This window comes from Miscanthus floridulus, chromosome 19, assembly GCF_019320115.1.
Source record: "Miscanthus floridulus cultivar M001 chromosome 19, ASM1932011v1, whole genome shotgun sequence".
NCBI lineage: Eukaryota > Viridiplantae > Streptophyta > Magnoliopsida > Poales > Poaceae > Miscanthus > Miscanthus floridulus.
In genome coordinates, this window is record NC_089598.1 from 48,332,380 (window position 1) to 48,404,468 (window position 72,089).

Genomic DNA, 72,089 nt, shown 5'->3' on the forward strand with positions numbered 1-72,089 from the left:
CAGCAGTGGGTGAATAGACAAGGATGTCATCAATGAATACTACCACGAACTTATCTAGTTCATCCATGAAAACCTTATTCATCATGTTCATGAAGTAGGCGGGAGCATTCGTGAGTCCAAAGGACACCACAGTGAACTCAAACTGCCCATACCTAGTCACGAAAGCTGTCTTTGGGATGTCACTCTCTCGAATCTTCATCTGATGATAGCCAGATCTAAGATCAATCTTGGAGAAATACTTGGCACCTCTGAGCTAGTCAAGCAGATCATCAATTCTTGGTAGAGGGTACTTGTTCTTGATGGTGACTGCATTCAAGTTCCGGTAATCCATGCACATTCTCATCGAGCCATCCTTCTTCTTAACAAACAGAATAGGGGATCCCCAAGGTGAAGCACTAGGTCTGATATACCCCTTCGAGATGAGCTCCTCAAGCTATTTCTTGAGCTCGGCTAGTTCATCAACTGACATGCGATAGGGTCTCTTGGCAATGGGTCCTGTTCCCGGCAAAAGATCAATGATGAACTCTACATCACAGTCTGGTGGCATACCCGGTAATTCTTCAGGGAATACATCGGGATAGTCTCTGACCACAGGCACATCCTGAACTGTCTTCTCCTCTTTTTGTGATTCTAAACTGGCTTTAAGGGCACATAGGATAGAAGTGGACTTTCCAGACTGAGGTTCACACCTAATAACTTGGCCTGATAGGTGGGTCACTTGGACGTATCTAGGTGAACATGATATGATACCCCGGTGAATGGTTAGGCAATCCATACCTAAGATGACATCTAGGCTCATGGAAGGTAACAGGGTTAGGTCGGCTTCAAAGATAAGACCCTCAATGGTAAGACTCACTCCCTTATAGATGTGGGTGCACTTTAGGTCTCCTAAAGGTGAGCTGGTGATGATAGGCTTTCCATGTGGGGTTATAGGCAGGTCATGCTCTCGTGCAAACTTGGATGATATGTAAGAACAAGTTGCTCCAGAGTCAAATAGAACTGATGCAGTTTTGCCATTAACTAAAACATACCGTACACAACGTCAGGGGCAGCCTATGCTTCCTTGGTGTCTAGATGGTTGAGACGTCCACGAGTAGCAGATCCCTTGAATTGAGACTTCTGGGCAGCTGAGTTCTGAGGGCACTCAGTGGCTTTGTGACCCGGTTGGCCACAAGCGAAGCAGGTGAAAGGCGCACCGCCTATAGGGGTTGGTGCGGGTGCCTTCCAGTTTCTAGTGCTTGGTGCAGAGCGGTTCTGTGCTGGGCATTCATTCACTGAGTGGGGACGATTGAAATGGTCCGGAGTGTTGTGGTCCTGAGCATAATGGTCCTATGTGTAACGATCCTGAGCAGGGCGGGAGTATTTGGTGGTGTAGCCTCCACCACCCTTACTCGATCCAGGGTTGTCATCCCTGTTGTGGCGAGAGCGTTCCCTGGATGGTGCATCTCTGCGGAACCTCTTGTGATCACGACCACGGAAGGACTCCTTAGGCTTATGCTTCCTCTCCCTATACTCCTCTCCAGCTTCAGCATGGTCCTTCTCGATCTGGATGCAGCGATCCACCAGAGCACGCAGCGTGCTACTCTCAATATCGCCAAACTTCAGCTTGATGTGTGGGTTAAGTCCCTTGCGGTAGTAGTACAGCTTCTCCTTCTTAGAGTTCACAACATAGGAAGGTGCATAGCGTAGAAGGTTGGTGAAGCGAGTGGTGTACTCAGTCACCCTGTCCTTTCCATCTTGATGTTGCGGAACTCCTCGGCTTTGGCCTCCATGATACCCATGGGAATGTGATACTCAGTGAATGCTTCGGTGAACTCATCCCACGAGATGTTGGCAGGGTCCTCATGGGAATCACTGAAACTGTCCCACCAGGCATGTGCTGCACCTGTGAGCTGGTGTGTGGCAGCTCCAACACACTCATCGTCGGTGAAGGTGGTGAGGTCGAGCTTCTTTTCCACCTCCTTGAGCCAGTCATCGGCTACAAGCGGGTCAGGGTCGGTGCCATCATAGGTAGGTGGCCTTAGCTTCAGAAATCCCTCCAGCTTCCTTTGGAAGTCATTTTGCTGACCTCCCTGGTGATGGTTTGCTCCGTCTACAAGAGCTGCAAGAAGCTGGGTCTGTTGCGCCATCACGTCTGCCAGGTTCGGTGGTGGTGGTGGTGGAATGTTCTCCTCAGGCGGCGGGGTATTCTCCAGGTTGAAGGGTATCCCTCCACATCCATGGCCACGGCCATGACCACGGTTGTTGCCACCACGCCCCCCGTTTGTTTCGACTGGTTTGGGGGTGGGCGCACGTCCATGGTTCATTAGGCGAGCAGATCGGCGGTTCGGCATCTGCAACACGGATCATAGGAATTTTAGTGATTGTGCCATAAGTGCTTATAATTCAGTATGATTACATGATTTTGACAATTTAAAGAAAAACATTTATACTATCCAACACTCATTACAAAGAAGCAATAAGATCCATAAGATGCAATAAGATTCAAAACATTCATTACATGGGTTTTATTACATAGCATCATCTCCAGTAGCTACACTTGAAGACTCGCGAGAATCGTACTACGCATAGTGTCTCATATTACATCTCATAAGGGGTACATCATGGGGTACAACTTATGGAAGCCACTAACATGACCCATGACCACGCAGGGTCATCTACTCTAACTCGTACACTGCAGCTGGGATACGACTGTTCTTGATCTTGATCTCCTCATCAGACTTGTGAAGTCGGGACACGTACTTCAAGGCCTCGGCAAGCTCCTCAGTAGGCTTGGCTCTAGGTAGGGTAGGGCAGGCGTCTAGGTTGAGGCGAGTCGAGGCTAACTCAAACTCGTCTATCCTAGGCTTCGTCTTGCTGCGAATCTTCTTGGGTAGCTGATCCCACATACCCTTCATCTCCCTGAGGTGCTTCTTGTCAGACTTCTACCAAGCCTGCCAAGTCCTCTCACACTTGTCCTATAGGTACTCATTCTGCCGGAGTGCCTCGATCAGGTGACCCTAGTTGCGAACAGCCTTCTTCTTGAACTCCTCTAGCTCCTGAGTCCTGGTCTTGTTCTTAGATTGGATTTTTAGTATATCAATCCCCTTGGACCTCTCTCTATCTCCTCTACGGTTGAACTTGGCCTTCTTGTCGTCCAACTCTCTCTGCAACTCCAAGACCTTGCTATCGAGGTAGTAGTTCCTATTGCCTAGGTCAGCGGCTTTGTCCTATAAGTCAACAACCTCGGCTTTGTGGACTTCTTCACGATGGTTGAGCTCGTCCTGTAGCTTGGCAACTATCTCAAGCAGACTAGCTCACTCCTATGCTCCCTACGAGTCTCGCTCCTGGTACTCCCACAGAAGGGCCTGGTCCTGATGTCTGCTCTGCTTAAGCTGGGTCATGTACCTATCCTGCTCTAGTAGGTGGATAGCCGAGACATGAAGGAATCTGTCCTCCTCAGCAAAGATAACTCTGCCGGCTGCGAAACTTTGCTCACTAGGGGTAAGGCTGAGGTCGAGGGCCTAGGGAAGTAGATGGAACTCTATCGTCTTCAGGTACTCGTAGTGGTCCCTCATCACTGTGCAAAGTGCCTTGTGTGAGATAGCTCGCAGTCCCTCCTCAACTGTGTCCTCTATAGTCAACTCGGTGAAAGCTGGGACAGAAGGTAAGGTAGTGCTAGCTGGGAACTTGACTGAGGTGACAACTGGTCCTTCGATTCCTCCTTCCTGAGCTAACTTCCTGGTGCAGGTGACCTTGACAAGCTCGTCAGGGACTCCTAACATGATGAGAACTCAGAAGAGGGTCTGTGCAAAACCCCCGAGATCACGTAGGTAAAAGGTAAGCTTGGCGTGATCCAGAGGTAGCGGTCCTAGAGGTGGCCATTCGACGTTCGTTGCCATCTGCATGTTTTAAGGAAACAGTTGTTAGCATGTCAATAAATAGATAAGCCTTGCATATAAGTAAATGCAGGGTCGGTATATAACCGAAAGAAGGGCTGTTCACGTCCTATTCTATCGTCCATTTCTGAGGGTTTCGTCCTAGGGTCAAGTATGGCTCTGATACCAACTGAAACGACCTGATTTCCGCGAAGGGAAATCCACAGAGTCGAAGTGTAATATGACTGTTGTAGATCATATTACACAAATTCCAATCGAATACCACATCCATACAACGATAATATTAGAGTACATAAAGTGCGGAATTACATAAATTATTACATCGCCGCATTTGCAGAATCAAAAGTAGCATTCATCCAGAACAGCTTGGAGATAAGATCACCAAAACTCGAGCGTAGGAACGAACCCCTCAACCATCAAACTCCTCAGAGCTATACTCCTTAGCAGAACCTGTGTGCCAAAGTTTATCAGTATGATTTGTACTGGCCACTCCCACCCTATGAGCATTGCTTTGTGGAAATTGGATGCAAGTTGGATATAATCAAAAGGAACCTATAAGGCTGGGATTTCCTATGTTTTAGTATATCAAGTATATAATAATAGTTGGTTAAGTTTTAACACCATTCCCACACCCATTCCACCCCATTTCTGTCTAGGGCCAGGTTTTGATCCTAGGATCGATATACCACCATCTCCACATCATCACCATACCATCGCTCAGTCGATAGGCCAACTCCCTCTCGGCACTACCTCATGGCCCGACACTCTCTCACGGGGGAAGAAGAGAAGGACTCATCTCGCTATCTAGTTTAAGCGAAACCCAGGAAAGGTCCATAGCCGACAAGTCGGCATATGTATCGATCGATCAACCATACACTCTACAGAGGTTTTACATAACCACAAGATCTGCCTTCTTCGCTGACCATCGTCAACTAGGCTGATTCCGGCCGCTTGCTAGCCTAGGATAATGCCACTCTACCATTCAGCCCTGGTACACCCCAAGTCTAGTCTGGGGTGGCTAAAACTGTGAGTCATGAGCCAGGTCCACAAGGTCTCCATAAAGTCTTGGAAGGGTGTGGGGGAAATCCTCCGCGCCCCGTACCTCCTTGCACTGTCCGCTATCAACCTAGCAATAGTGGCAATATCCTACCAAATAGTCTGGCCATCCCGCACCATATAGGGTGAGTGGTACGTAAGGCTTCCTGGTGAGTCTGAGTACTAGTAAGTCCTTAGAGATGACCAAGCCAGAATGTCTTCATTAGGGTTTTACCGTGCCACCACAGTACCTCCACCCCGGGCTCCTCCCATCATAGGTTCACACCTAGGGCCACCTCATATCACCATTTACCCACCACAGGTATCCATTCCAGGGGTGCCCAGGTAGCACCTCACATCAAGACTTGCCCCAGGCTCGTTGTATACTCCAACTTGGTCGACACAACCCTTACCCTCCACACACCCAAGTTACAGACGCAGCACTCTCCCCATAGTCCAGATAACTCTAGTTTCCACCACGCATCCATATGGTATATATAAGCGTAGTAGAAATAATAAGCAGTGAAATATAGCAGCAAACGTGTGACTTAGCCTATCATCAGGGTGAGCAGGTGTAAGGTTGCGTCAAGGTAAAGGCCATCAAGAAAGCATACTACCATGCAAGTCCTATCATAGTGTGATTATAACAATAAAGTAAAGCAATTGTAGCTCTATATTAGCCATGCGTAATAGGTGCTATGAGATTGGGTGGGATGTGGCACCTTTAGTGAAGTCGTCTCCATACTCCTCACTATACTCTCGGTCCTCGTCCATCTGGTTCTCCTCCGAGTCTGCAAACGATCGCATTATAGTCGCGTTGCGACGTCTATAGAATAGCACAAAAAGCAATGAAAATTCAAAAGAGCCAAATGCACTCAATCATGGGTTCATTGCGTAGAGCTCAATTTTAGATGAATTTTGGTCCTAGTCTTGTATTTTTCTGAGTTCGTATGAATTAGTTACGAGTTTTTAAAGTTTCAATCATTTCTGAAAATGTGAAAAGGCTGAATTAATATCGTGCTGACACGTGTTACGCTCCTGTTGGTCCACGTGGCATGCTGACATCAGTATGACGTCAGCATCTTGGTTCCAAGCTGACAGGTGGGGTCCCACTGATGTCAGCTTGACGTCAGCATGACGTCATCAACGTCATCAGTTTCGACAGGTGGGACCGAGGGCTCTTGGGTCACTGACATGTGGGTCTGATCAAAGTCAACATCAAGTCAACGGGTGAGTCAATGGTCAACAGATCACAGTCACTGACATGTGGGTCACTGACAGCAGCTGACATTATCATGATGTCAGCATGACATCATCTCGGCTGTTTCATCCTCTGACAAGTGGGTCCCGCATGGCGGTGTCACTGACATGTGGCCCTGGTCAACGGTCAACGTTGACCGGTCAATGGTCAATACAGGCCGGGCCTCGACTGGGCTGGTTGGGCCTAGATTTGGGCTAGGCTTGGCCCACCATGTGGCACACGTTGGTGCAGCCATGTCACGACCTTGGGCCTCTACTGGGCTCTGGTCCACCGATCCGGTGCATGGTGGACTACGCGGTGTTGGTTCATGGACCGCAGACACGGTCTACGTAGTCCGGGTCCACCAATCCTTCTCCTCCGTTTGGTTCACCAGGACCGGGTGCACGCGTGCGTGAACTAGGCGGGGAGAATTCCCCATCATCCCCGATGCTCCCGCCGGCGGTGAGCTCACCGGCACGCCCCTCTAGTGGCATTGGTGTGCAATTAAGGTGGGCAAAAGCTCAGCCTCGCCATGGCAGGTGCCCCAGTGAAGTTAACGTGGTGGCCGGGCGGCTCTAGTTGGCTGGCCATGGTGGCGGCGGTCCTCGTACACCGGCGAGCGGCGGAGTGGTGGCTGTGGCGGCGGTACCGGAGATTGGTGGTGTGCACGAGCTCCCCGACGCTGCTACGGCCACGGTGAGCAGGTCGAAGGGGCTCCGGGAGCTCTCAACGCCTCCGGCCATGGTGACGGTGGGCTTGGTCATGGCGGTGCTCCGGTGACAGTGCCGCGTGGTTGAAAGCAGGGCTGCGGCAATCTTCTTGCTCACTAAGCATGCGCGCGGCATGTCCCGCGGAATGACAGAGCTTGGCGTGATGTTAACGGCGGCGTGTCCACGGTGGGGTGGCCAAGGCGGCCTCACCATGGCCATGCTCTAGGCCATGGTGAGCGCGCCCGAGCGTGTCTACATGCATGCCCTGTGTGCTTGTGTAGTTGGCCATGGCTTGACCTCAAATTGGCTTAGCATAGCACCGCAAGGCTAAAGAAGACGATCATGGAGGTCTTTTGGTGGCAGTTTGGCTAGGCCGAAGCTTGGCTTGAGCTCCGGCATGGTTTATTCATGGCGGCTAGGGGCTTGGAGTTGGTCTTAGTCATAGGAGGCTTACCGCGGTGTTCTTGATGGTGTGGTGCGGCGATGTAGCGAGATGGTGTGGCCGTGTAGCTCCGAAAGCAGTGTCGTGCGGCGTCGCTCGCTCCGGCTCCGACGAGCTCCTCCCCGCAGCAGCTTTCTTCTCCTTGCTTCTCTCTCTCTTGGCTTGATGCTGTGTGGTGTTGTGCCACTAGTGGCGGCGGTGAACGGGCTGAGGGTTAGGGCTCACGGATGTTGGCTTTTATAGCCGAGCTCCAAGGGCTCCAATGGCGGATGGCAATCGGGCGGTGGTGATGCGGGCGGCGCATCCGATGGCCCGCGTGCGGTAGCGTAAGCGCGGCGCAAGGGGGGGATAGGGTCATGCTTCTTGCGTGACCCCCTGGCCCACGCCTGCCATGCTGGTCGGCCCTCAGTCGCGTGGGGAGAATGCGTGGGTGAGGGGAAAAAGACGCTACTGTGCTGACAAGCGGGGTCGGGTCGTCAGGCGCTTGGTGCGATGTGGCGGCGTGCGGCGCGTGATGGCTGACGAGCGGGCCTGGCTTGTCAGTGGCTATGCGCGTGCGGGCGGCGATGCTAGGCCGGCTTCGTGGGCTATGCACATGAAAGGGGTAGGCGAGGCTCGGCTGGGCTAGCTGGGCCGGTCGAGGTAGGCTGGCCTGAGCTGCTGCCTCCCTCTTTTCTTTTCCATTCTTCTTTTTCTTTTGTTTTTCTTTTCTTTATTTGCTTCAAATTGATTTGGAGTTTGAACCATATAGCTTCACACACTTATACATGGTATATGTAACTTGTCCAAGGGTTAGAATGGTGGCCTAGACTCATCCCATATATTTGGGATTTATTGGCTATTTTTGCTATACCGAAATTAGTTTTAGTTTTCTATTTTATGTATTTTATCCTTTGAGTTGAGTATTAATTGTTTGAAAGTTTATTAATTATTAAAGGAGTTAGTCAAGTATCACATAAAGCAATGAAAATCCAAATCACATGTTACAATAATAATTATGCATGCAAGGTTTTACGTGTTGGGGATTCAAACACTCATATATGACATGTGTCATGATATGGTTATGAAAATGACTGCTTAGGTTATACTTTCATGCAATACTTAGGGTTGGCTCCTACACATGGCACTCAACATTGCATGGGGTTTAAACAAGAATTTTTTAGTTGGCATTTTTGGTGTGTGGATTTTTGGGTTGTTACACCCCCACAGCTAGTCCTCGAGCCTGACAGTAGGTGACGTAGTCACGTGGTGCTAGGGTCAGAAAGTAGAAGACCAGCCCAGCAGGCAGCCAGTCCTCGGGCATAGCCTTAAGATGAGAATAAGCACATTCATTGCAAGGTGAAGTGTGCCCACTTTGTCCCCGAGCCTGCTGGAAGATGAAGAATGAATCTTGTAGCAGGGTCAAAGAAAAAGAAAGCTTGCTAACGTCATCTGACATGCGCGTATCAAGACCCCAGACGTGGCGCCCAAGATCAACACCCTAATCCGAATAGCATGGAGTAGCTTGATAGCACACCGATGAGACATAGCAAGATCCGAGCACCGAGGAATCCCCGGCGTAGTTGGCGATGACCGAGCACTAAGGAATCCCCGACGTAGGCGGTGATGTCCGAGCACCAAGGAATCCCCGACAAATCTGGCGAGGTGCGAGCACCGAGGAGCAAGGAGTCCCTGGCGTCGCTGGCGATGTCCGAGCACCGAGGAGCGAGGAGTCCCCGGCGTAGGCGGCGATGTCCGAGCATCGAGGAGCGAGGAGTCCCTGGTGTCGCTGGCGATGACCGAGCACCGAGGAGAGAGGAGTCCTCGGCGTCGCTGGCGATGTCCAAGCACCGAGGAGCGAGGAGTCCCTGACATTGCCGATGATGACCGAGCACCGAGGAGTCCCTGGCGTAGGTGGCGATGTCTGAGCACTGAGGAGTGAGGAGTCCCCAACGTCGCTAGCGATGACCGAGCACCATGGAGCGAGGAGTCCCAGTGTCGCTGGTGATGACCGAGCACCAAGGAGCGAGGAGTCCCCGATGTAGGCGGCGATGTCCGAGCACCGAGGAGCGAGGAGTCCCCGGCGTCGTTGGCGATGTCCGAGCACCGAGGAGCGAGGAGTCCCCGGCGTCGCTGGTGATGACCGAGCACTGAGGAGTCCCCGACGTAGCTGGCGAGGTCCGAGCACCGACATAGCTGACGATGCCCATGCGGTGAAGTGTGCCCACTTAGTCCTCGAGCACAAAGTATCCATGCGCCGAGGAGTAACCGGCGTAGCTGGTGATGAAGCATGAGCGATGAACAGTCTGGTCAACTAGTCGGCAGCGAAGTAAGCATTGAGTAGAAGTGATCGGCGAACAGCCCGATCAACTGGTCGGCGACGTAGTCCATGAACCAAGCGGTCCGACCAGTTGATCGGTGGAGAAGTCTGAGCACCAGGTGGTCCGATCACCTGGACGATGATCCTGTAATACAAACATGTAGAACGGGTAGTACATGATGTAAAAATAAATGAACTTTGGAGAAAAATCAGCAATGATGATGAAATGGCGTATGCAGTTCAGTGATCAGTTGGTGTGAAAATATATTTATATTTAATATAAACCGCCTGAATAGTTAGTGTGTAGCTGAGTCTCCAGCCCTAGCTAGCCCATAGTCCATAACGTCGAGCGCGGAGCCCATGCACGTGTAGGAGAAACAGGCATCACCAAGGAGCCGCTGCCAACCACCCATAACGCAGAGGGCAGACGCTCGTGCACGTGTAGGGAGGAGCCAGAGACAGGGCCATCTTTGGAGGCGTCCGAGCATCAACATGACTGTTCGAGGGTTTGGAAAATTGTTTGGAGAGCAAACATGGAGAAAATGGCTCGGAGAAATATCACGGCGATATACGGAGATTAGAGAATATTTAGAAGAATATTAAAACGTGACTTAGCTTTAGACGGAGCGTCTGGTTGATGATGTATGGCGTTATCTGGTCGGCGTTGACAGCGAGCACCTGGCGGGCGGTGAGTTGTTGGTGAAAGTGACCTTGGAGGTGGTTCCGAGATTGGATCTGCTGTCGCGGGTGCTGACATTGCCAGCGATGAATCATCATCGTGGACTGACATGGATCTCCACGAGATTGACGATGAGAATGCGTTGTTGATTTGAGGTCCATCTGGCTCACCATGGATCAAGCGCACACCCCTACTTGGCACGCCAACTATCGACAGAATATGCTCGGCAGTCCACCAAGGGGTATCCCACGATGGTAGATTTGTCGGTGGGGGTGCATGTAATCAAGAATCGGATGGTGACACAAGGCGCAGAGACAGCGATTTAGATAGGTTCGGGCCGTCTGATCGACGTAATACCCTACATCTTATGTCTTTGGTGTATTGTATTGCTCTGGACCTATGTCTTTGGTGTATTGTATTGCTCTGGACGACCAAGTAGCTTGATCTAGATGTATGTATCTTATCCGCTAGGGGACCCCTACCTCTCCTTATATAGTCTGGAGGGTAATTTGGTCACTAAGCCAAAGTTTGAGTGTATACCATCATTTGAATGTAGCATGTTTGACCAAGTTTGAACTATGTGCTAGAGACCTTACATGGAGGTGGTCACTAAAGCAAAGTTGTAGTATTTGGCATGAGGAACAACTTTTATTTTTGGGTCATAGACTGGTTTAGCCCCTAACATGCTTGAATTAGGCTCACAAGAATCATCAAATCCTGGTTTTCAGCACTTATCAAATTTTTCTAAGTCTTAAACCCTGACAGTGCTGACGAGCTTACTTTGGGGATGAAATAACTCGGTCTCGGTTGAGAGTTGGAACATGATCCTTTAAGAACAATTGAAGTTGGTATCTAGAGCTACAAGTTTGGTTTAGATCATTAGCACTAATTCCTCATGGTTTAGGAAATCGAGCGCTGTCAATTCTAGCTGTCTGGCTTGCATCGCGGTTACTAAACGAACTGAATCAACGCCTTCGGTGGCCGACCGTCGCCAGAGCATGCACGCCGCATGGATGCGAGGATGGCTGCGCATCGCCGGTGTCCTGCCCAGCGTGGCCGTGTCAGGCCAGAGCGTAGTATAACGCGTCCCGCACCCGCTGCTCCATCCCCACGCTCTCCATTTCATTGCACTGCTTCCTCTTTCGCCACTCCCACAGCGCAGCCTCGCCGCCGAGCTGCGCCATTGCCTTGCGTGCGCTCCACCGCACCACCACTGTCTCCATCTTGCCTGTAGCTATGCCAAGTTCACCTCTACCGCCTCGACATAGTGGCTGGGTCAATTGAGCCTCGGTAAGGGCGTATTGCTTTTTTCCCCTCTTGCTGGAACCTCGGCCGCCATAGCCGCCTCCACGGCAAGCTCGCCACTGCTCGGCTCGCGCATGCTTTTCTTACAGTGTGTAGTGTTCGAGCTTGGTTAGGATGAGTACTAGCTTGTGCTATGACGTTACCTCCGTTAGTGGTCCCACCGACGCGGAACACGATGACCCGCACCGCCGCGTTCTGACCTCCGCGCCACCGCACCGTGGCCATGCTTCGTCGGAGCTTCTCAAGCCGCGTAGGTCGTCTAGATAGGTTTGCATGGTCACCGTGGTGCTGTTGCGCACCTCGCCTGGCTTCGTCGTGGCCGGTGATGACCGACGCACCGCTGAGCAGCGCCGCCATGCCGCCATGGCCGACGACGAGCATGCTCCGCCCACCCTTTACCGCCACCACCTTGGTCATTCGGTGCGCGCTGCTCCGTAGATCACATAGGTTCACTTGTCTCCACCGGCAAGCTCACCGGCGATGAGCCGTGGCTGGACCACGTCGAAGCAGCGCCGCTGCCCTGTTTCGGTTTCACTGACATGTGGGGTCACTGACCACCAGGTCCCGCCTGTCAGCGACAGAAATGAAGTAGGCTAGTTCATTTGTTCCTATTTTTGTATGCAACTTTGAAAAATTATAAGTTGAGCTATAGAGATCCAAAATCTATGAACCAAATTTTGTAGTGTTCCTTAGGAAGTGTAGCATTTATGAAAAATATGATATTAGCATTTGTAGTAGAGTTTTTGGAGGGATTAAAATGATACTTGAAATGTGTTTTTAAGTGTACGTAAACTTGTTTAATTTATATCTAGAGTTCCTATGCTCCAAAAATTATGAAATTTATGTGGTGAACTGTTCTTGACAAGTATGAGCTCTGGTAAAAATTTGAGGGTCAGTGCATGAATGGATTTGTAGTTATAGATTTTGCTTTTATAATTAGGTGATCCTTGTATGAATTTTTATAAATTTTTTATGAATCTAATATTCATGAAATTTGTTGGAGGATGTCCTAGTACCATATGGATGCTAAGAAAAATATGAAATCTATTGCTTGACACTGTTCACTAGGGTTTTCTATTTATGCTATTTTAAGCCTTTATGCCTTGTCATTTTTGCATAGGATGTTTTACTTAGTAAAATGGCAAGAAACTTTTACAGTAGTCTATTGGTAGTTCTAGGAAGCCACTGTAAATTTTTAAGAATTTATGATGCACTTTGGTATATGTTTATTATTTACCCTAATTATTTAATTAAATTAAGAAAGGCAATTACATAATTAGATTGTGTTTAAGCATAATGTTTGCTAGGGTTCTTATGATGCATAGTAACTGTTGATGTCAATGGTAAGGCTTAGAAGCCATTGATTGTATACAAATGACTAATTTTCGCTTTATCATTCAAATACAAGACTGCATGTATAGTTTTGATCGCGTCGATGATTTCATATAGATAATGGTATCTACTGTAAAACTTGTTAATAATAAAGTTGTATATAACTTGCTAATCTTCCTTGTGTTAAATTTTCACAGTCATAGGACTTAGGGTTTTCGAGTTCTTGCTATTACAAGTTTGCTGTCCGAAAGGTTTACTTTCTAGATAGCTTTGATTGAATGATTTGTTTGCCCAATTTAACTCCTGAATCACAGTGAGAGTATTAAAATAGAGTTGTAGATAATTTTATAAGCTTTCCAGAAAGTCCAAGATCACCACATTTGAATAAGTAGAACTTCAGTTATGAGTAAAACAAGTAGCTGCTGTTTTGTGATATAGTAAATGCATTGTTGAAGTAGGTGGTTAAATAAGCGAGAAGAGATATGCACATACTCAGTAAATGTGATGCACTTGTCATTTCTTTAACACCATGTTGTTAAGAATGCTTGCAAGAATCCATTCATCATGTATCATCATACTATACTTGCCAACATGAATGCATTTGCATTATCTCATGTCACACTCATGCATCTGGGATCTACGGAGGAGATAACGTTGCTGGAGTTCAACGAAGAAGAAGAAGGGGACCAGCAGGAGATTCCTCAAGCCGCGGCTCCCGAAGGCGAGGAGCAGACCCTAGAAGAGCTTCCGGAGTGCCCTGATCACCGCCCCACTTCCTTCCTGAAAGGCAAGCCCTAGAGCATTCTAAGTCTCCTAGTATTTTACAAAATATTACTGGAGTCCTTTATGATTGATGCATTAGGTTATAAGAGTTGATTGGAACCACTTGATGCATATAAATTCCTTGTCTAGAAATACTACCTTTAACCCTATATAGGTCCAAGATCGAATATATGCTTAGCCATGCTTAGACCGTTAGAAGTCGGGTGATTTCCTATCACCTGCGAGATATAGGTGGACACCGAAGCACGGTTGGCTATATTTGCTATCATGGAAAGGAATCATGGGGTAAAAGTAAATCAAGGCCGGGCGGAGTCTATGCGTAGGTTGACTCATGTGATTCCGTCTGTGCCGATTAAGGACCGTACCGTTGTTGGCGCTTCTAACAAGATTGAACGCATGCCTATCACTTAGCCGGCCGGATAACTCATTCTGACCGCGAAGCCGAGTAGCTCAACTTAGGCCGGGCCTCGCTCTGTAAAAGTGCACACTCTGGATGGTAGTAAGGATGTGCGGGGAGCTAGACTGAGCCCAAGGGCAGGCTGGGCCTGAACGTCCTAGCATTTGGTTGTCCCTGATTGTGCGGCGCTGGGCAAACCCGCGAAATGTGTACTTGAGTTGTACCAAAGGTGACCTAAGGTGACCGTTGATCTGGTCTGCCTGGGTTTGTGTTAGGAATAAATTCCCAGCTGGTTGAAAAACGATTCGAATCGCCGTCTCTCCTGGATAGTGAGAAACTTGGGTAGTCCCAACATTGTAGTAATTGCATTATGGAACATGATGGTTCACATGAACATGGATTTACAATACCGGCTATGGTTACTAGTGTATGCTCTTAAAATGATATACCACATGTTTGGCATATGATAGTTGTTAATTTAGAGATGGATAGTCATAATTAACTTGGTAACAGAATTATAATTGTATAACTGAGTTAATCGCTTTTTATGCAAAATGTTGTCAAGCTACATCCACTTATACAGCCTTGCATGATCCTTGGAGTCATTTTATTTCTAGTTTATGACGGGTAAGTCTAGCTGAGTACCTTCTTGTACCCAGGGTTTATTTTCCCATTGTTGCAGATGGCACTGTGTATCATGGTTATTGCAAGAGTTGCTTCTATCCCGCTGTGGATGAGGAGTAAGCCTTGGGCAGGCTTCTTTATTAACCCCTCTACATGCTTTTGTGGACTATGATAGTATGTTGGCAAATGCTACTTTCAAACTTCATTTGCTTCCACTTTTGTTTATCAAACTTGGTTTGTAATAACTTTGTTTCATACTCTGATGATGGAAATGTATATGTGAACTTTATGTAATATGTGACATGTATGTTGAATCCTGTACAATCTTGGTTGTTGTAAATCGTTTATCGAGGCCCGTCGTGGTACTCGACAGACTACCGGGTTTATATGGGTTCAAGTATGATAGTGCGACCACTTGCGGGCTGCCATTGTACTTGTACTCTTATAAATTGGTCAGTTCTGCGTTAATTGTCACATGTGTATTTAAAACAATAGTTTTTGTTTTCCAAAACCCTTTCTAGCAACTAATAGCTATATAAATAAGTATTTGAAATCTAAAGTGTGCTAGTGATCACTTTCCTTATGCCCAAGTTAAGGACTATTAGGTGGCTATTTAAGTACTAACTTGGGGATTTTAATTTCGTCGTCCATACGGCATGCTATTGTATGGATGCCATTCACTTGAATGGTAATGTATGGATCAAATGCCTCTACGCCAAGGTAAGTTGATGAGTAGCATGACCGCAAGATGTGAGCGTGCGGTCGGGGAGAGTTAGCTTTGGTACGACTATGTATGCATGCTTGCATGTGTATGTGGTGTGTATTTAATTGTGGGTATAAACTATTATCGGGTAGCTTTGATACAGAAGTATATGTATGAGTATGCATATATGGAAGTATTTAGATTTACATTCTGCATAGTTAATTATGGGATGGGCTGAAATGAAACTTTTATGCAGGTACACTAACAACGAAATGTGTAGCTCAACTAGTTACGCTATATATGAGAGAACGTATGTATGCCACCGCATATGTCGTTAGAAATAATTCTTCCTATGTTTGTGAGGACGTACGGAACGAGCATGCATCATGATAATTACCATTCACATAATTACATTGTTCCCCCCCCCTTATAAATTTCTTACTCGGTTATGTAACTCTTATCCATTATGGCCTTATCTCACACAAAGTTGTACATGTTGATGGTACAGATGGCAGCACCAGCTGGATGTGAGAATTTCCTTTATGGTTTTTGGAACGCCTACCCTACTGTGGAGAGTTTTGCACTTTGCGGGGTACCATGAACCGCCCCTTTATCATTGGAATGAAGAGTACTTGGAGGGACAGCCATGGTACGAGGTGTGGCTAACTATACCAGCCCGCACACAAACGCCCTTCTAGCAGGAGTGGAAGGTGGAATTAGAAGGAAAAACTCCTTGGGAGGCTGCCCAAGTTGTGGCCTTTGAGGTTTTGAGTCAAATCTGCCAGCAGCATGGGGATGCACTTATCGGCAGTGCAGCGGGTATGTTTCCTTGGATGGACCCATCCACAACAATATGGGAACAACGTAACCAAAATGCACTGATCAGAGATCGGGATGAGCGGGCAAATAGCACTAGTCCCGCTATGAGTGCAATGTTTGTGGTGATGAAGATGTTTTGTACATGCCAGGACACCAGGGATTTCTGGCAGGAATCATACACCACTTGCATGGACAAGCTCATGAGAGCTGAAGCCGCATAGCATAAACTCAAGAAGTGTGTGCGCAAGCAAAAGAATGCCGCAAGTAAAGCTCGATGGGAATCTGACCAAGCCTATGTAGCTTTGGGCACTCTCCATGCCCAACTGGAGCAAGTGGATCAACAGAGAGCAACAACCCAAGAAGCAAGAGCTAATGATCAAGCATTGCTTGTAGGACTATGGGACCAGTTGGAGGTCACCTGTGCTAAGGTGTCCACAACTAGACGCCAACGAGATGCAGCAGAAAACTATGCCACTGCAGTAAGGATAGAAAGAGATTGGCACCGCGACATGAGTAACACGCAGGACCATGCTGAAAGGGGCTTACGTCAGCAGCTTGCACAGGCTCAACTTCAAGTGATGAACCTTTAGCATGAAGTGCACTATTTGAACAACCAGCTGAACCAAATCCTTGATGGGGAAGAAGATGGTCCAAATATGGAGGAAGAGGAAGAAGTGGAGCCTGAGGAAGGAGAGGATCTCATCTCTGACCTCGATAGTGATCATGATGAGGATTAGATCGCCTAGTGCTTAGTAGAAATGCTTAATGTATCATCGTTGGTTATGTAATGGATCTATAGTTTGAATTTGGTGTTGGTGATTGGACTATCATGTAATATTGTTATTTGCATGACTATCACACGTTTGGTTAAACGCAAATGCAAATTCCAGTTGATTTATTAGAGATCATGATTCAAATATTCATGTGCTATGAGTCCGATAAGTGATCAAATTAGTGATGTCATATTGCGAGAATGAATTATTATGCCTCTGTTTTTATTGTATGAATTTGAGATTATCTCCAGTAAATTCAGTTTGGCATGATTACAAATTCATCTGCAATCTTTTGACATCAACCAATAATCGCTTATTGTGGCAACTTTGCAGATGACTCGCACCCGTGTAGGAGCTAGTAGCAGCCATGATGGCAACGACGGTGACTTACCACCACCGCCACCGCCATCTGCTCAGGAGTTCTTTGCCCAATTCTTGGGAAGCCAAAGGACAATGGAGGAAGCTCTACGCCTCATCGCGTAGAACACCGCTCGTGGCCACCCACAACAACAAGGGCCCGAGCCAAATCAGCAAAGTACCTTCAAGGAATTTCTGGATACAAAGCCTCCTATCTTCAAGGTGGCAGAGGAACCACTATAGGTGGACGAGTGGCTCAACACCATTGAGCAGAAGTTTCGTCTGCTAAGAGTCACCGAGCACCTGAAGGCTGAGTATGCGTCCCATTAGTTGTAGGGACCAACAGGGATCTGGTGGACACATTTCTTGTCCTCTCTACCTGCTAATGCGTGAGTAACATGGGAGCAGTTCAAGTTGGCTTTTTGAGGACATCACATTCCCCCAGGCCTAATGCGCATGAAAACGGCCGAATTTATGAGGCTCACCCAAGGGACAAAGACCCTCACAAAATATATGCACGCATTCAATAACCTGTCCAGGTATGCTCTAGGTTTTGTGGATACCGAGGAGAAGAAGATAGAGAGCTTCAAATGGGGTCTAGGCACAAAACTGATGAAGACCATGGCAAATTCCAAGTGCACCACCTATAACGAGTTTATTAGTGATGCTCTAACCTAGGAAAATCATAACAACATGCATGCGACAGCTAAGGGTCGCAAAAGGGCATTTGAGGCAGGTGCCTTCGGATCTTCACAGTCTAGAGCTCCTATCACCGCTAGGCCATAGTTCCACCCACCTGCACCCAAGTTTAGGCCTCCACCCCCAAAAGCTCAGAACGGCAGGCCTTAGAAAGCATTCCGTAAGGCATTCACTATTGCCTTACCCAAAGGAAATGGCGGTCAGGGAAGCTCCACAGGACCTAGGAGTAATCAACCCTGTTTCAACTACAATCAAGTGGGTCATTGGGCCAAGGAATGCCCCCACCCCAAGAAGAATGGCAACCAGAATTAGAACAATCAGAGGCAGGCAAACTCAAGGGCACGTCCTGGATACATGCATTATACCGCTGTTGAGGAAGTGCCTGCTGGAGAAGTGGTCATGGCTGGTATGTTTCTTGTCAACAAGCATCCCACTATTGTTTTATTTGATTCGAGAGCTTCTCGTTCATTTATGAGTCAAGCATTTGCATCTAGACATGATTAGAAAATAATTGAAGTAAGTAAGGGTGGTTATAATATAAGTTCAGTAGGGGCTACTATTTCTACAAATAAGATAGTAAAAAATGTGCTCATCTCTATCCAAGAGAGGGAGTATACCACAGATTTGATAGTATTACCTGGGTTATCCATAAGGGTAATCTTAGGCATGAAATGGATGAGCGATCATGGTGTTCTCATTGACACTAGCACTCGTACTATTATGTTGAGAGAACCCTAGGGAGGGAATGCTTTTCTAGTACCCCTCTCCTGAAATTTTGAACTCCAACACTTAGCTTGTGCTATACAAACCACTACCCTTTGTGATATCCCAGTGGTTTGTGAGTTTCCCGATGTATTCCCAGAGGAGTTACCAGGTTTACCACCTGATAGGGATGTGGAATTTAAGATTGAGTTAGTGCCAGGTACGGCACCCATCTCAAGAAGGCCCTATAGAATGCCACCAAATGAGTTAGCAGAACTTAAGATTCAGTTAAAAGATCTATTGGACAAGGGTCTCATTCAACCTAGTTCATCTTCATGGGGATGTCCAGCATTGTTTGTAAAGAAGAAGGACAAGTCATTGAGAATGTGTGTGGATTACAGACCACTCAATGCTGTGACTATTAAAAACAAGTACCCGTTGCCCCGCATCGACATCTTATTCGATCAGTTGGCAAAGGCAAAGGTATTCTCTAAGATTGACTTGAGATTAGGCTATCATTAGATAAAAATTAGGCCAGAGGATATACCTAAGACTGCTTTCTCCACTAGGTACGGCTTATATGAGTATTTGGTTATGTCTTTCGGACTAACGAATGCTCCTGCCTACTTCATGTACCTGATGAATTTGGTATTCATGCCCGAGCTTGACAAGTTCATGGTCGTGTTTATCGATGATATATTGATTTATTTAGAAAATGAGGCAGATCATAAAGAGCATCTGAGGATTGTTCTATCCAGATTGAGGGAGCATAAGCTATATGCAAAATTTAGCAAGTGTGAATTTGGGTTGAGCAAAGTACCTTTCTTAGGTCATATCTTATCGAGAGATGGTATCTCTGTAGACCCATCAAAAGTACAAGAGGTCATGGATTGGAAGGCCCCGACTTCGGTTCATGAAGTTCGGAGTTTTCTAGGATTAGCAAGATATTATCGTCGCTTCATTCCAGATTTCTCCAAAATAGCTAAGCCCATGACTAGGCTACTTCAGAAAGATGAAAAGTTCAATTGGACACCAGAGTGTGAAGCAGCTTTTCACACCCTCAGGACTCTGTTAACTACAGCCCCTGTTTTAGCACAACCCGACATCGAGAAGCCTTTTGATGTATTTTGTGATGCATCAGGTATAGGTTTGGGGTGTGTGCTCATGCAAGAGGGGAGAGTTATTGCATATGCTTCTCGGCAATTGAGAAAACATGAAGTCAACTACCCTACACATGATTTAGAACTAGCTACAGTTGTACATGCATTAAAGATATGGAGACATTATTTGTTGGGCAATATATGTCATATATATACTGACCACAAAAGTCTTAAGTATATCTTTACCCAACCAGAGCTAAACATGAGACAGCAAAAATGGCTAGAGCTGATTAAGGACTACAATTTGGAAGTACATTACCATCCGGGAAAAGCCAATGTTGTAGCTAATGCACTCAGTCGGAAATCTCATTGCAACACTGAGGAAGCATTGTTGGAAGATGGCTTCAATTTGTTAAATCCTATTGTACTGCACAATATCACTATCAGTTGTTCACTTGAAAGCAAAATCATAGAGCTGTAGCAAATGGATGTAGTTATAAGTCACATCAAGAGAAAGATGCGAGAGTAAGAAACCAAGCATTTCAGATTGGACGAAAGGGGCGTGCTATGGTTTGAGGACCGACTTGTGGTACCGAAAGACCGTGAGCTTAGAAATCAAATTCTGGAGGAAGCTCATTCATCCAAATTGTCTATCCATCTGGGTAGTAGTAAGATGTATCAAGATTTGAAAACCCATTTTTGGTGGACTAAGATGAAGAAGGAGATCGCAGCCTATGTCGCTAGGTGCGATAACTACAGTAGAGTAAAAGTTGTTCATATGAAATCTGCTGGATTACTTCAGCCATTGCCTATTCTAGGATGGAAATGGGAAGAAATTAGTATGGACTTTATCACAGGCCTTCCAATGACACCACAAGGTCATGATTCAATATGGGTCATTGTAGATCATCTCACCAAGTCAGCACATTTTATACCCATGAACACAAGGTATATAGTTGGGAAATACGCTGAGCTGTACGTTTCTCAAATTGTGAGGCTACATGGAGTACCCAGAACCATAATCTCAGATCGAGGACCACAGTTCATAGCTCGTTTCTGGGAACACTTGCACCAGGCCTTGGGGACTAAATTGATCAGAAGTTCGGCATACCATCCGCAAACTTCTGGACAGACAGAGCGAGTGAACCAAATCTTAGAAGATTTGCTAAGAGCTTGTGTTATATCTTCCAAGGGTTTGTGGGAGAAATGGTTACCTTTAGCTGAGTTCTCCTACAACAACAGTTATCAAGCAAGCATCAAGATGGCTCCGTTTGAAGCCTTGTATGGCAGAAAATGTAGAACTCCGTTGAATTGGATTGAGCCCAATGAGAGGAGATACTTTGGTATTGACTTTGTCAATGAAGCTGAAGAGCAAGTGCGTATTATCCAACAACATATAAAGGTAGCTCAATCAAGACAAAAGAGTTATGCTGATAAAAGAAGAAGACCACTGACTTTTGAAGTGGGTGACTATGTATACTTGAAAGTATCACCCATGAAGGGGGTGAAGAGATTTGGAATGAAAAATAAGCTTGCGCCTAGATATGTAGGGCCATACAAGATTATGGAACGGAAAGGAAATGTTGCTTATAAGTTACAACTTCCACCAGAGATGAGTGCAATATTTGATGTCTTCCATGTGTCCCAGTTGAAGAAATGTCTTCGTGTACCCGAAGAAGCTATTGCACCCACCAGCATGAAGCTTCAATCGGATTTGACTTATGAAGAAAAGCCAGTCCGAGTGTTATAAGAGATGGAAAGAGTAACACGGAGTAAGATCATTAAGTTCTATAAGGTGGTGTGGAACAATCACAGTGAACAAGATGCTACGTGGGAACGAGAGGATTATTTACAAGAGGTTTATCCCGCCTTTTTCCAAGAATGGCAGGTCTTGCAAATCTCGAGATGAGATTTTTATAAGGGGAGGGGTTGTAACACCCTAGGTGTTAGCCTTGCATAAATTGACTTGCATTGCATGAGCATGAGCATCCTGCATTCATATTTAAGTTTTTACAATTGAAACATGTGATTGAAACATTTGCAACATTGCTTGTTATTTCATGTTTCCCTGTATATATGCATATGATCATGAGTGAATACATGTAAGTGATGAATGTGAGTCACTAAAACATATTAGCTACACTTATGATGACTAGTGGAACAATGTTCAAGAAGATCATTTTGACTAATCAAGTACTTAAGTGATGCTAGGTGTGTTGAACTGAGAAGCTCTATGTGTAACCAATGCATGAAATGATTGTGTGACCTTACAAATAGCTTAGACATGTTTAAAATATCCTTATGAACAACTTTGGTATTCATGGTTAAGGGTAATTTGGTCACTAAGCCAAAGTTTGAGTGTATATCATCATTTGAATGTAGCATGTTTGACCAAGTTTGAACTATGTGCTAGAGACCTTGCATGGAGGTGGTCACTAAAGCAAAGTTATAGTATTTGGCATGAGGAACAACTTTTATTTTTGGGTCATAGACTGGTTTAGCCCCTAACATGCTTGAATTAGGCTCACAAGAATCATCAAATCCTGGTTTTCAGCACTTATCAAATTTTTCTAAGTCTTAAACCCTGATAGTGCTGACGAGCTTACTTTGGGGATGAAATAACTTGGTCATGGTTGAGAGTTGGAACATGATCCTTTAAGAACAATTGAAGCTGGTACCTAGAGCTACAAGTTTGGTATAGATCGTTGGCGCTAATTCCTCATGGTCTAGGAGATCGAGCGCTGTCAATTCTAGCTGTCAGGCTTGCATCGCAGTTACTGAACGAACTGAATCAATGCCTTCGGTGGTTGACCATCGCCAGAGCATGTGCACTGTGTGGACACGAGGATGGACGCGTGTCGCTGGCGTCCTGCCTAGCGCGGCTGTGTCGGGCCAGAGCGTAGTATAACACGTCCCGCACCCGCTGCTCCATCCTTGTGCTCTCCATTTCATTTCACTGCTTCCTCTTTCGCCACTCCCGCAGTGCAGCCTCACCGCTGAGCTTCAACTTGCCTCCGTTGTTGCCTTGCGTGCACTCCACCACACCACCACCGTCTCCATCTCGCCTGTAGCTGCGCCAAGTTCACCTCTACCGCCTCGACGTAGTGGCTGGGTCAATTGAGCCTCGGTAAGGGCATATTGCTTTTTCCCCTCTCGGCCGCCATAGCCGCCTCCACGGCAAGCTCGCAGCCGCTCGGCTCGCGCACTTTTTTCTTACAATGTTTAGCGTTCGAGCTTGGTTACGATGAGTACTAGCTTGTGCTATGACGTTACCTCCGTTAGTGGTCCTGCCGGTGCGGAACACGATGACCCGCGCCGCCGCGTTCTAACCTCCGCGCAACCACGCCGTGGCCATGCTTTGTCGGAGCTTCTCAAGCCACGTAGGTCGTCTAGACAGGTTCGCACGGTCACCGTCATGCTGTTGTGCGCCTCGCCTGGCTTCGCCATGGCCGGTGATGGCCAGCGCACCGCTGAGCAGCACCGCCGTGCCGCCATGGCCGACGACGAGCATGCTCCGCCCACCCTTCACTACCACCACCTAGGTCATTCGATGCGCGCTGCTCCGTAGATCATGTAGGTTCACTTGTCTCCACTGGCAAGCTCGCCGGTGAAGAGCCATGGCCGGACCATGTCGAAGCAGCGCCGCTACCCTGTTTCGATTTCACTGACATGTGGGGTCACTGACCACCGGGTCCCGCCTATCAGCGACAGAAATGAAGTAGGCTAGTTCATTTGTTCCTATTTTTGTATGCAACTTTGAAAATTTATAAGTTGAGCTATAGAGATCCAAAATCTGTGAACCAAATTTTGTAGTGTTCCTTAGGAAGTGTAGTATTTATGAAAAATATGATATTAGCATTTGTAGTAGAGTTTTTGGAGGGATTAAAATGAAACTTGAAATGTGTTTTTAAGTGTATGTAAACTTGTTCAATTTATATCTAGAGTTCCTTTGCTCCAAAAATTATGAAATTTATGTGGTGAGCTGTTCTTGACAAGTATGAGCTCTGGTAAATGTGATGCACTTGTTATTTCTTTAACACCATGTTGTTAAGAATGCTTGCAAGAATCCATTCATCATGTATCATCATACTATACTTGCCAACATGAATGCATTTGCATTATCTCATGTCACACTCATGCATCTAGGATCTACGGAGGAGATAACGTTGCTAGAGTTCAACGAAGAAGAAGAAGGGGACCAGTAGGAGATTCCTCAAGCCGCAGCTCCCGAAGGCGAGGAGCAGACCCTAGAAGAGCTTTCGGAGTGCCCTGATCACCACCCCACTTCCTTCCTGAAAGGCAAGCCCCGGAACATTCTAAGTCTCCTAGTATTTTACAAAATATTACTGGAGTCCTTTATGATTGATGCATTAGGTTATAAGAGTTGATTGGAACCACTTGATGCATATAAATTCCTTGTCCAAAAATACTATCTTTAACCCTATATAGGTCCAAGATCGAATATATGCTTAGCCATGCTTAGACCGGTAGAAGTCGGGTGATTTCCTATCACCTGTGAGATATAGGTGGATACCGAAGCACGGTTGGCTATATTTGCTATCGTGGAAAGGAACCATTGGGGTAAAAATAAATCAAGGCCGGGCGGAGTCTATGTGTAGGTGACTCATGTGATTCCGTCTATGCCAATTAAGGACCGTACCGTTGTTGGCGCTTCTGACAAGATTGAACGCATGCCTATCACTTTGCTAGCCGGATAACTTGTTTCGACCGCGAAGCCGAGTAGCTCAATTCAGGCCGAGCCCCACTCTGTAAAAGTGCACACTCTGGATGGTAGTAAGGATGTACGGGGAGCCAGACTGAGCCCAAGGGCAGGCTGGGCCTGAACGTCCTGACATTTGGTTGTCCCTGATTGTGCGGCGCTAGGCGAACCCGCGAAATGTGTACTTGAGTTGTATCAAAGGTGACCTAAGGTGACCGTTGATCTGGTCTGCCTGGGTTTGTATTAGGAATAAATTCCCAGCTGATTGAAAACGATTCGAATCGCCATCTCTCCCGGATAGTGAGAAACTTAGCTAGTCCCAACATCATAGTAATTGCATTATGGAACATGATGGTTTGCATGAACATGGATTTACAATACCGGCTATGGTTACTAGTGTCTCTTAAAATGATATACCATATGTTTGGCATAGGATAGTTGTTAATTTAGAGATGGATAGTCATAATTAACTTGGTAATAGAATTATAATTGTATAACTGAGTTAATCGCTTTTATGCAAAATGTTGTCAAGCTACATCCACTTATACAGCCTTGCATAATCCTTGGAGTCTTTTTATTTCTGGTTTATGATGGGTAAGTCTAGCTGAGTACATTCTCGTACTCAGGGTTTATTTTCCCATTGTTGCAGATGGCACTGTGTATCATGGTTATTGCAAGAGTTGCTTCTATCCCGCTGTGGATGAGGAGTAAGCCTTGGGCAGGCTTCTTTATTAACCCCTCTACATGCTTTTTGTGGACTGTGATCGTATGTTGGCACTGTATCAAACTATGTTGGCAAATGCTAGTTTCAAACTTAATTTGCTTCTGCTTTTGTTTATCAAACTTGGTTTGTAATAACTTTGTTTCATACTCTAATAATGGAAATGTATCTGTGAACTTTATATAATATGTGACATGTATGTTGAATCATGTACGATCTTGGTTGTTGTAAATCGTTTATCGAGACCCATCGTGGTACTCGACGGACTACCGGGTTTATATGGGTTCAAGGATGATAGTGCGACCGCTTGCGGGCTGCCATTGTACTTGTACTCTTATAATTTAGTCGGTTCTATGACAATGGCATGGTGATGATCAAATGCTTGGACGTGGAAAAGAAGAAAGAGAAAAATAAAAAGCTCAAGACAAAGGTGAAACTTGATAGGAGCTTTTCGGTTTAAGTGATCGAGACACTTAGCGAGTGTGATCACATTAGGATCAATAGTTGTACTATGAGGAGGGGTGAAACTCATATCGAAATGCGGTTATCAAAGTGACACTAGATGCTCTAACTCATTGCATATGCATTTTGGGTCTAGTGGAGTGCTAACACCCTTGAAAACATTTGTGAATTTTGCTAACACATGTGCACAAGGTGATACACTTGGTGGTTGGCACATTTGATCAAGGGTGGTGAAGTTCGAGGTCAAAAGGGGAAGTTTCGTATTGACCGGACTCTACCTTGGGCAGTGATTGGCCTCTGACCCTGCATCCAATCAGTGGCGCGCAGTGAAGGCCGCCCTCGGTCCTTTGATCGGACGCTAAGAAGAAATTGGACCAGACACGCTGGGGGTGCGTCCGGTCAGGTGATGACGTACATTGGCAAAAGAATCTAAATAGGACAGTAAGGACCGGACTCTGGTCCGCGTTCGGTCGCCTATGATCGGACACGTTCGGTCGTGAAAAACCAGCTCTAGTGCCTTACTGGAAACGACCAAACTCCAGTGATGGAGCGTTCGGTTACTTTGAGCAATGTGTCTGGCCACAACTTAAGTGCACTGATGACCGTTGAGATTGGACGATCAACCTTTGAAGCAGGGGACACGTGGCGAAAATCTGAGGACCGAACGCTGGTGTCTTGCGTCCGGTCAGTCCGACCGGTGGATCTAGTCGCTCCAATTTTTCAAGGAACAGAGAGCCAACGGCTCTGTTCATGGGGGCTCTCTATTTAAGCCCCCTGGCCGGCTCAAGCTCATTCTCTTGGCCATTTTCATTGACATAGAAACCTTGTGAGCTTAGCCAAAGCCCTCTTACTCATCTCCATCATTGATTCATCATCTTTGTGAGATTGGGAGAGAATCCAAGTGCATTGCTTGAGTGTTTGCATCTAGAGGCACTTGGTGTTCATGTTTCGCTTCGGGATTCGCTTGTTACTCTTGGTGGTTGCCACCACTTAGACAGCTTGGAGCAGCAAGGATTGTCGAGTGGAGGTTGGTGATTGTCTCCGGCTCCGATCGTGGTGATTGTGAGGGGTTCTTGACCTTTCCCCGGCAGAGAGACAAAAGGTACTCTAGTATATTGCTCGTGGCTTGTGTGATCCTCATCTTGTGTTGGTTATGTGGCACCCTATTGAGGGTTTGGCGTGTGATGCCAATTAGTGTGTGAACCTCCAAGTGAGTTTATCACCACAACGAGAACTAGCTTGTCGGCAAGCAAGTGATCCTCGGTAAAAATCATTGTGTTATTATTTGATTCCGAGGTGATTGGTCTTCATTGGTATTTATTCTTGTGATTGATTGGTTCATTCATCGACTCGGCGGTATAACCATTTCTCTCTCTCTTTACATTACCGCAAACTAGTTGTCAAGCTCTTTAGTGTAGCTAGTTGTGAGAGCTTGTTAGTTTGGTTAGTGTGGCTCTTTAGTTAGCCTTTGAGAGCACACTAACTTAGTGTAGTAACATAGCCATTGTGTGAATAGAGACTATAAGAAACTAGAATTGTGGTAGGTGGCTTGCTTTTTAGTAGGCTAGCGCAACACTCGCTTTGCCTCATATTTGTCTAACCGGTTTGCTATGTGTTGTTGTAGAATTTTTAATAGGCTATTTACCCCCCTCTGGCCATTAGGATCTTTCAGTAGTGCTTTTGGATTTTCAACATAGTTTGTCGGAAGGACAAAACCGGTTACACATTACCCTACATAAGATATAAAAGTAGATAGAACAAGGGTAACTCTGCTTGAGTAGAGGGTAAATGGTTTTCTCGATCACATCAATAAGTACAAGTTTATCAATATTCCATGATTGCTTAGCTATCTTCCCCGGCAATAGCGCTAGAAATGCTTGTTGGTATTTATTAACTTGTCATGAGTAGCCACCTAATGTTGTTGACCTTTCTTAACATCACTTTTGCTAAGTTGTCATCCCTAGCTATGATGACAGAAATGCTTGTTGACATTCTTTAGCGTCACTTCTAGAATGACACTAAGAAGTACTTTATTATTTTATGTGACTAGAAAGAATATAAAAATGAAAGGATCTGCAAGCGCACAGATAATTTACCATTGTAGCATTTCACCCCGATGTATTCTAGGTATCGTTATTTATATTTTTACCATAGGGAAGGACTGACAGTTGGAATATATTGATAACTTATATGCACGATGGAGAACTAAACCATAACCAAACTTCTACTCACAACAGGTGTAAGTCAAGAGATAAATATAGAAAACGATTCGAATCGCCGTCTCTCCCGGATAGTGAGAAACTTAGCTAGTCCCAACATCATAGTAATTGCATTATGGAACATGATGGTTTGCATGAACATGGATTTACAATACCGGCTATGGTTACTAGTGTACGCTCTTAAAATGATATACCACATGTTTGGCATAGGATAGTTGTTAATTTAGAGATGGATAGTCATAATTAACTTGGTAACAGAATTATAATTGTATAACTGAGTTAATCGCTTTTTATGCAAAATGTTGTCAAGCTACATCCACTTATACAGCCTTGCATAATCCTTGGAGTCTTTTTATTTCTGGTTTATGATGGGTAAGTCTAGCTGAGTACATTCTCGTACTCAGGGTTTATTTTCCCATTGTTGCAGATGGCACTGTGTATCATGGTTATTGCAAGAGTTGCTTCTATCCCGCTGTGGATGAGGAGTAAGCCTTGGGCAGGCTTCTTTATTAACCCCTCTACATGCTTTTTTGTGGACTGTGATCGTATGTTGGCACTGTATCAAACTATGTTGGCAAATGCTAGTTTCAAACTTAATTTGCTTCTGCTTTTGTTTATCAAACTTGGTTTGTAATAACTTTGTTTCATACTCTAATAATGGAAATGTATCTGTGAACTTTATGTAATATGTGACATGTATGTTGAATCATGTGCGATCTTGGTTGTTGTAAATCGTTTATCGAGACCCATCGTGGTACTCGACGGACTACCGGGTTTATATGGGTTCAAGTATGATAGTGCGACCGCTTGCGGGCTGCCATTGTACTTGTACTCTTATAATTTAGTCGGTTCTATGACAATGGCATGGTGATGATCAAATGCTTGGACGTGGAAAAGAAGAAAGAGAAAAATAAAAAGCTCAAGACAAAGGTGAAACTTGATAGGAGCTTTTCGGTTTAAGTGATCGAGACACTTAGCGAGTGTGATCACATTTAGGATCAATAGTCGTACTATGAGGAGGGGTGAAACTCATATCGAAATGCGGTTATCAAAGTGACACTAGATGCTCTAACTCATTGCATATGCATTTTGGGTCTAGTGGAGTGCTAACACCCTTGAAAACATTTGTGAATTTTGCTAACACATGTGCACAAGGTGATACACTTGGTGGTTGGCACATTTGATCAAGGGTGGTGAAGTTCGAGGTCAAAAGGGGAAGTTTCGTATTGACCGGACTCTGCCTTGGGCAGTGATTGGCCTCTGACCCTGCATCCGGTCAGTGGCGCGCAGTGAAGGCCGCCCTCGGTCCTTTGATCGGACGCTAAGAAGAAATTGGACCAGACACGCTGGGGGTGCGTCCGGTCAGGTGATGACGTACGTTGGCAAAAGAATCTAAATAGGACAGTAAGGACCGGACTCTGGTCCGTGTTCGGTCGCCTATGATCGGACACGTTCGGTCGTGAAAAACCAGCTCTAGTGCCTTACTGGAAACGACCAAACTCCAGTGATGGAGCGTTCGGTTACTTTGAGCAATGTGTCTAGCCACAACTTAAGTGCACTGATGACCATTGAGATTGGACGATCAACCTTTGAAGCAGGGGACACGTGGCGAAAATCTGAGGACCGAACGCTGGTGTCTTGCGTCCGGTCAGTCCGACCGGTGGATCTAGTCGCTCCAATTTTTCAAGGAACAGAGAGCCAACGGCTCTGTTCATGGGGGCTCTCTATTTAAGCCCCATGGCCGGCTCAAGCTCATTCTCTTGGCCATTTTCATTGACATAGAAACCTTGTGAGCTTAGCCAAAGCCCTCTCACTCATCTCCATCATTGATTCATCATCTTTGTGAGATTGGGAGAGAATCCAAGTGCATTGCTTGAGTGTTTGCATCTAGAGGCACTTGGTGTTCATGTTTCGCTTCAGGATTCGCTTGTTACTCTTGGTGGTTGCCACCACCTAGACAGCTTGGAGCAGCAAGGATTGTCGAGTGGAGGTTGGTGATTGTCTCCGGCTCCGATCGTGGTGATTGTGAGGGGTTCTTGGCCTTTCCCCGGTAGAGAGACAAAAGGTACTCTAGTATATTGCTCGTGGCTTGTGTGATCCTCATCTTGTGTTGGTTATGTGGCACCCTATTGAGGGTTTGGCGTGTGATGCCAATTAGTGTGTGAACCTCCAAGTGAGTTTATCACCACAACGAGAACTAGCTTGTCGGCAAGCAAGTGATCCTCGGTAAAAATCATTGTGTTATTATTTGATTCCGAGGTGATTGGTCTTCATTGGTATTTATTCTTGTGATTGATTGGTTCATTCATCGACTCGGCGGTATAACCATTTCTCTCTCTCTCTTTACATTACCGCAAACTAGTTGTCAAGCTCTTTAGTGTAGCTAGTTGTGAGAGCTTGTTAGTTTGGTTAGTGTGGCTCTTTAGTTAGCCTTTGAGAGCACACTAACTTAGTGTAGTAACATAGCCATTGTGTGAATAGAGACTATAAGAAACTAGAATTGTGGTAGGTGGCTTGCTTTTTAGTAGGCTAGCGCAACACTCGCTTCGCCTCATATTTGTCTAACCGGTTTGCTATGTGTTGTTGTAGAATTTTTAATAGGCTATTTACCCCCCTCTGGCCATTAGGATCTTTCAGTAGTGCTTTTGGATTTTCAACATAGTTTGTCGGAAGGACAAAACCGGTTACACATTACCCTACATAAGATATAAAAGTAGATAGAACAAGGGTAACTCTGCTTGAGTAGAGGGTAAATGGTTTTCTCGATCACATCAATAAGTACAAGTTTATCAATATTCCATGATTGCTTAGCTATCTTCCCCGGCAATAGCGCTAGAAATGCTTGTTGGTATTTATTAACTTGTCATGAGTAGCCACCTAATGTTGTTGACCTTTCTTAACATCACTTTTGCTAAGTTGTCATCCCTAGCTATGATGACAGAAATGCTTGTTGACATTCTTTAGCGTCACTTCTAGAATGACACTAAGAAGTACTTTATTATTTTATGTGACTAGAAAGAATATAAAAATGAAAGGATCTGCAAGCGCACAGATAATTTACCATTGTAGCATTTCACCCCGATGTATTCTAGGTATCGTTATTTATATTTTTACCACAGGGAAGGACTGACAGTTGGAATATATTGATAACTTATATGCACGATGGAGAACTAAACCATAACCAAACTTCTACTCACAACAGGTGTAAGTCAAGAGATAAATATAGAAAACGATTCGAATCGCCGTCTCTCCCGGATAGTGAGAAACTTAGCTAGTCCCAACATCATAGTAATTGCATTATGGAACATGATGGTTTGCATGAACATGGATTTACAATACCGGCTATGGTTACTAGTGTACGCTCTTAAAATGATATACCACATGTTTGGCATAGGATAGTTGTTAATTTAGAGATGGATAGTCATAATTAACTTGGTAACAGAATTATAATTGTATAACTAAGTTAATCGCTTTTTATGCAAAATGTTGTCAAGCTACATCCACTTATACAGCCTTGCATAATCCTTGGAGTCTTTTTATTTCTGGTTTATGATGGGTAAGTCTAGCTGAGTACATTCTCGTACTCAGGGTTTATTTTCCCATTGTTGCAGATGGCACTGTGTATCATGGTTATTGCAAGAGTTGCTTCTATCCCGCTGTGGATGAGGAGTAAGCCTTGGGCAGGCTTCTTTATTAACCCCTCTACATGCTTTTTGTGGACTGTGATCGTATGTTGGCACTGTATCAAACTATGTTGGCAAATGCTAGTTTAAAACTTAATTTGCTTCTGCTTTTGTTTATCAAACTTGGTTTGTAATAACTTTGTTTCATACTCTAATAATGGAAATGTATCTGTGAACTTTATGTAATATGTGACATGTATGTTGAATCACGTACGATCTTGGTTGTTGTAAATCGTTTATCGAGACCCATCGTGGTACTCGACGGACTACCGGGTTTATATGGGTTCAAGTATGATAGTGCGACCGCTTGCGGGCTGCCATTGTACTTGTACTCTTATAATTTAGTCGGTTCTATGACAATGGCATGGTGATGATCAAATGCTTGGACGTGGAAAAGAAGAAAGAGAAAAATAAAAAGCTCAAGACAAAGGTGAAACTTGATAGGAGCTTTTCGGTTTAAGTGATCGAGACACTTAGCGAGTGTGATCACATTTAGGATCAATAGTCGTACTATGAGGAGGGGTGAAACTCATATTGAAATGCGGTTATCAAAGTGACACTAGATGCTCTAACTCATTGCATATGCATTTTGGGTCTAGTGGAGTGCTAACACCCTTGAAAACATTTGTGAATTTTGCTAACACATGTGCACAAGGTGATACACTTGGTGGTTGGCACATTTGATCAAGGGTGGTGAAGTTCGAGGTCAAAAGGGGAAGTTTCGTATTGACCGGACTCTGCCTTGGGCAGTGATTGGCCTCTGACCCTGCATCCGGTCAGTGGCGCGCAGTGAAGGCCGCCCTCGGTCCTTTGATCGGACGCTAAGAAGAAATTGGACCAGACACGCTGGGGGTGCGTCCGGTCAGGTGATGACGTACGTTGGCAAAAGAATCTAAATAGGACAGTAAGGACCGGACTCTGGTCCGCGTTCGGTCGCCTATGATCGGACACGTTCGGTCGTGAAAAACCAGCTCTAGTGCCTTACTGGAAACGACCAAACTCCAGTGATGGAGCGTTCGGTTACTTTGAGCAATGTGTCTGGCCACAACTTAAGTGCACTGATGACCGTTGAGATTGGACGATCAACCTTTGAAGCAGGGGACACGTGGCGAAAATCTGAGGACCGAACGCTGGTGTCTTGCGTCCGGTCAGTCCGACCGGTGGATCTAGTTGCTCCAATTTTTCAAGGAACAGAGAGCCAACGACTCTGTTCATGGGGGCTCTCTATTTAAGCCCCATGGCCAGCTCAAGCTCATTCTCTTGGCCATTTTCATTGACATAGAAACCTTGTGAGCTTAGCCAAAGCCCTCTCACTCATCTCCATCATTGATTCATCATCTTTGTGAGATTGGGAGAGAATCCAAGTGCATTGCTTGAGTGTTTGCATCTAGAGGCACTTGGTGTTCATGTTTCGCTTCGGGATTCGCTTGTTACTCTTGGTGGTTGCCACCACCTAGACAGCTTGGAGCAGCAAGGATTGTCGAGTGGAGGTTGGTGATTGTCTCCGGCTCCGATCGTGGTGATTGTGAGGGGTTCTTGACCTTTCCCCGGTAGAGAGACAAAAGGTACTCTAGTATATTGCTCGTGGCTTGTGTGATCCTCATCTTGTGTTGGTTATGTGGCACCCTATTGAGGGTTTGGCGTGTGATGCCAATTAGTGTGTGAACCTCCAAGTGAGTTTATCACCACAACGAGAACTAGCTTGTCGGCAAGCAAGTGATCCTCGGTAAAAATCATTGTGTTATTATTTGATTCCGAGGTGATTGGTCTTCATTGGTATTTATTCTTGTGATTGATTGGTTCATTCATTGACTCGGCGGTATAACCATTTCTCTCTCTCTTTACATTACCGCAAACTAGTTGTCAAGCTCTTTAGTGTAGCTAGTTGTGAGAGCTTGTTAGTTTGGTTAGTGTGGCTCTTTAGTTAGCCTTTGAGAGCACACTAACTTAGTGTAGTAACATAGCCATTGTGTGAATAGAGACTATAAGAAACTAGAATTGTGGTAGGTGGCTTGCTTTTTAGTAGGCTAGCGCAACACTCGCTTCGCCTCATATTTGTCTAACCGGTTTGCTATGTGTTGTTGTAGAATTTTTAATAGGCTATTTACCCCCCTCTGGCCATTAGGATCTTTCAGTAGTGCTTTTGGATTTTCAACATAGTTTGTCGGAAGGACAAAACCGGTTACACATTACCCTACATAAGATATAAAAGTAGATAGAACAAGGGTAACTCTGCTTGAGTAGAGGGTAAATGGTTTTCTCGATCACATCAATAAGTACAAGTTTATCAATATTCCATGATTGCTTAGCTATCTTCCCCGGCAATAGCGCTAGAAATGCTTGTTGGTATTTATTAACTTGTCATGAGTAGCCACCTAATGTTGTTGACCTTTCTTAACATCACTTTTGCTAAGTTGTCATCCCTAGCTATGATGACAGAAATGCTTGTTGACATTCTTTAGCGTCACTTCTAGAATGACACTAAGAAGTACTTTATTATTTTATGTGACTAGAAAGAATATAAAAATGAAAGGATCTGCAAGCGCACAGATAATTTACCATTGTAGCATTTCACCCCGATGTATTCTAGGTATCATTATTTATATTTTTACCACAGGGAAGGACTGACAGTTGGAATATATTGATAACTTATATGCACGATGGAGAACTAAACCATAACCAAACTTCTACTCACAACAGGTGTAAGTCAAGAGATAAATATAGAAAACGATTCGAATCGCCGTCTCTCCCGGATAGTGAGAAACTTAGCTAGTCCCAACATCATAGTAATTGCATTATGGAACATGATGGTTTGCATGAACATGGATTTACAATACCGGCTATGGTTACTAGTGTACGCTCTTAAAATGATATACCACATGTTTGGCATAGGATAGTTGTTAATTTAGAGATGGATAGTCATAATTAACTTGGTAACAGAATTATAATTGTATAACTGAGTTAATCGCTTTTTATGCAAAATGTTGTCAAGCTACATCCACTTATACAGCCTTGCATAATCCTTGGAGTCTTTTTATTTCTGGTTTATGATGGGTAAGTCTAGCTGAGTACATTCTCGTACTCAGGGTTTATTTTCCCATTGTTGCAGATGGCACTGTGTATCATGGTTATTGCAAGAGTTGCTTCTATCCCGCTGTGGATGAGGAGTAAGCCTTGGGCAGGCTTCTTTATTAACCCCTCTACATGCTTTTTTGTGGACTATGATCGTATGTTGGCACTGTATCAAACTATGTTGGCAAATGCTAGTTTCAAACTTAATTTGCTTCTGCTTTTGTTTATCAAACTTGGTTTGTAATAACTTTGTTTCATACTCTAATAATGGAAATGTATCTGTGAACTTTATGTAATATGTGACATGTATGTTGAATCATGTGCGATCTTGGTTGTTGTAAATCGTTTATCGAGACCCATCGTGGTACTCGACGGACTACCGGGTTTATATGGGTTCAAGTATGATAGTGCGACCGCTTGCGGGCTGCCATTGTACTTGTACTCTTATAATTTAGTCGGTTCTATGACAATGGCATGGTGATGATCAAATGCTTGGACGTGGAAAAGAAGAAAGAGAAAAATAAAAAGCTCAAGACAAAGGTGAAACTTGATAGGAGCTTTTCGGTTTAAGTGATCGAGACACTTAGCGAGTGTGATCACATTTAGGATCAATAGTCGTACTATGAGGAGGGGTGAAACTCATATCGAAATGCGGTTATCAAAGTGACACTAGATGCTCTAACTCATTGCATATGCATTTTGGGTCTAGTGGAGTGCTAACACCCTTGAAAACATTTGTGAATTTTGCTAACACATGTGCACAAGGTGATACACTTGGTGGTTGGCACATTTGATCAAGGGTGGTGAAGTTCGAGGTCAAAAGGGGAAGTTTCGTATTGACCGGACTCTGCCTTGGGCAGTGATTGGCCTCTGACCCTGCATCCGGTCAGTGGCGCGCAGTGAAGGCCGCCCTCGGTCCTTTGATCGGACGCTAAGAAGAAATTGGACCAGACACGCTGGGGGTGCGTCCGGTCAGGTGATGACGTACGTTGGCAAAAGAATCTAAATAGGACAGTAAGGACCGGACTCTGGTCCGTGTTCGGTCGCCTATGATCGGACACGTTCGGTCGTGAAAAACCAGCTCTAGTGCCTTACTGGAAACGACCAAACTCCAGTGATGGAGCGTTCGGTTACTTTGAGCAATGTGTCTGGCCACAACTTAAGTGCACTGATGACCATTGAGATTGGACGATCAACCTTTGAAGCAGGGGACACGTGGCGAAAATCTGAGGACCGAACGCTGGTGTCTTGCGTCCGGTCAGTCCGACCGGTGGATCTAGTCGCTCCAATTTTTCAAGGAACAGAGAGCCAACGGCTCTGTTCATGGGGGCTCTCTATTTAAGCCCCATGGCCGGCTCAAGCTCATTCTCTTGGCCATTTTCATTGACATAGAAACCTTGTGAGCTTAGCCAAAGCCCTCTCACTCATCTCCATCATTGATTCATCATCTTTGTGAGATTGGGAGAGAATCCAAGTGCATTGCTTGAGTGTTTGCATCTAGAGGCACTTGGTGTTCATGTTTCGCTTCAGGATTCGCTTGTTACTCTTGGTGGTTGCCACCACCTAGACAGCTTGGAGCAGCAAGGATTGTCGAGTGGAGGTTGGTGATTGTCTCCGGCTCCGATCGTGGTGATTGTGAGGGGTTCTTGGCCTTTCCCCGGTAGAGAGACAAAAGGTACTCTAGTATATTGCTCGTGGCTTGTGTGATCCTCATCTTGTGTTGGTTATGTGGCACCCTATTGAGGGTTTGGCGTGTGATGCCAATTAGTGTGTGAACCTCCAAGTGAGTTTATCACCACAACGAGAACTAGCTTGTCGGCAAGCAAGTGATCCTCGGTAAAAATCATTGTGTTATTATTTGATTCCGAGGTGATTGGTCTTCATTGGTATTTATTCTTGTGATTGATTGGTTCATTCATCGACTCGGCGGTATAACCATTTCTCTCTCTCTTTACATTACCGCAAACTAGTTGTCAAGCTCTTTAGTGTAGCTAGTTGTGAGAGCTTGTTAGTTTGGTTAGTGTGGCTCTTTAGTTAGCCTTTGAGAGCACACTAACTTAGTGTAGTAACATAGCCATTGTGTGAATAGAGACTATAAGAAACTAGAATTGTGGTAGGTGGCTTGCTTTTTAGTAGGCTAGCGCAACACTCGCTTCGCCTCATATTTGTCTAACCGGTTTGCTATGTGTTGTTGTAGAATTTTTAATAGGCTATTTACCCCCCTCTGGCCATTAGGATCTTTCAGTAGTGCTTTTGGATTTTCAACATAGTTTGTCGGAAGGACAAAACCGGTTACACATTACCCTACATAAGATATAAAAGTAGATAGAACAAGGGTAACTCTGCTTGAGTAGAGGGTAAATGGTTTTCTCGATCACATCAATAAGTACAAGTTTATCAATATTCCATGATTGCTTAGCTATCTTCCCCGGCAACAGCGCTAGAAATGCTTGTTGGTATTTATTAACTTGTCATGAGTAGCCACCTAATGTTGTTGACCTTTCTTAACATCACTTTTGCTAAGTTGTCATCCCTAGCTATGATGACAGAAATGCTTGTTGACATTCTTTAGCGTCACTTCTAGAATGACACTAAGAAGTACTTTATTATTTTATGTGACTAGAAAGAATATAAAAATGAAAGGATCTGCAAGCGCACAGATAATTTACCATTGTAGCATTTCACCCCGATGTATTCTAGGTATCGTTATTTATATTTTTACCACAGGGAAGGACTGACAGTTGGAATATATTGATAACTTATATGCACGATGGAGAACTAAACCATAACCAAACTTCTACTCACAACAGGTGTAAGTCAAGAGATAAATATAGAAAACGATTCGAATCGCCGTCTCTCCCGGATAGTGAGAAACTTAGCTAGTCCCAACATCATAGTAATTGCATTATGGAACATGATGGTTTGCATGAACATGGATTTACAATACCGGCTATGGTTACTAGTGTACGCTCTTAAAATGATATACCACATGTTTGGCATAGGATAGATGTTAATTTAGAGATGGATAGTCATAATTAACTTGGTAACAGAATTATAATTGTATAACTAAGTTAATCGCTTTTTATGCAAAATGTTGTCAAGCTACATCCACTTATACAGCCTTGCATAATCCTTGGAGTCTTTTTATTTCTGGTTTATGATGGGTAAGTCTAGCTGAGTACATTCTCGTACTCAGGGTTTATTTTCCCATTGTTGCAGATGGCACTGTGTATCATGGTTATTGCAAGAGTTGCTTCTATCCCGCTGTGGATGAGGAGTAAGCCTTGGGCAGGCTTCTTTATTAACCCCTCTACATGCTTTTTGTGGACTGTGATCGTATGTTGGCACTGTATCAAACTATGTTGGCAAATGCTAGTTTAAAACTTAATTTGCTTCTGCTTTTGTTTATCAAACTTGGTTTGTAATAACTTTGTTTCATACTCTAATAATGGAAATGTATCTGTGAACTTTATGTAATATGTGACATGTATGTTGAATCACGTACGATCTTGGTTGTTGTAAATCGTTTATCGAGACCCATCGTGGTACTCGACGGACTACCGGGTTTATATGGGTTCAAGTATGATAGTGCGACCGCTTGCGGGCTGCCATTGTACTTGTACTCTTATAATTTAGTCGGTTCTATGACAATGGCATGGTGATGATCAAATGCTTGGACGTGGAAAAGAAGAAAGAGAAAAATAAAAAGCTCAAGACAAAGGTGAAACTTGATAGGAGCTTTTCGGTTTAAGTGATCGAGACACTTAGCGAGTGTGATCACATTTAGGATCAATAGTCGTACTATGAGGAGGGGTGAAACTCATATCGAAATGCGGTTATCAAAGTGACACTAGATGCTCTAACTCATTGCATATGCATTTTGGGTCTAGTGGAGTGCTAACACCCTTGAAAACATTTGTGAATTTTGCTAACACATGTGCACAAGGTGATACACTTGGTGGTTGGCACATTTGATCAAGGGTGGTGAAGTTCGAGGTCAAAAGGGGAAGTTTCGTATTGACCGGACTCTGCCTTGGGCAGTGATTGGCCTCTGACCCTGCATCCGGTCAGTGGCGCGCAGTGAAGGCCGCCCTCGGTCCTTTGATCGGACGCTAAGAAGAAATTGGACCAGACACGCTGGGGGTGCGTCCGGTCAGGTGATGACGTACGTTGGCAAAAGAATCTAAATAGGACAGTAAGGACCGGACTCTGGTCCGCGTTCGGTCGCCTATGATCGGACACGTTCGGTCGTGAAAAACCAGCTCTAGTGCCTTACTGGAAACGACCAAACTCCAGTGATGGAGCGTTCGGTTACTTTGAGCAATGTGTCTGGCCACAACTTAAGTGCACTGATGACCGTTGAGATTGGACGATCAACCTTTGAAGCAGGGGACACGTGGCGAAAATCTGAGGACCGAACGCTGGTGTCTTGCGTCTGGTCAGTCCGACCGGTGGATCTAGTCGCTCCAATTTTTCAAGGAACAGAGAGCCAACGGCTCTGTTCATGGGGGCTCTCTATTTAAGCCCCATGGCCGGCTCAAGCTCATTCTCTTGGCCATTTTCATTGACATAGAAACCTTGTGAGCTTAGCCAAAGCCCTCTCACTCATCTCCATCATTGATTCATCATCTTTGTGAGATTGGGAGAGAATCCAAGTGCATTGCTTGAGTGTTTGCATCTAGATGCACTTGGTGTTCATGTTTCGCTTCGGGATTCGCTTGTTACTCTTGGTGGTTGCCACCACCTAGACAGCTTGGAGCAGCAAGGATTGTCGAGTGGAGGTTGGTGATTGTCTCCGGCTCCGATCGTGGTGATTGTGAGGGGTTCTTGACCTTTCCCCGGTAGAGAGACAAAAGGTACTCTAGTATATTGCTCGTGGCTTGTGTGATCCTCATCTTGTGTTGGTTATGTGGCACCCTATTGAGGGTTTGGCGTGTGACGCCAATTAGTGTGTGAACCTCCAAGTGAGTTTATCACCACAACGAGAACTAGCTTGTCGGCAAGCAAGTGATCCTCGGTAAAAATCATTGTGTTATTATTTGATTCCGAGGTGATTGGTCTTCATTGGTATTTATTCTTGTGATTGATTGGTTCATTCATCGACTCGGCGGTATAACCATTTCTCTCTCTCTTTACATTACCGCAAACTAGTTGTCAAGCTCTTTAGTGTAGCTAGTTGTGAGAGCTTGTTAGTTTGGTTAGTGTGGCTCTTTAGTTAGCCTTTGAGAGCACACTAACTTAGTGTAGTAACATAGCCATTGTGTGAATAGAGACTATAAGAAACTAGAATTGTGGTAGGTGGCTTGCTTTTTAGTAGGCTAGCGCAACACTCGCTTCGCCTCATATTTGTCTAACCGGTTTGCTATGTGTTGTTGTAGAATTTTTAATAGGCTATTTACCCCCCTCTGGCCATTAGGATCTTTCAGTAGTGCTTTTGGATTTTCAACATAGTTTGTCGGAAGGACAAAACCGGTTACACATTACCCTACATAAGATATAAAAGTAGATAGAACAAGGGTAACTCTGCTTGAGTAGAGGGTAAATGGTTTTCTCGATCACATCAATAAGTACAAGTTTATCAATATTCCATGATTGCTTAGCTATCTTCCCCGGCAACAGCGCTAGAAATGCTTGTTGGTATTTATTAACTTGTCATGAGTAGCCACCTAATGTTGTTGACCTTTCTTAACATCACTTTTGCTAAGTTGTCATCCCTAGCTATGATGACAGAAATGCTTGTTGACATTCTTTAGCGTCACTTCTAGAATGACACTAAGAAGTACTTTATTATTTTATGTGACTAGAAAGAATATAAAAATGAAAGGATCTGCAAGCGCACAGATAATTTACCATTGTAGCATTTCACCCCGATGTATTCTAGGTATCGTTATTTATATTTTTACCACAGGGAAGGACTGACAGTTGGAATATATTGATAACTTATATGCACGATGGAGAACTAAACCATAACCAAACTTCTACTCACAACAGGTGTAAGTCAAGAGATAAATATATTAAGTAATGATAAAAGATCACTCAAAGTACTCTTTTCTAAGGCTTTAGTATTGCTAAGTAGAAATTAGAGGAATAATTCCTAAGTCATTCTTAATTACAAGTCAAAGCATATGTTGATTAGTGCAATTACACTTACTAGTCATGGCTAAGATCAACTTCATATCTACACATAAGGAATATTACTAAGGAAGATCAAGAACAAAGCATATCTTTCTTCGTAACTAGATCCTACTTGTCCTATATTCAGGGAGTGGACTCAATGGGAGTGTCACATCCGCGATCTACCACATGGCCTAGAATATAGGGTGCATTCAAAGGTAAACAATATATAAGCACCACGCTTACACAATGTCGATCACTCACCCCATGTACTTTAGAGCAAGCGCTATATGAACTTATGTTTGAACATAAAGATAATCTAGCTATACTAAGCATATAATCAATGTAGACGATGATCATGATAACTAAGAACATGAATAATATTAAGAACAATATCGAATCAGTTGTAGCAAACATATGAATAATGAAAGATACAAAAGAGCATATAAGGGGCTATACCATGCCACGCTCTTGACAAGATTAGAAATAAGCGAAGCTTGCCATCCTCTAGATCTAGCCTAGCTAGCTATGCCCTAAAATATGGTGGAGCTCTGAGGATGATTATGCTTTCTGTCTTCTCAAATGACTTATGCCTGAGGGAGGGAGGTATGGGCTGTTATATATAGGGCGGAGCATAAATTCTGAACCCTCGGATCAAACCGACCTAAAAGAACGGCGTAGATGCAAACCCTAAGATGGTGGAGAACCGACATAGCAATGAGAGCGCTGACAGGTGGGCTTAGGGGCCGGACGGCCTGCAGGTGGGGCAAGCCGGCCCCACTTGGTTGTCTCTCACAGTCTTCTTCTGTGTGAGGCCCTCTAGTGTCCTCTAGATCCTTCTGGAGCTATTTTCGTGTCGGATAATTACGATTAGTTCTGACATATAAGTCCACCTCGACGGATTTCTGAATAAACCCTGCTGAAAACACTGATTTACCAAAACTCGTGGAATTTGTTAGTTTAAACCCCTAAACATATGTTGATGATTATTTTCATGCCCTTATGCAAGTTATATTGATGGTTCATAATGATTGTTAACTACCATCAACACCGGACAAACGAAAAATCAATCACAGTGATTTTTCTTCGGTGGTTCACTTAGTGATGAACTCTTGGCCATCCGATCCTGCAACGTGCTCACCTGCACCACAAAGTATGCAATGCAATGCAACTGATGAACTCGAAGTGATACGAATCAAAGTTTCAGACTAACTCTGAAGTGCTATCCGTGTCAGTGACTTCTGATCCCAACCGTGCGTCCATGCCGCTGCGCACCGGCACGGACCGTGCGCGCCGGCCTCGGTGGCGGCCACGAACAGGCCGTCCCGGGCCGAGATGCTTCGCAGGGACTGCGCTCGCAGAAACCATATCTTGCGCAAGGCATCAGAGCGCATGATCACGCTGTCCGACGTGGGCGTGAGCATCCCGACGTCCCTGGGCGCCGCCGTGGACTCGCTGCAGTACGTCGTCACGCTGGGCTTCGGCACGCCGGCCGTGTCGCAGGTCCTCCTCATCGACACCGGTAGCGACCTGTCGTGGGTGCAGTGCCAGCCCTGCAACTCCTCGACGTGCTACCCGCAAAAGGACCCCCTGTTCGACCCGTGCGCGTCGTCCACGTACGCGCCCATCCCGTGCGACTCCAAGGCGTGCAGGGACCTCGTGCCTGAGTCCTACGCCAATGGCTGCACCAACTCCAGCGGCACCTCCCTGTGCCAGTACGGGATCCAGTACGGCAACTTGGACACCACGGTGGAGGTGTACAGCACGGAGACGCTGACGCTGAGCCCACAGGTTTCCGTCAAGAACTTCAGCTTCGGCTACGGCATGGTCCAGAGTGGAACGTTCGACCTGTTCGACGGCCTCCTCGGGCTCGCCGGCGCGCCCGAGTCGCTCGTCTCGCAGACGGCGGAGACTTATGGCGGCGCTTTCTCGTACTGCCTCCCGGTGGGGAACAGCAGCACGGGGTTCCTCGCGCTCGGCGCGCCCAGCACCAACACGGCGGGGTTCCTGTTCACGCCGCTGCACAGCGTGCCGAAGGAGGCCATGTTTTACTTGGTCAATCTCATCGGCATCAGCGTCGGAGGGAAGCAGCTCGACATACCGCCGACCGTGTTCTCCGGAGGCATGATCATAGACTCCGGCACGGTCGTCACGGTTCTCCCGGAGACGGCCTACTCGGTGCTGCGGACGGCGTTCCGGAGCGCCATGTCCGCGTACCCGCTCTTGCCACCGAACAACGACGAGGACCTCGACACGTGCTACAACTTCACCGGCAACAGCAACGTGACGGTGCCGACCGTTGCCCTCACGTACGACGGCGATGTCACGATCGACCTCGACGTGCCTTCGGGGGTTCTGCTCGACGACTGCCTCGCGTTCGTCCCAGGGCCCCGGATGGCCAAACCGGAATCATTGGCAATGTCAACCAGCGCACGTTCGAGGCGCTGTACGATTCTGGCCGCGGACACGTCGGATTCCGGCCAGGCGCTTGCTGAAGTACGTCTCAAGTGCATGCTGCTGTATTTCAAAATTTCACGCGGTCGTCATACAAGAATCGCAGCTGAAATAATGGATCGGAAGGATGGTACGTGCAGTAAGTGAAAACTAGACGAGCAGTTTTTTTTTTGTTTATTTTTGTCATACCTAAATATATTATCAGTCAACATAAAGGAACAATGCTATATTTCTATTTTATCTGTGGCTTAAAAATTGCACATGTACAACTACGATTTCACTTTAGTTTTATATAGCGGCAATATAATTCTGGCAAAACATCAGACAAATATGCACTGTAAGGTCGAACTAAAAAAGAGGGTACATTATATGCCCTTTGATTTTTTTTAACAAAATAAGGATGACATATCTATGATAATAATTTTATTGGAAGCAGATCAATGTTATAATATTGCAGATATAAGTGACATGCTCCCAACATATTTAAATAAATTAAATAATCTAATTCCGAATATAACAAGCATATTACTCAGAGAAAGGCCATATAAAAATGTGATATAAATGCATATGAGGTATTACAAAGCTTTTATAGAATAAATACAGCTACTCATGCTCATATCAACATTAAACATGGCATGTAGATGAAGAAGGCAAATTAACAACATAAACATATTTATTTATTTATATTTGCTCTCCAATCAGCGGGTTGCTGTACGAGACAACCTTCTGTTGGGGGGAGGCCCAGCCTATGGGCACCCCCACGGTGCTCGGGCGCCCTTACCCTCCCTCTTTCTTAGGGACGCAGCCAACACTTCGCACCGGCGGAATGATGGATGCACTATGGCAGCGGGAGGAGAGTTCCGCACCGTGGCGCCGCCTTTTCGCCAAGGCGAATAGAGAGAGCCTCGTGCACAGATTCCACGCTCGACCTCCACGCGGACCGCTCTTTTCGCTAGGGCGATACGGCGAGTGCCCTGACGATCTGAGGATGGATCCTTTCGCCGGGGCGAATAGGTGGCGCGTCAGCATGCTGAAGTGGCTCGGACTGTTCACCCGTACGAATAGTCACCGCTTGCCAGGGAAATCGGTCCCGTTAGGTACTATGTCGGCCTTTCGCTTGGGCGAATAGTTTATGTTAGGTCACGTGACTAACTTTGTAGGTTTCGCCCGTCAGAGGAGTCCGTCGCGGGACAAGGTGCCGACATCCCCGGTTCGTCGTGGCCCACTCGGTCGGCAAAGAGGCGACATAAGGCGGGACTAGTCGGGGACCAGAGGGTTGGCGCCATCCGGGGCGGGCGTTTCTCCAAAATGGCGAACATGTCCTGAGCGGATGGGAATATTCTCCGAATGTGCAGTAGTTGCAGGGGAAATGTTGTCCGTAGGCTGCCCGTAGGCCTTTATAAATAGCCCCCTTGGCGGGGATTGTAAAAGAGAGACATGCGGTTCCATAATGAATACATGAGTTTTGTTTTCTCCACCTAGTGTTCGAACTGGTATACGGTTGTTAGATTCGCTCGTTCCTCAACCCGATGTTCGAAGGCTAAGGCCTAGAACAACATTGGCGCCCACCGTGGTTGTTGCTCGAGGTTATCATGCCACCAAAGAAGTCGAAGATACCGACGGATAGAGTGGAGCCATCTGTAGTTGCCGCAACCGCCGCCGCGACAGCGGAAACAGGCACGCAAAGTGGCGTAGCAGCGGCGGCCGCCGTGGAGCCATCGGTACCCAACCCACAGCCAGATGACACTGCCACAACTCGAACCCGTCAGGAAACGCCAGAAGGCGTCGCCGAAGAGATCCAACTCGATCAAGACGGAAATGAAATCGAAGAAGATGAAGACGGCGAGATCAATGATCAGGCAAGGGAATTGAGGAGGCTAGATCAGTACAAGCAAGATATCATGAGGCTGCAGCGCGAAAAGGACCAGCTATTACAGTGGGCCACGGCGGAAAAGAGCCGATCAAACTCAACGAACCATTCGACGGGCCAAAGTCCAAAGAGATAGACTACAAAGAGAAATCCGAGCCCTACATGGAGCGGGGGCCGCAGGGAACGCAATGGGGGACAGAAACCATGCAATCCCTGAGGACCCAGCGCTAAATGAGAATGCCAACGCATACGACTCAACTTCGTCCCTGTCCAAAGAGCTTCAGTAGTACCCATGGCCACCAAATTACAAGCCACGTATTCCATCTTTCGACGGAAAGGCAAACCCAAAGAAATTCCTAGCTAGCTATGAGACCGCTGTAATTTTCGCTAGAGGAGACACGCAAACTCTGGCAAAGTCTCTCATCATGGCAGTCAAAGACATCGCACACGATTGGTACACTTCGCTAAAACCTCTCTCAATCCTTTCTTGGCAGCAACTCGAGATGGAGTTATTATCACCTTCCAAGGATACTAGTCTGGGGCTAAAACAACTAGAGACCTCCTCAATTGCATCCAAAGAGATGACGAGCCCCTATCCGAATATCTCGTAGATTCATTTAGATTAAGGCGCAAGTGCCAAATTCCCCAGAGGAAACAGTGATAGCGGCAGTGATCGACGGCCTGGCCATAGGCCAATGCACCGCCCATTTTGCCAGAAACGAACCACAGTCTGTAAAAGGAGATGTTTGAGGTAATGGGCAGTTATGCAAGGTCCGACGGTGACCTCAAAAGGCGAAAGGCAACTCAGAATTCATGGAGATAGGCAAACAAAACCCCAAGACCTCCGCAAACACCAGTGCAGCGAAATGTCAGGCCCTTCTACTCGATCAATAATCTCCAGGAGGAATCAAGATAGTCTCTGACAGATCAGGTACCCCCCGTACCGCCACCGAACCAGCAACACAGAGGTTTCGACCATCCTAATCGTGGTGGCCGTGGAGGCCACAGAATGCGCGACGGGCGAGAAGGCAGAGGAAGAGGCAAAGGCCAAAGACCTCCATATTGTACTGACTGCGGCGAAAATGCCAGCCACGTTACAAAAGATTGCAATTACAACAAAATGGCAAGAGAACTCAAGGAGAAAGACGATGCCGCAAGAAGCAGTAAACCATCCAAGCACGTGTTCCATAGTGCTAGTCGCGAAATCACGCCCCACGAGCCTTTCAGCCAACCTTACATACCGACAAGCGTCAGCACTTTACAACAACCAAGTTACCCACTGGGATACTGTGGGGGTATTAACCCCTATACCCTTACGGCTAGGCTTGGGCCGGCCCGGATCAGAGGGTCCGGTCCGCTAAAAGACGACGCGCGGCCCAGCCAACCTGTTTGGAGTCCCGCGCAAGGAGTCAAGACAAATTTGGCGATCAAGCAAGATCCTGGTCGGTTAGGATAGGAATCCTTATCCGGCCACCTATGGCAATTGTAACATGCTAGGATTAGTTTCCAGATCTGTAACCCTGTCCCCCGGACTATAAGGCGGGCAGGGGACCCCTCTAAAAAACATCTCAAATTGACATACAACAATACAATCAGACGCAGGACGTAGGTATTACGCCTTCTTGGTGGCCGAACCTGGATAAAACCTCGTGTCTGTCTTGCGTCACCATCTTGTTTGTGGCTTGCGCATCTGTCTGCCGACAATCTACTACCTTGGGCATACCCCTAGGTAGACTGCCGACCATATTTCGTCGATAGTGGCGCGCCAGGTAGGGGGTGTGCGTACTGCTCTCCAAGCGAACAAGATGGTCATCATCCCCGGCTCCATGGTTACACCGAATGGCCTCACGTTCACCATCGATCAGATCACCTGGACAATCGGCTCCGACGACTTCATCGCCATGATCACGGAGGAGGCGCGGATTCAATCTGCGTCGACCGCTGCTTCACCTGCATCGGCTATGGCTCCAACCACGGTGGATACGGCTCCGACCACGGGGGATCTAGCTCCGACCACGGTGGATCTGGCTCCGACCACGGTGGATCTGGCTCCGACCACGCCCGCATCACCTTCAGCCACGCCGACAACCCGTCGTCCGCTTCCCCGCTACAAAGGGAAGCAGATCGACAACACTGACCTGCTCGACTCCATCGATCGGGTCGGCACCAAACTCGCTGAAACCCTAGCTCTGGTAAGTTCAATTCAAAGTCAACCTAATGAGCAGGTAACCGCTCCCCACAACAGATCTACCCGACCAGCTCGGGCTAGTCGTCCGTCGTCCTGCATGACTTGGTACCGATCTCGTGGTTATATCTACTCCTAAAGGGCGCTCTGCTCGTCGCCGGCCAGCTTCTGCGATGGGTCTCCGGCTCTCCGAGTACGAAGCCTTGATGGGGAACTACCTAGCCTAGCCCTATGGCCTGTGGAACGCTGCCTCCAACTATGCTTACAATATACAACGCTGCTCGGGTCTACGTTCTATACTCCGACCTCGGCCAAAGCCACACAACTTCGTCAACATGGTCTAGATTGAGGATTGTCAAGAAGGATCGGTCCACACAGTTCAAGAGGGTGGCTCAAGCTCCTCGTCTGGCACTGCATCTAATGCCTCTGTTCGCACCGAGCTCCAGAATCACGATGATGAAGGTGTCAAATACGATCTGGATATCCCAGACCACGCCTCGGGATACCCGCGATTCCCGTCCTTCCCACCAAGGTGGGGAGGCTTGATCAACGTTGTCAGTAATGACGAACCACCGGCAGTCAGCGAGACAGAGCAAGAAAGGCTGGCACGCAAGGCACGCAATATTGATCGGTTTAATCGCCGACAAATCGAAGCCAAGGCGGAAGAGGAAGCACAACGCACAAGGGTCTAGCCACGCGATCTCAACAATGCCTTCGACAGGGTGGGGGATAAACAGGTCTTTAGGACTCCAAGCACCAACGTGGCCGTTGCTATGGCGACAATGCAACGGCTACCCAATACCCCAGAAACCCAGGCAGTTCGCGATGATATACAAGCTTACCTGACGGCTGCTATGGCCCAGACCGCAGAGATCGTAAATCAAGCCCGGGCTCCATCCGTCTCAGTCGAGTCAAGCCATAGCCGCCAGTACTCAAGTCGCTCACAGCCACCCAACCAACATGGCTCGCGCAACAACGACCCATCAGACAACCGTCAAGGTGGAAACAGTGGCCATGACGGTGGTTGGGATGACAACCGCCGTCGGGAGGACGACCGCCGTGACGTTTGGGATGACAACCGCCGAGACAACCGCAATAATCACCGTGAAAACCACGGTCGCAGGGCTAATTTGGATGGCAACCGAGATCACCGTGATGGCAATAACGATCTCCGCCATTACCTCGGAGGACGTGATCTGCGCGATCGCATCAACTAGAGAGCCAACGATCGTGCATCCCATGAAAGCTATTGCCATATGGAATATGATACTGTCCATGGCCTGCCGGGTTTGAAGCAGTTTACTCCGCACCTTCGCCAAGTCATATGGCCCATGAACTTAAAGCTCGAAAAACTTTAGAAGTATGACGGCAAGGAGAACCCTGAATTATGGGTCATGCTCTACGAAACCATGTGCAGATCAGCCATGGCTGACGAGCATGTCATGTCTAACTACTTCCCAGTCGCTGTTGGTCATGCAGGTCACCAATGGCTGCTCAGCTTGCCGGCGAACTAATTCGATTCCTAGCAAGAACTCAAGCAAGCTTTCATCGACAACTTCATTGCAACTTGCGAGCAACCCGGCAACAAATATGATCTACAGTGGATTCGAGATCGGAAAGAAGAGCCACTGCGCAAGTACGTCCGGCATTTCTCGGAGATGCGCATCAAGGTCTCGTCAATCTCCGACAGCGAGGCAATCGAGGCTTTCATCACTGGCCTCCGCTTCCACGACGCTCTAAGGGACAAGCTCCTCTGTAAGAGACCTGAATCGGTCACAGCGCTCCTGGCCACCGCTAAGAAATATGCGGACGCCGACGACGCTAAAAAGATAATTATCAAAGAAGCAGCAAGGGTTCCGCGCTTCGACCACCCCCCACACTGCGACGATTACCACGGCAACCGTGGTTAGAATGACAATTTTGACTGCCGCAACCAGCGCAATGACTCCTGCGACCACCACGACCAACGTAATCAGCGGCGTAACCGCCATGACGATTATAGGGGCAAGCGTGCTCGGGAAGACGACGGCGAGGTCAACACCGTCAAAAAGGCGGCGGGCGTCATAACTATGAAGAAGACTACGCCAAAGCATTGAAAGGGCCCTGCCAGCTCCATCCCAAGTCAAGCCATACCATGGAGAACTACCGCGTTCTCAAGTCTATCTACACACGTCAAGAGGCTCCGGATACGTCCGACAAGCCTAACGACGTAGGGGAACAGCGCAATGAGGATGACGACGATGAAGATGCAGATCCCCGTTACAAGTATGTCAAGCCAACCGATCGTGTGCACACCATCATTGGAGGCAAAGTGTCCATCGAGACCAAACGAGAACGCAAGCTGCTCGCTCGCGCTTGCTTAAACATGGCCTACACCGACAACCTCATCGCCGATCCACAGCTACCTCCCTGGTCTCACCATGAGATCTCCTTCAGCAGAAAGGACCAATGGGCCGCAATACCTGAGCCAGGACATTTTCCTCTGGTCCTCGATCCTTGTATCAACAAGGTTCAGTTCGATAGGGTGCTGATTGACGGCGGTAGCTCCATCGATATACTATTCAAGAACAGTCTGCCAGCACTAAAGATAACCCAGGCGGATCTCAAGCCATACAAGGCACAGTTCTAGGGTGTTCTCCCCGGACAGAGCTCTACACCTCTCGGGTAGATCACGCTACCTGTGCAATTTGGGACCCCGGACCACTTCCGCACCGACTACGTCAACTTCGTGGTCGCTGACTTCGACGGCACCTACCATGCTATCCTAGGTCGACCATCTCTCACTAAGTTCATGGCCATACCTCATTTCATGTATCTGGTGCTGAAGATGCCTACCGAGAACGGAGTTCTAACCCTCAGGGGCAACGTATACGTAGCTTATACCTGCGAGGACGACAGCTTCAAAATAGCAGAGGCTCACGACCTCTCTATTCGCATGGCCGAGACCATGCTCTACACCAAGAAGACCTCGACCGACCACCTGGAGATCCCAGAGCTCGAGGCTCCATGCAAGAACACCAAGTCCAAGGAGCACAAGGTGATCCAGTTGGTCGACGGCGATCCCAGCAAAACGGCCCTTATCGGGGCCAACCTGGATCCCAAATAGGAAGACGCGCTCGTCAGGTTCTTGAGGAGCAACGTGGATGTGTTCGCATGGAAACCTACTGACATGCCCGGTGTACCTCGGAACTTGATCAAGCACTCCTTGAATGTCAACGGCAAGGCCAAACCTATCAAGCAGAAGCTACGACGGTTCGCTCGCGACAAGAAGGAGGCGATTAGGGTAGAAGTTACATGGCTTTTGGCAGCCGGATTTATCAAAGAAGTGTATCATCTGGAGTGGTTAGCCAACCCGGTTCTTGTACGCAAAAAGAATAATGAATGGAGAATGTGCGTTGATTACACTGATCTCAACAAACACTGCCCTAAGGACCCCTTCGGCTTACCTCGCATAGACGAGGTCATAGATTCAACCGCCGGTTGCGAGCTGCTTTCATTTCTCGATTGCTACTCTGGTTATCACCAGATCGCTCTCAAAAAGGACGACCAGATCAAGACATCTTTTATCACGCCTTTCGGCACCTACTGCTACACGACTATGTTGTTTGGGCTCAAGAACGCCGGGGCTACCTACCAACACGCTATACAGGCCTGCCCCAAAGAGGAGATAAAAGACGACCTCGTCGAGGCTTATGTTGATGATGTAGTTGTCAAAACCAAGGAAGCACATACCCTTGTTGACAACCTGGAACGCACCTTTGCAACCCTTAACACATTCCAATGGAAATTAAATCCAAAGAAGTGCATCTTTGGTGTTCCTTCTGGCATACTACTTGGCAACGTCGTCAGTCACGACGGCATACGCCCTAACCCGGAGAAAGTCAAAGCTGTCTTGGACATGAAGCCACCCAAAAAGGTGAAGGATGTTCAGAAGCTTACCGGATGCATGGCCACTCTCAGCCGTTTCATATCAAGATTAGGTGAAAAAGGATCACCATTCTTTAAACTGCCCAAAGCATCCGAGAAGTTTGAGTGGTCGGAGGAAGTAGACGCTGCCTTCACACAGCTGAAACAAATACCTTACGTCACCTCCGGTCCTCACTACTCCCAGAGAAAACGAAACACTCCTGCTTTACATTACGGCGACTAATCGAGTGGTCTCCACTGCCATGGTGGTCGAGCGCGACGAGCCCGGCCACGTCTACAAGGTACAGCGACCAATCTATTTCATCAGTGAGGTACTCAATGAATCCAAGACTAGGTACCCACAGATTTAGAAATTGATCTACACCATACTGATAACATCCCGAAAGTTGAAACATTACTTCGACGGATATCGTGTGGTGGTCATGACTGAGTACCCTCTGTGAGGTATCATTAGCAACAAGGATGCGAACGGGTGCATCGTCAAATGGGCAATGGATCTATGCCCCTTCTCCTTGGAATTTGCAAGCTGTACTACAATCAAGTCTCAGGCACTCGTCGATTTCATCATTGAGTGGACAGACTTAAGCACGCCTGCCTCTCAGGGGCCCGACGAGTATTGGAAGATGTACTTCGACGGCTCTCTCAACATCGACGGCGTAGGAGCAGGAGTCCTTTTCATGTCACCATCCAAGGAGCAGCTCTGGTACGCCCTCAGGATTTATTTCCCAGCATCTAATAACGCCGCCGAGTATGAAGCATGCCTACATGGTTTGCGCATTGCGGTCGAGCTTGGTGTTAAACGTCTCTATGTCTACGGAGACTTGGCTCTGGTCATCAACCAACTCAACAAGGACTGGGACACGACCAGCGAAAAGATGGATGCATACTGCAAATCGATCAGAAAGCTAGAAGACAAGTTCTATGGCATCGAGTACACACACGTGGTCCGGGACAAAAATCAAGCAGCAGATGCGCTGTTAAAGTTAGGATCATCCCGAGCCAAAGTCCCACATGGCGTATTCATCGAAGACCTGCTCACGCCTTCAAGAGGAAGATCCCACGGTCGACAAGCCTCTAGACCAGCAATTGGTGGCTACGGTTCCAGCGTCGAGCACCATCGAGCCACCTCCGACCACTCATGAGCCCGACTGGAGAGTACCTTTCATCAAGTACCTGATAGATGGCAGCGGTTACACTAATCGGGCAGAAAACGAACGCCTGATGCATCGCAGTAAGCAGTATCTGCTCGTCGGTGGCAAGTTATGGCGCAAGAACGCAAAGGAGGAAATCTTGATGAAGTGTATAACCTAGGAGAATGGCGCACACCTCTTGGACCAAATCCACTCTGGCTCCTGCGGCAACCACGCGGCCTCGAGAACGCTGGTCGGCAAGGCTTTCCGAGCAGGGTTCTATTGGCCGTCAGCGGTAGCCGATGCAGAGAAGCTAGTCCGCCACTGTGAGGGTTGTCAGTTCTTCGCCAAGAGAATCCACGTACCAGCACATGAGATCCAGACAATACCAGCCTCTTGGCCCTTCGCATGCTGGGGACTAGATATGATCGCACCCTTCAAACCGGCTCCTGGGAAATTTACATGTGTCTTCGTGCTGATTGACAAATTTTCTAAGTGGATAGAGTACATGCCTCTAGTACAGGCATCCTTAGAAAAGGCTATCACGTTCCTCGACCAGGTCATCCACCGCTTCGGCATACCTAACAGCATCATCACTGATCTGGGTACTCAGTTCATCGGGAACGCTTTTTGGGACTTCTGTGATGAAAGGAGCATAGTAGTAAAATACGTCTCGGTGGCACACCCTAGAGCTAATGGACAGGTCGAGCAGGCAAACGGTATGATTTTGGACGCATTGAAGAAGAGGATGTACAGAGAAAATGAAAAAGCTCCCGGAAGATGGCTCAAAGAGTTACCAGCCATGGTCTGGGGCCTCAGAACTTAGCCCAGTCGTAACACCGGCGTCTCACCATACTTTATGGTTTATGGCGCTGAGGCAGTCCTCCCAGCAGATATAGCTTTCAGATCAGCATGGGTAGAGAACTTCGACGAAGGCAAGGTCAATGAAGTACGGGAGCTAGAAGTGAATAGTGCAGAAGAGAAGCGGCTCGATTCTTGTGTACGTACAGCCAAATACCTTGTTGTTTTGCGCAGGTACTACAACAAGAACGTTAAAGAGTGTTTCTTCATGGTCGGGGACCTAGTCCTAAAGTGGAAGACGAATCAGGCTAGTGTCCATAAACTCACAACTCCATGGGAAGGGCCCTTCATGATCAAGGAAGTCACACGACCAACGTCTTACAGGTTAGCTCACCTGGACGGCACGGACGTACCCAATTCATGGCACATCGACAAGCTTAGGTGTTTCTATGCTTAACTACTAAGATATGTACTCCTCTTGTACTTTTGAATTAATTCAATAAAGCTATTATGATTTCTCTGACCACTCTGATGTGTCACTTCAAAATTTATGGTTATTCTAACTTAGCCAGTCAAAGCCGACCACCATCCCTTCCTAGGTTTTCGGAGCAGGCCCTATCTCCGGTTCCTCCCAATGCGTGCATGGGATCCGCTCTCTATGCTACGGGTGATCGGCAGGTCTCCCCTGGTTTGACTTGTCCGCATCTACGTGTGCACAGGTCATGCACCTCACACTCCGACCACATGGCAAACCAGGGCCGTACAAACTTTTTAGGATGATGTGTCGACTAAACTGGTACAACTAAACAGAACGCCACCATGTTCTCACTTAGTTACACCAACACGAGTTTCAAGCTTAAATACATTTTATACAAAACAAACAAGCTTATGATGATATACAGTTACGTTATTACAAGCTTGCCTGAAAAGATACAAGTTTACAATAACACAACTACATCTTCTTCTACAGCTATAGCCTATCCTATTGGCTGGTCGGGGCAAGTGGCACCTACTGCTCGCTGCTCCTGACATCTTGCTCGAGTCTCGGAGACTCTTGTACTGGTCGAGCTGAAGAAGATGGCCCCACCGATGCCTGGCTGGTCGAGACCGCAGGCTTCGTCGGTTGGCTTAAAACTGATGGCGTTTCCAGCTGACTCGTTGATGGCGTACCCTGTACAGGCGCTGTCCTGCTCCCACACAGGTTAATATCGCCAATTATTTTTGCCGACAAGTCTAGCTGGGTCATCCGAAGCTCCTCAGCCTTGTCTAGATCTACTTCCTTTGGGTACCCAGCCTCCAGGCGCTTGAGATCGATCAGGGGGTAGTGGGCACGCACCATGCTTAGCACATGTGCGCCTGTGTACTCACCCGCCTCCTTCACGAACTCTTGGAACCATCCCCATGCCTTTTGGCACCTCTCGACCAGTCCAAGCTATGGTGTCCTTGGCACTTCCTCTGTAAGCGCTGGGTCGATAAGGTTGAGGACGGGCAAAATGCCAGTTGCCACTTCCTGGCACCGGTTCTTCCATGTGTCCTGATCCTGGTCGGTTAGAATAGGAATCTTTATCCGGCCACCTATGGCAATTGTAACTGGCTAGGATTAGTTTCCAAATCTGTAACCCTGTCCCCCGGACTATATAAGGCAAGCAGGGGACCCCTCTAAAAAACATCTCTCATTGACATACAGCAATACAATCAGACGCAGGACGTAGGTATTACGCCTTCTTGGCGGCTGAACCTAGATAAAACCTCGTGTCTATCTTGCGTCACCATCTTGTTTGTGGCTTGCGCATCTGTCTGCCGACAATCTACTACCTTGGGCATACCCCTAGGTAGACTACCGACCATATTTCATCGACAGATACTACCAATCACCATACACCAGGTAACAACCCGCTTATGCACTCGGTCGTTGTATCTTTGCTAGCTCAGCAAGAGCCACAGCAGTCTAGCCAAATACACCTAGCAAAGCAAGAGAGCACTCAGGAACACCAAGCAGTAAACAACATCTTACCCTCATAGGGACATATATGCACAATCATGGGCGGTCCAATCAAGAGCATGAGAGCAAAAGAGCAAGAAGAGACTATGAAAGAAGGGTTCATACAGTTCGCCTAGATTACCTCTGAATAGGCCAGCCTGGTCCTTGGTCCCAACAACGTTCGACGAGAATGATTTCTAACTACGAGATTACCCCCACATGGATGCCTTTTGTCGCAACGGTGAATGTTGCCAACTTCACCCTACACAACATCCTCATAGACAATGGAAGCTTCGCAGACATCTTGTTCATAAAGCCTTTTGAACAATTGAATCTCAACAAGCGCACCCTCAAACCAGCCACAAACTCACTTTTCAGTTTCAGCGGAAAGAAGATCGATGCGCTGGGAAAAAAGTCATACATGTGTCATTCGCCGAGGGCGAAAAGGTCCGCACAGAAACAATCACCTTTGACATAGTGAACATGGATTACCCCTACACCTCCATATTTGGCCGAGGTGTTCTCAATAGGTTTGAGGTAGTGATCAAGCAGAGCTACTTGTGCATGAAAATGCCGTCACCATTTGGCATAACCATAGTCCATGGGGACTAGCTAGCCTCCAGGCGAATAGAAGGCAAACGTATCCCAGGCTACGGTCTCATTAATGAAGTGGCAAATAAGCCAGCCAACAATGAGGAGAATAGCAAAAGCATAGCCAGCCCAAGAGCATAGGCAGCCGAAGACACAGAGAGAACTCCATTGTCCAAGCTGGCACCAGACAAATGTGTGCACATCGACACCGACCTCACCCAAGAAGAAAGAAACCGACTCTTAGACTTCCTCCATGAAAGCAAAAGCATCTTTGTTTGGTCCGCAAGCGACTTGCAGGGAGTGAGCCGGGAGTTAGCATAGCACAACTTGAACGTCTCCCAAGGATCAAAGCCAAGAAAGCAGAAACTGAGAAAAATGTCCACAGAACGAGCAGTCGCAGCTAATGGAGAAGTAAATAGACTATTAGACGCCAGTGTAATTAGGCCAGTGCAATACCCAGAGTGGTTGGCTAATGTCGTCATGGTCAGGAAGAAAAATAAAAAATGTCAAGTGTGTGTGGATTTCATAGACCTCAATAGGTGCTGCCCAAGAGACCCATATCCACTACCAAGAATTAACAAGCTAGTAGATATCGCCGTAGGTTGTGAAATGATGAGCTTACTGGACTATTTTGGATGAATCCCAAAGACGAAGAGAAAATGAGTTGTATCACACCAGGAGGAATGTATTGCTACCGGCGAATGCTATAGGGGCTACGCAATGCAGGTCCCACCTTTTCAAGGATGATCGATGAAGTATTCGACGAGCAAACGGGAAAAAACTTGGTGGCTTACGTCGATGACATTGTCGTAAAAAGCAACAAAAAGGAAACTCACATCTAGGATCTCCAAGAAACCTTTGGGAACTTGACAAAGAGCGGCCTCAAGCTAAACCTTGAAAAATGCATATGGTTCCTAGTATCCGCAAGGGGCATAGAGGCGAACCCAGAGAAGATAGTGGCAATAATGAACATGAGACCGCCAGCAACTAGAAAGGAAGTACCGAAGCTAATGGGGAGGCTGGCAGCGGTAAACAGATTCATCACAAGATCAGCGGAGAAAGGGTTGCCATTTTTCAGAATTCTACGGAACTCCGAACACTTCGAATGGGGGCCTGAGTAGCAGCAAGCTTTCGAGGACCTAAAAAGTTACCTAACCAAATTGATAACACTGTCCAAGGCTACACCCTTAGCCACCTTGCTGCTCTATCTGGCAGCTTCACCAGTAACTATAAGCGCATTACTAATCGAAGAGAAAGAGCATGAAAACAAAATGAAGCAGTTCCCCATATACTTCGTCTCTGAGACCCTATAAGGAGCAAAGCTAAACTATTCGGAGCTTGAGAAAATAGCATACACTGTGGTCATGGCATCTAGGAAGTGGAAACATTATTTCCAAGCACATCAAATCAAGGTACTGTCAGCCCAACCTCTCGAAGCATTGTTTTGAAACAGTGAAGCCATCGGCCAAATAGGAAAGTGGGCTGCCAAATAAAATGAATATGTCATCAAATTTGAGCACAGGTCAGCAATCAAGACCTAGGCACTCGCTGATTTCATTACCGGCTAGATACCGGCAACCTTCGACACAACGCTTCAATTTGATGAACCCACTTGGATAGTACACTGTGATGGGGCATGGGGCATGTCCGGTGCAGGAATATCAACGATCCTAACTCCTCCCAATGGGCCCATGCTTCGATATGCAGCAAGACTGGAGTTCCTTACCACCAACAACATAGACGAATATGAAGCAATGTTGTTGGGCTTGTGAAAGCTAAGGGCACTAGGTGTCCACAGATGCATAATCAAGTTTGACTCCCAAGTTGTTGTGGGGCATGTTGAAAAGGAGTTCACCATAAAAGAGCCAGAACTGATCAAGAACCTAGCAGCCACAAGAAGAATGCAAAAACACTTTGCTGGCTTCTCCTTTTGACACATTCCGAGAGGCGAAAACCTAGAAGCAGATGAGCTAGCGAAAGCTGCCGCACAAAAGGCGCCTTTACTAGTAGACTTGTTCTACCAAGCACTGACAATCAAGGCAATCAAAGAAGAGGAAGACCATCCGTTTAGCGTACATGCCATCTCTAGCGACGACTGGAGGGCACCCATATTCGCATACCTCACTGGAACCTATGAAACAAGGTCAAAGAATGAGATCGAAAGAATGAACTCTAGAATGAAACACTACTCCATAGTGGTAGGAGACCTATACAAAAGCGGAATCGTGGCTCCAATTCTCAAATGCATCACCAGAGAACAAGGAACCCAGCTATTAGCTGAAATGCACTTAGGCATGTGCGGAGCTCACAGGGGACCACACAAAATCACCCACAGAGCAATGAGACAAGGGTTCTACTGGCCAACGACCGCCGAAGACGCAAAACAGCTAGTTCGTAGCTGCGAAAACTGCCAGATGTTCGCCAAGAAGCAAAAGGCACCAGCGAACCCATACAGACCAATATACCCAACATGGCCCTTGCAGAGATGGGGAGTCGACTTTTGTCGGGCCTCTACCAATAGTGCTAGGGAACCTATGTTTCTCCGCCGTGACCCTCGAATACTTTACAAAATGGATCGAGGCAAAGGCGCTAGCGAATGTTACCTCTAGCACCTTAATTAGTTTTGTCTGGCAAAGAATCATATGTTGTTTTGGCGTTCCAGCGTACATCATAGTAGATAACGGGAAGCATTTCGACTGCACAAAATTCAAAAATTTCTACAGCGAACTGGGCATTAAGCTAGCATTTGCATCAGTCAATCATTTTGAGAGCAACGACGCGGTCAAAAGAGCAAATGGCCATATTTTCACGGCAATATCAAAAGCGCTATTAGATTCAGCAAAAGCAAAGTGGGCACAGGAGCTAGTCACCACCGTATGGGGGCACAACATCTCAAGAAGCAGGACTACATGATTTACACCATTTTTTCTTGCTATATGGTGAGGGGGCAATTACGCTAGAGGAGCTCAGGTTGGGATCTTTCCAAACAGAAATAGTAGCAACAACACCCATGCAGCAATATGTCAAACTCGAAGCCGCAGAAAACACCAGGCTTTGAAGCAACAGAAAACCTCGACAAGTACTACCAAGAGACAAAAACCTGGAGAGATAAAAAAAGACTACAAAAAAACATCAGCCCAGGGGACATGGTGATCATTTGCCACCCAGACAAGCAAGGCAAATTGCAGTCCCAATGGTACGACCCTTTCGTCATGGCAAGCATGGTCAAACCAGGAGTATTCAGACTGCTCAATGAAGAAGGAACCGAGACAAGTCATACATGGAACGCAGACAACCTGCATCGCTTCTATCCTTAAAAAGTAGATTCCAGTCATTCACTCCGAGCGGGTTGTAATTTTCAGTTTATTTTTGAACTTTCAACTAAAATGGGGTTCACACTCTTTTTCCACATAGGGGATGCCTTTGCGAAAAGGTGTGAGGTTTTTTAATAAGGCGAACTTTTGTACCCCTAAGACAATCCTAATTTGCTGCTTCCCCCATCTCGCCTCTACCGCAAAAATGTCGAAGCAAGACCTACTGATGCAAAGTCTGGGCAAACCGTAAAATATAGCGGTGTTTACACCAAAATTTGGTAAGCTTATCCTAAAAAGGAAGAGATCGGCTGATGATGTCAAAAGCAAGAAAATCTCCTAATTAAGGGATATTTACGAGCCGGACAGGAAATATTATTTTTGGAGAAACACGATGTCCAGGTGCATATCATGATGAAATAAACAAGGACATGTATCAAACAAGGAAGCTTCATCAGCAAGGATTCTACATAAGGGAAATTAGAGTCCATGTATCTTTATATTTCTTTTTGTTATCTAGTCCTATTCATTTAGGACTCTTATCAGCCCGGGGTATAAATATAAAGCCCCGACTATTGGAAAAACACAATCAATCAAATACCAGTTATTTACTTTTTTCGGCTCCGGCCACCCCTTAGGAGTAGGAGTAGAGTAGATCTCGGCGAGTTCTTCAACAAGTACGGCTGCATCGATCTGATCGACCTCCGCTGCTTGTCTGTAAGTACCGTCATGGCTTATACCTCTGTTCGTACGGCTGCATCGATCCGGTCGACCTCCACTGTGACTCTGGTATAAGTTAGTTATTGACTCTTGTCTAGTTCAACTACGGCTGCATCAATTCGGTCGACCTCCACTGCTCGAACTAGATTAAGGTCTAGTTATCGGCTCTATCTAAGGGTGGCGCTCCTTCGGATAGATTCATTAAGTTACGAATATTGCTTATTGCTTCCATTATTTATTTAATTACAACAATATCACTTCGCACGATTGGGATTGATCTAGATTGGCCTTATATCTTTTTTAACCCATCGTTTGTTAATCTAAACTGATCTATTATGTATTTTAAATGATGAGTTATGTTTTATCGGCTGTTTTATATCAATCTTGATCGTGCATAGCATGCGGTTAAGGCGTGTCTGATTTTGAGTAGATCTATTGACTAGCAAAAACTGTTTCATGGCCTGTGTGATTCTGCCTCACACCCCACTGTTAGCACCGTGGAGTGAGGATCATTATTTGGTAGATCTGTTCCTAAGAGGTCATGACCTTAACTTTGCGCTATGCCTGAATCGGCTGTTTTAGCTGATATCGAGCGCTTTCACGAACAGTTCGCATCACGAGATCATTGAAGTATTAGCCCCATGATCTTATTATTGTATTACGGCCTACATGATTCTTCCTCATGCCCCACTAATATTAGTAAAAAGTTAGGGTCGTTGAGTCTATTATTGTTTCTACGGCCTGTAAGATTCTGCCTCATGCCCCACTGGTGACAGCGATAGATGAGATCTAATATGTTCATTAGATTTACTTCTATTAAATGGTTGAATGATGATGAACTATTTCTTTCATAAAAAGGGGTTTGGTTACTTGCAGTCATTGGCTTAGCATAAACTAATTACTGTTGATATCCTTTTGCCAGCGACTACTATTTGTCTAAACAATGATATTCATCCAGAATAATAACCGATTCTTCTTACCCAACCCCATGAGCTTTAATCGATTTATTCTTATGAATATGCCAGAATCGACTATTTAGTCGATCTCCTTTTATATCGGCTCTCAGAGCCGCATATTCGGAACTGTCTGGTAACACTGGCACATTCTGCCCTTAATTACTGATAAACTTTCTCTCCTTATCAATTGCAGGGTCAAATTGACTGGCATGTCTCAGGAGGAGTGCACAGGATTGACCATCCATGTGCTGAAGCTAGGCGAATCCTCAGCTCCATCGAGCAGACCCTTCTGGCTTACTCGTGTGTCCTCGGTACGGGATGAAATTTTGTGTCGACACACATTTCTGGCACTCCCCGTGGGACACCAGAATCGTCATGGTGGTTCTCAACAACAAAGACATGCTTATGCTACATTATGAAGATCTACCTGATGGAGATAAAGATGTCATCAGCCAAGCTATAGAAGAATTTCAGAGCAAATGTTTGTTGTCCTACACCAAAACACGTGACAACATAATTGTTCAGAAATTTCCACTACCGAGAGTTCTACTACACGGGCAGACAGATACAACTGAAGCTGAAGACAGACGTTTCTTTACGAAAGTGGTAGACAAATCTGTTCGTGATGCCATATCAAGCCAAAATAAAGCTTTCTTGGACACATACCACAACGCCATGAAATAAGCGATTCATGGGTTTCTAGTTGGTCAAGTTGGGTCAGCTTATTACAGCATTCTAGATCCATTGACCCAAGGGACTAACCAAGTCGATACTAGCCATCAAGAAGCAGCACCAGTTGGTAATAATGATGTCCAGGCAGTTCAGGGTTCATCCAAATAGACTCAAGGAACTACTATGAATCAGATACAGTATAATCTTGGACTACCAGTACAACATGCGCAATAGCCGACGAGGCAAGGTCAGAACCAGGTGATCAATTTTGGCACATCAGGCCACATATCGTCATCGGCTCAAAAAATAGCACCCTCAATTCAAAGGTTCCATAGAGATATAGATCCTTATCTCTATAATCAGAAACTTCAAGTAGCAAGCCAGCAAAGGACCCAGCAGATAGATGTTCCACAAGGATATCACTATGGATCAGACTATAACACCCTTCACATGATTCCAAATCTGGGGTATCAAGGCACACGAGATTTGAATCCACAGATGGGTCAGCAAGTACAAAGAAATCCAAATTCACATGCTGACGAGTTGTTGCTAAAGGTGACCAAGATGATGAAGAATCAGTTCGGTCTGAAGCCAAAAGGGCTGACCTTTTTGTACAAACACTCATATCTAGAATGGTATGATTTGGTCACTCTTCCCACAAATTATAGGCTCCTAGAGTTTGCTAAGTTCACTGGCCAAGATAGTACAAGCATAATAGAATATGTCAGTTGGTATCTTACACAATTGGGCAAAGCATTAGTTGAGGAGGCCCATCGAGTTCATTTCTTCTCCTTGTCCCTATCAAGACCAGCCTTCACTTGGTTTTCATCGTTGCCAGTCAACTCCATTACCAATTGGGCTGATCTGGAAAAGAAATTTCACACATATTTTTATACTAGGACTAAAGAAAAGAAGATTACCGATTTGACAACTATAAGACAGAAGACTAATGAATCGGGCACTGAGTTTCTTCAGAGGTTCCGAGAGACTAGGAACTTATGCTTCTCATTAAACTTGGTTGACGATCAGCTAGCTGCTTTAGCCGTACAGAGAATGCTGCCAATGTGGAAAGAAAAATTATTGGGACAAGAATTTGACAACTTGGGTCAATTGGCTCAACGAGTGGTAGCACTTTATAGCCAATTCCAGAGCATGCGTAGAGATACCCAATTTCAGAAGAGTACCATAGTGGCCAAAGCTTACAATCCATACTCAGTCAATGACGGCTATGAAGACGACAAGGAAGAAGTTGCTACGGCTGAATGGGATTGGGGCAAGAAGACAGTAATTGTACCAAATCCTTGGGGAACAGGAGTCTAGGAGAGCTATGACTTTGATGTCACAAAATCAGACAAGCTCTTTGATTTCTTGCTTGAGAAGGGGCAGATCAAGTTGCCTGATAATCATGTTATGTTGCTCCCTGATCAGTTGAAGAATAAGAAGTTCTGCAAGTTCCACAACGCTACTTCTCATTCCACTAATGAATACAGAATTTTCCGGCAACATATACAGAGGGCTATTCAGCAAGGAAGACTCAAATTTGATACACCTTGAAAAATGAAAGTTGATGATAATCCTTTCCCAGGAGATCAAAACATGGTTGATGCTAGGTTGCTCAAAGGGAAGACTAGGGTCCTAACATCAACCAAATCAAGAGAAGCTGGAACAGTCGATCCCAAGATGCAAATATCGACCGACAAATACAGGGAAATTAAGAGACATCACATAAGCAAAAGAGCCGATATGAGCAAGAAGAAATGTCAAAAGATGGGGCGACAAAGCCGCGAGTTACATCTTAGATCCTATTGAATAAGTGGCAGTGGCAGAAGGAAAAGGATTATTGGCATTGGGTAAAGGATCAAGAATACCAGCGTCAACTGGAAAAAGAGAGGTATAAAAGGAAACAAGCCAAATCGCATTGGAATTGTCCTTTCTTCAGACATTGCTGGAATGAAGGTTTGAAGTTGCCTACTAGGCATGACTGTCTAGAATGCAGCAATCAATATTGGGAGTTTGGGCAATCTCAAACCAACCGTTGGTCTATCCATGCTCAAGATGCATATCATCATAATAACATGGATCAGCGCTTAAAAATGGAAGTGTTTATAATTGGCTGGGAAAAAGAGTTGTTGACCAAGACTGGGCTGATTATGAAGAAGAAGGCAATGAGAGAAAATATGTTTGGCAGAAAGGCCAATGGTGTCTAGGAGGTTTGACAAGAAGCTAGAAGAGAAGGGTGCCACGTCTAAGGAATAGAGAGTTGGAATAGGCTCAGTCATCCGGTAAACCTCAAGTATGGCATACTAAGCAAATAGCTGATAGAAACCAACCATCGGCTAATATTCAGATGGCTTTTCTGTTGCCATTAGAATTCAGAGCTCCAACAGATCAAGAAGTTTATTCGGATTTTGATGAATCGGAGTATGAAGGGATAGTTGCCAAGCTGACAGTTATACATCAAGCTATATTTGATAAACTAGTCAAGCATCGGCACTTAAAAGCTTTATATGTGAAAGGTTTGGTTGATGGGAAGCCAGTGAACAAGATATTGGTGGATGGAGGTGCTTCTGTCAATCTTATGCCTTACACCACTTTTCATAAGCTTGGCAAGGGACCAGGAGATCTGATTGAGACTGACATGATGCTTAAGGACTTTGGAGGTGATGCGTCTAAGACCCGGGGGGCAATGAATGTCGAACTAACAATCGGGAGTAAGACTCTGCTTACCATGTTCTTCATCGTCGATGGAAAAAGATCATACAGTTTGCTCCTTGGTCATGATTGGATTCATGCAAACTATTGTTTACCATCAATCATGCATTAGTGTTTGATTCAATGGCATGGAGATGATGTCGAACTGGTTCACGCTAATGAGTCTGTAAGTATCGCAACAGCCGATCCAGTCTTTTGGGAGCTAGCGGAGTTCGAATGATTTTCTGGCAAGTTATAGGAAGGAGGCTTCATTAAAATCAGCAATAAAAGCCAACAACTGATCCAAGCAATCGGCTCCGAGAGTTTGTTTTAGTGGATAGTCATAGCTTCACGTCAGCCATTGGATTGAGGAAGAATAAGCATTGGTCCTTGGGATAGGCTTAGGCCGACGTATGTGAGCGCTAAGTTGAATCATTAGTGCAATTCAGAGTTGATAGATCTATTAAAGGAAGTTTTGTTTCACTTAGTAAGATGCTTGGCCTAGATCGATCGATCAGTTAACCTTTGGTTTGAAAAGTTCTGGTGCAACCTATCAATAGCGATCGATGAAAAATATTTGAAGGAATATTATCCTAGCGTTTGATCAACACTTAACAGTCGATTCGTTTAGTCATCGACTCTAATAGCTAGTACCAGAAGGGTATCGCCTCTAGTTCAAAAAATAAGCCTGAAGATGTGAAAGCCGATATGATATGTATCGCCTATAGAGCAAACCCTTCAAGCAGATGGAGTCTGTAGTAGATCGGCAAGAGCATAAAGCTAATGGTTTCCTGATAGAAAAGGAAAAGACGACCAAAATTCTCTTGCTACCGCTTTATTGCTAGCGCCGATGTGGCTACAATCGGGGGGCCTGGTATTCCTCAAATGGTCTGTCAAGATCCTGCAAATACTTGTCCAGGTTAAGCACCAAGGTATTGGCTATGAGTGCTCGAAGTATATTTTAAATATGGTGGCCGAGAACCAAGGCACTGTACATGTGCATGGCTACATTAGCTAGAGCTCAACCAGTTTGGCTTTATTATCTACAACACCAATGTGGGTGTGCCAGGGCACGAGTACTCCTCCTACCAAGACCAAAGGATGCAACAATAGATATACAAAAATCGGTAGGGGTCAGCTCAGCTACATATGATTGATAGAGCATCCTGCATCGAAGCCGATTGTTTCTGTTTCTGGCAATGAATTAGGCCCAACACCGATTACGTTTACTAAGTTTGGCACATATAAATCTATCACAACACTTGACTCAAAAGTTGTGCTAGTCATCTCGTGGAAGGCAAATTGAAGATTCTGTTACATGTTCTTGCATCTACAGAGAAAATACAAACAGTAGTAGGGAAAGGAATAAATGTTAAGCATATTCCTCTAGTGAAGTATCTGAACTGATGACCTTCCCCAAAGAAAATCAGCTACTAGTTCAAAACCCTACCTTTCAAACCAAAGAATCATTTATTCCTAAAAAGTCGATGAAGATCAGACATCATTGAAAATTGGAACTTAGAGTCGCATCGACTGAATATTTTAATCAAAGACTTCAAGGCTGATTCTAACCTGTTCGTTCAGCGAACAATGATTAGATACTGCTCCAGGCCACCATACGTCAGGGTTTGTTTGTTTGCTTAGGCCGGCACTACTTCCAACTTCTTCGGCGACAACTAGGTATTCCATGAGTTGACAAGAGTTGCCGAGCAGGCCACAAAGCACACTGAGGTGACCAGACTCAGGCTAGATGTACATGGATGCAGATATGAGGTATATATTCTTTATTCCTTGCTTTTCCTATCACTTGTGAACAATTTATCATAGGGAAGGCATGCCGTCTAAGTAGTTGATGAATGAGATATGGTGTGATGAAGGGAACCTTGCTTCTTTTTACAAAGTACTTGGGAAATTTTCTTATAAAAATTCTAAATCAATAGCTTGTCTCCTCAATGATTTGGAATTTCCTACCAAGTCCATATGTTATCATAAAAAAACCTTCCACATAGGTAGCTTACTTTGTGTTGAGTTTTGTCAAGTCTTGTTGACCCTTGTTGAGAGATTTATCATGCTCCCAAGATCAAGATCACATACACGCCACATATATGTGCTGCTTCTATACTGGAAGTACACAAAAACATGTTTTTCGTCCACCTCAAAATGTTCTGCTCCTACACTAGGAGAAGACAAAAAATATGTTTGCTAGGTTTTATCATAATAAATGCTCCAAGTTCTTGATAATATTTTTCTCAAAAGTTGTTGTAAAAAGAGGCATAAGTTATGCAAAAATATAAAAAGATGGACACAAAAGAGGTCCAAAGTAAAAAGAAAAAAAGGAAAAAGAAAAAGAGATGAGAATAAAGATAACCCATGTTCTCACAAAATATTCCACAAGAGAGAAATATATTTCAGGGAGCATAGTAGAATTAGGTTAGCCACTAAATATTCCACACACATGCACAATCCTGATCTAAGAGTATGACACTTGTCTCCTTGGATCCGGGGTTTGACTTTACGATACTCAAGGTAAGTATGCTACATACTTTGTCCCTACCCGAACTCCACATAAGCTTTTTAGAAGTAGGGTAAACAGAGGCGAAACAATGCCTTGGTAAGAAACTATGCACATTGAGCGATCTGAGAGAATCATTTGGGGAGCAAAGCTATGTTTTAATTTAAAAATCTTTCAAAAAACCCAAGTTTTCTGAGCAGGAGAAGTGAGGATGACTGGATTCTAATCCGTTCCATTCTTCAACCACCCAAGATGGCGTGATAGACACTTCAAAGTTCACATGTATAGGTGAAGCTTGGAATAAGGTAATATTGCTACCAGTGAATTCTTTAGCTCCTTACAAGTGGTTTGATAGCCGATTATAATTATAAACACGGGGACCAATTCTTAATCAGCTAAAGCAGACGATCAATCAACCCAAGTAAGTCATCAAAGACAAGTATTGCAATCAGATGTCGCTGACTCAGGACAAACAACCATCAGATTAAAATAGTTTGAAGCATGAAAATTCATACTCCAAACTAGGGGGCCTATGTTTACACCAAAATTTGGTAAGCTTATCCTAGAAAGAAAGAGATCGACCGATGATGTCAAAAGCAAGAAAATCTCCTAATTAAGGGATATTTACGAGCCAGCCAAGAAATATTATTTTTGGAGAAACACGACGTCCAGGGGCATATCACGATGAAAGAAAGAAGGACACGTATCAAACAAGGAAGTTTCATCAGCAAGGATTCTACATAAGGGAAATTAGAGTCCATGTATCTTGATATTTCTTTTTGTTATCTAGTCATGTTCATTTAGGACTCTTATCAGCCAAGGGTATAAATATAAACCCCCGGCTATTGTAAAAACACACAATCAATCAAATACCAATTATTTACCTTTTTTGGCTCTGGCCACCCTTTAGGAGTAGGAGTGGAGTAGATCTCAGTGAGTTTTTCAGCAAGTATGGCTGTATCAATCCGGTCGACCTCCACTTCTTATCTGTAAGTACCGTCATGGCTTATACCTCTGTTCGTATGGCTACATCGATCCGGTCGACCTCCACTGCGACTCTGGTATAAGCTAGTTATCGACTCTTGTCTAGTTCAAGTAGGGCTGCATCGATCCAGTTGACCTCCACTGCTCGAACTAGATTAAGGTCAAGTTATCGGCTCTATCTAAGGGTGGCGCTCCTTTGGATAGATTCATTAAGTTACCGATATTGCTTATTGTTTCCATTATTTATTTAATTATAGCAGTATCACTTCGTCCGATTGGGATTGATCTAGATCGGCCTTATATCTTTTTTAACCCATCTTTTGTTAATCTAAACTAATATAATCTGTATTTTAAACGATGAGTTATGTTTTATCGGCTGTTTTATATCAATCTTGATCGTGCATAGCGTGCAGTTAAGGCATGTCTGATTTTGAGTAGATCTATTGGCTAGCGAAAACTGTTTCATGGCCCGTTATCATGGCCTATGTGATTCTACCTCACACCCCACTGTTAGCACCATGGAGTGGGGATCGTTATTTGGTAGATCTGTTGCTAAGAGGGTATGACCTTAACTGTGCGCTATGCCTGAATCAACTATTTTAGCCGATATCGAGCGCTTTCACGGACAATTCGCATCACGAGATCATTGAAGGAGCGATAGGTTGAAAGATGTATTAGCCCCATGATCTTATTATTGTATTACAGCCTGCATGATTTTGCCTCATGCCCCACTGATATTAGTAATAAGTTAGGGTCACCGAGTCTATTATTGTTTCTACGGCCTGCATGATTCTACCTCATGCCCCACTGGTCACAGCGATAGATGAGATCTAATATGTTCATTATATTTATTTCTATTAAATGGTTGAATGATGATGAACTGTTTCTTTCATAAAAAGGGGTTCGGTTACTTGCAGTCATTGGCTTAGCATGAACTAATTACTGTTCATATCCTTTTGCTAACGACTAATATTTGTCTAAACAATGATATTCATCTAGAATGATAACCGATTCTTCTTACATAACCCCATGAGCTTTAATCGATTTATTCTTATGAATATGCCGTAATCGACTATTTAGTCGATATCCTTTCATATCGGCTCTCAGAGCCGCGCATTCAGGACTGTCTGGCAACACCGGCACGTTCCTCCCTTAATTACTGATAAACTTTCTCTCGTTATCAATTGTAGGGTCAAATTGACTGGCACGTCTCGGGAGGAGTGCGCAAGATCGACCATCCCTACGCTGAAGCTAGACAGATCCTTAACTCTATCGAGTGGACCCTTCTGGCTTGCTCGTGTGTCCTCGGCACGAGATGAAATTCTGTGTCGACAAGCGGTTGACAATAATGCAACCTCATATAGTCCAAGGGATACATCAACTCTTCGACTCTCCAAAAAGGCGAGAAAACGACTAAGATAATCCCAAGGGCAAAACAAGCGCCTTATTACTCCAACAAAATGCGAGGGCGAGCGGCTTAAGCCTGCGGGCCTTTCAGACTTTTCACCTCTCAAATAGACAAGAGGACAAAGTCATAGGTTTCCTTCGAGCGAAACCAACACCCACTAAAAGCCATCGAGTTTGAACACCGGCAGTACATTGAGCGGTCAAAATCCATGCAAAGACACGAAAGCCAAAAATTGAAAAAGACATAAACACCTCGCCGCATCCAAAACAACAAGCAGTAGGCGCAAAAAGCAAAAACATAGAAACAACAAAGACCAAGAAATAGAGGTACAATCAAACCAACTCAAGTACATATAGTACGGCAAAGGACAAAGCACAATCAAGACAAGCACCAAACTTTCTTGTAGCAAACACGACCACCCACTGCAACAACCAAAATTAATAATCGCAAGGCCACAAAACCCTATAAATAAGATGCCCAAGGCTCCCAACAAATCAAATCAAGCCTTCAGTCTACAACAAAGCATTAGGATAGCCACCCCCACCTCTCAAAGTGGCTGTGAGAGCGCTATAAGGGTTTCACACATGCAGGTAGTGAGTGGACTTGAGAGAGCATCAAGGGTCCTAGTTTCGCACACCAAGCGAGGTCTCATGCATGCGATAAAAGGCTGTATAGGCATAGAGCACTAAGTAGCGAAATATAGATGTTGTGAGAAAACACGTAAAGCCCAAGTTGCATACTGTCCAAAAGGAACATGCACCTGGTTATTGCTATGAGCAAAGTTGGAGGATGGCTCAATAGGATGTGGCCGCATCACCGCGATAAGCAAGCATGGAGGGATGTTGTAAGAAAAAATGTAACATCCCCCTGTCTGACAAAACCACACCCTAAAGCCCAACACCTCCAAGAGAATGCATCCTTATAGCAGCTTTGAGCTGGTAAGCGCGACACCACAGCGCCGCACATCAATTTAGCTAATTTGCCCATCAATTTTGCTAATTCTCCCGGGCGAAACAATAACACAAGCTAGATGTGGCTAGCCAGGATCTAGAAGGAAAGATACCGATTGTGCATATCTGCCAATACACTCGGTACCAACTATAAACGTAAAAACATTTTTTCGATACTTCAAATACGAAAAAGCTATAATCCAATTCAGCTCAGGGATGTCTTTTCGCTAACGAGCGCATATCTTTTATCTAAGAAGCACGCCGAGGGGCTGGCATAGAAGTCTCTCACATGCTCACATGTTCGCCTAATCCCCTCATCCCATAAGGTGGTGGGGACGGCGTCTTTTTGTTAAGAAGTGCGCTGAGGGACTGGCACAGAAGTCTCTCGCACTCTCGCGTATTCGTCTAATCCCCTCATCCCGCAAGGTGGCAGGGGACGACGTCCATTCATTAAGAAGCATGCCGAAGGGCTGGCACAAAAGTCTCTCGCACACTCGCATGTTCGCCTAATCCCCTCGTCTCGTAAGGTGGTGGGGGACGACGTCTTTTCGTTAAGAAGTGCGCCGAGGGACTAGCACAGAAGTGTCTCGCGCGCTCACGTATTCACCTAATCCCCTCATCCCGCAAGGTGACGGGGGACGACGTCCTTTCGTTAAGAAGCGTGCCAAGGGGCTAGCACGGAAGTCTCTCACGCACTCGCGTATTCGCCTAATCCCCTCATCCCATAAGGAGGAGAGGACGACGGCCTCTCGTTAAGAAATGCCAAGCCATCCAATCAGCAAAAGCTCGAAGCGCGATAAAAACTAATACACATTCACAAACATTTGGAGAACTTTAGACAATAAAATGGGGGGAATTACAAGCACTACACATCGCCTACACACTAAACTGCACTCCGCCCCCAGCGGGGCGAAGATAAAAGTTATATCGATGGTTTTCCAAATCCACCGCCATTTCTTCGATAGGCTCCTCTTTGGGATCCCTTAGACCAGATGACGAGGGCTCCCCGTGGTCTCGTCTAGATTGTTCGCGGTGGGCTTTTCGCTCCTCCAAAATGGCCGGATCAAGCTCCGAATAGAAAAACCTATTAAGAAATTATGTTTTCTTAAGCATGCAGCGAAAACGTGACCTCAAAAAACCGGTCATACTAGAACTCGAGAACTTCTCACGATGGCGAGACCATGAAGTGCCTCCAACATAAAAGTCATTGCATTCAATCATTAATGGATAAACAACCATAGGTTGCGTATACTCCGCATCAGGAACCTGAGCGCTGAAACCATAGAAGTTTAATTCGAATCTTTACATCAACAACCAACCAAAGGTAACCATCTGAAACTATCCGAAATGTCAAGTCCTAATTCTCTACCCCATCTTGACCAGCATTTTTGCCCAGAGTAGCCATGTCATCTTCGCCCGCAATCTCGGTAGGAGCAGTAGACAGGGCGCCCACATCGCCCGAACCACTCCGATCGCACCCTCCCGGGCATTTTGGTCTGCAATAAACTTCTTCACCTTCTCCTTGATAGTAGCGCACTCCCCGGTGGGGGGGCTACAAAATAGATCTCAACCAGATAAGGACGCTTTTCACCATCCACAAAGAAGGGCCAACGCAATGAAAAGACAACACCATCGAAAAAGAACATACCTTTCCATGGGTCATAACAGCCCTAAGAAGAGTGAGATCCCAGCCACTAGGACACCAGAACCCATCAAAAAAACCTTTTCGCCACATCATGCGCACGACTAGGGGCATTCCAGTACGACTAGGGATCTTTGACCTCAACCTTGTTGAGGTGGTCACAACCAAATTCTTCCAAGGCTTGAGCAAAGGCGCGAAGTGAAATGAAAGAGGCACACTCCTGCCCGATAGCCATATAGTAGCTTATGGTGGCCAGCTCATTAGCAAGCCATTCCATGAAATTGACTACAAGTGCATCGCTAGGCGCCACCGTCTCCTTGCCCACACTCTGGATCAGTTGTTTGTACACATTCGCTGCTCTCTAGGCGCCCGCCACAATCCTATTCCGCTCATCACGCTTCTACCAGTGATAAGTGTCGAATTCCTCACGCATCTT

General features: G+C 45.8%; 1 pseudogene; it reads left to right on the plus strand.

Moving 5' to 3' along the window:
- Window positions 1-11,951: 11,951 nt before the first annotated feature.
- Window positions 11,952-43,363, plus strand: LOC136526004 (aspartyl protease family protein At5g10770-like; annotated as a pseudogene).
- The last annotated feature ends 28,726 nt before the right edge of the window (window positions 43,364-72,089 follow it).